General features: G+C 45.7%; 1 protein-coding gene across 1 annotated transcript; it reads left to right on the top strand.

Annotated features, from left to right (window-relative positions):
- Positions 1-38821: 38821 nt before the first annotated feature.
- LOC311238688 (B-type lectin plumieribetin-like) lies at positions 38822-40044 on the top strand (the record flags this gene model as incomplete). The annotated part of the gene is made up of 2 exons (XM_084326845.1): positions 38822-38911; positions 39781-40044. 2 exons carry the CDS (start codon positions 38822-38824, stop codon positions 40042-40044), a joined length of 354 nt encoding a protein of 117 aa, XP_084182971.1.
- Positions 40045-72089: the final 32045 nt, after the last annotated feature.

The raw sequence follows: 72089 nt of genomic DNA, 5'->3' as shown, positions 1-72089 counted from the left end.
AAAGAGGCAGTTGTTCGGGTGGCTCGAGTCCTTAATAATTCTCTTAGCCTTCCCCTTGCACCGCTTGTTGTAAATGTTCTGGAGGGTGGGAAGCCCCCCTCCAATTGTGCGTTCGGCTGAACGTGTCACTCTTTGTAGTCTGCTACGGTCTTGTGCAGTGCTATTCCCAAACCAGGAGGTGATGTTGCCGGTCAGGATGCTCTCTATTGTACATGAGTAGAAGTTCCTAAGGATCTTCTGACTGACTTGGAACTTCCTTAGGCGCCTGAGGAAGTAGAGGCGTTGTCGTGCCTTCTTCACAACACTGTCAATGTGTGTGGTCCATGTCAAGTCCTCGGATATGTGGGCTCCGAGGTACTTGAAACTGTTCACTCTCTCAACCGGTGCCCCGTCGATGCTGAGGGGGCTGTAGTCCTTGACCCCCGACCTCCTGAAGTCCACAATCATCTCGTTTGTTTTGCTGACGTTCAGGGAGAGGCAGTTCTCCTGACACCACTGTGACAGGTTCTCTACCTCTTCCAGGTAGGCCCTTTCGTCGTTGGCAGAGATCAGGCCCACCACTACTGTGTCATCAGCAAATTTGATGATGGTGTTGTTGTTCCGCTGTGCTACGCAGTCATGTGTGTACAGGGAGTAGAGGAGGGGGCTCAGAACACAGCCCTGGGGGGCCCCTATGTTGAGCGTGATGGATGAGGAGGTGCAGTTGCCGGCTCTTACCACCTGGGGTCTGCCCGTCAGGAAGTCCAAGACCCACTGGCAGAGGTCATAGTTCAAGCCCAGGTCCCTGAGCTTGGCTATGAGTTTGGAGGGGACTATGGTATTGAATGCTGAGCTGTAGTCGATGACAGCATTCTCACATAGTTCCCCTGCCTCTTGTCCAGGTGTGATGCTGCTGTGTGCAGCACATGGGCTATGGCGTCCTCCGTGGACCTGTTGGGGCGATATGCAAATTGCAGAGGGTCCAGGTTGATGGGGAGGGAGGAACAGATGTAGCCCTTCACTAGCTTCTCAAAGCACTTCATGGCTATGGAGGTGAGGGCTACAGGGCGGTAGTCGTTGAGGCAAGCGGGCGTAGATTTTTTGGGTACAGGGATGATGGTGGACTTCTTCAGACAGGTGGGGATGACAGCCTGTTCCAAGGACAGGTTGAAGATGTCAGTGAATACCGGGGCCAGTTGGTCGGCACAGACTTTTAGGACGCGGCCGGGGATGCCGTCCGGTCCTGCTGCCTTCCTGATATTCACTTTTTTAAAGATCCGTCTCACCTCATGCTCTGTTACCCTGAACACTGAGTCTCCATCAGCAGACCCCCCCCCCCCATTGCCGTGGTTTGTAGGCTGGTGTTGTTATTCACAGCCTCAAACCTTGCATAGAAGGAATTGAGATAATTTGCTAAGGAGATGTCACTGTTCAGTTTGAGGGGGGTGCCTTTGTAGTCTGTCATTGTTCTGAGGCCCTGCCACATGCCTCTAGAGTCAGCCTGTTCAAACTGAAGTTCAACTTTATCCCTGTAACGCCATTTTGCCTCTATTACTGCTCTCCTGACGTTGTATCTTGCCATCTTGTGTTCTTCCATGTTGCCTGTCACCAGTGTGGGAGCAGGGTTGAAAGTGTTTGTTTATGATATAAGTGATGTATGTTGGGAAAAGATGGTGGTTCGAATGATCAGAGTGACTGTGGATGATTGTGTGCCAGGTGGTATGCATGTGTGGGGCAAGCGTGAATAGCTTTGTCTTTGAATAGGTTACCTGATAATGTGAGAATGAATTGGGTGGCGGGTGAGTGCATGTCTGGGTGTCTTGATTTCAGTGGGTGATTGAAACTGTGATGTGAGCGAGGGACACATAGGAGGACAGGTTAGAATTAAAGATACACATAGTCATTTGCAGAGCAATAAGAGTTAAAGTGATTTTATTCACCTAAGTTACCATGTCCAGAGATATTGGAGGGTAGGGGTTTTGTTTTATTACTTTCATTCGATATTGTTTCTTTTAGAATGGGTTGTCACTCAGTACATATGTCTATTTAAATTTTTGAGTGTGTGGCCTGAATGGGTGTGAATGGAGCCTGTAGAGGAGACTGTGTTAACAGAGACGTGTCAAGGCACAGAGACGTGTGTGAATGGAACAGTTGTGTGATGAGATATTGAATGTAAATTTTTAGATTTCTTTTCTTTTCTTTCTAATAACCATTGAGGTGGTCTAAGTTTGGAGCTTGTTGTTTTTATTGATTTGCTGTTTTGGGTATGAATGGTAATTTAATTTCACATGTAGATGATGCAGAACAAAAAAGATGTGGGGTCTATTGGGATATTTTTTTAATTATTTGCCTTTTGTTTCTTATTTCTCATCTATTTTCTATGGTCTGGGTGTGAGTGGGGAAAGCTGGAGGCTGAAGGAAATGGCGTCAGGACGGAATGTCAACAAAAGCTAAGTGGCCCCGTCACATTTGCATATGGTTAACATTGGCTTCTCTTTAAGGTATTTGACGTGGTGTGTAAAGAGGATTTGTTTTGTGTTTGTTCCCTCGCAGATTCAGTCGAGGGGGGGAGGCGGACCGTCACGTGTAGAGGAGTCATAAGTGTTGAGTATGAATACATTTCATTAGATTACGACACAGTGGAGTGAACCTGTTCAGTTATTTCCTGTGGGAAATTGTTGGATTGTGGAAAGAGGTCGCTTGTGGACGCTAGCCCCTCCTTCATCATAGCCCCGAGAACAGAGGCCGAAACAGACACAGGTTTGGGAATCGTCCGGACTGAGAGAGCCGTCTGTAAATCCAAGGAAGAGCGGTCATGGGTCAGAATGTGACGAGATCACAGGCCTACAAACAGTGGCTACAGCTGAGGCTGGCCAGCATGGGGTGAAGGGAGAGGCGAAAACGGTCGGAGACTGTGCAAGAAAGATGAGCGAGGGCCTCTGTGGAATGTGATGTTTGATTGGCATGATGAACGGGAGGTAACTGAACGGTAGCAACTGATATAGAGTAAGACACAACGCAGGGTAAGAAGCTTAGACGCATTCACATAGGTGGAATATTAGACATAGATTATGGCCGTAATTTTTTCTCCTTGTGTGGTTCTCCGCCTTCCCTGCCCGGCTGTGCTGTAGCGACGAGGTGGTAAGATTTTATGACCATGGTATGGCCATAAAGGGGGGTGGATAGATGAGAAGACCAACTGAAGGATTATGCAGATGTAATTGTGCTGTCTTAGAAAAGGAATTAACAGGAGAAAAAACAAATGAATGTAAAAATGAATACTAATGGTGTTGTCTCCCCCAGATCTTATAAAAGAATGTGGAACCAAAACGTTCTGTAACTTAAGAAAAATGGGTTTTTTAAAAAATTTTGTTTTATTTTAAGGTATAATGATTAGATTGAATTGTTGTATTGTTTTCAACAAACCCAAAAGTTGTTGTTTAAAAGGTGGGCCTCTGGCTAATGAGCCTCGAGAAGAAAAAACTCATTGATGATATGTACCAAAGAATAATGGAAAAAGAAATGTGAGAAAAAAGAAAAAATTGAGAAATTTGAAAAAAATGATTTTTATTATTATATTGTATGGTTAGTATGTATAGAAAATCAAGTCAATATACAGTATGTGGCAATGAGAATTGTCAAAGTGGGGAAATGTGCTAAATATTGACGTTGAATTTCATAATTAATATGTGTGAATAAATTAGAGAACCATAAATGTAAAGCCAGATGTACCTTTCAATAGCAGAGTGGACTCAGTGGCTAAACAGTCTCGACTGTCAGTTGAGACAGCTGCATCAGATAACAGCTGCAACAGTTATTTCAACCCCCACTCAAGCAATGACTAAATTAGAGAACAAACGACACCTTCTCGAACTGACTGTATGTAAATGCTGATCAGAGACAGCTGGGTTGACCACAGGGCAGACCAGTTTAGACTTGTTGAAGAGATGATTAGTCATGGACACTAAGTCACAAACAAAGTTATCTATTAATCAACTGTTTAGTATCAAAAGAGTAAACCATAATATTAGAAGTGGGTAAATTCATATATACGGGAGATACAGTTGGTAAAAGGTTTATTGGAACAGGCCTCTGTAATCAGTTGAGTTGAAAGACCACATCAAGGAAGGGGGGGCCATAAAGACCCCCCTTCTGATCACTGAGACCACATCAAGGAAGGGGGGGCCATAAAGACCCCCCTTCTTATCACTGAGGGAAGATGACATCACACCACCCCACCCGGAGACAAGAACCAACCCCCCCACAAGAAGACGCCGGATTGGACCAACCATATTAGGAAAATGTGCTATTATTGGCTAGAAATGATAGGATATAAGGGCAAACATAGGGTTATTCAGGAGCCCAGACCCCCCCAGGTCTGCGGCTCCAACCGCTCCCCACCCAGAGACTACTGTGAGCTGATTGCATTTTACGTGAGTAAATCATGGGAAACACCAATGGTTGTTTAGATTAGAGTAATGTTACAGATCCCTGATCTGTAAACCAGATTTACTCATGTGTAATGTGTACAGTAAATTCTCTATGTTCCAATTATGTTAACGAGTGACTGTTTTATGTACATATTGGGGTTTGAGATGCAAACCTTGTTGATTCCTGTACACGGCAGCCATGTTAATGTTTTCTGATAATCCTTGTATGTGAAGGGCAACCTTTTATTCACTCTTGGCCCTGGCTCAAATAAATGTTGAGTTGAACTATAGTTCTGGTTTGTCTGGCGTACACGTTTATTCTTCATCTGCTTTAAGTCAGATGAGGAGACCAACAATTCTATCACGTATGATTCCCTTTCTCCTCCTTCCAGATAAGCAATCCCATTGTACTGTACTACAATAACCTTAGATTATTGTAGGATTCTGTAGAAATATACTACTTACATGGTAACCTTTCACCAGCTGCTGTCACATTATACCTTCTGGTCTAGAAAATGGTAGATGTCTGTTAACTTACGGTGTGGGTAGGGGTGTTGGACCCAAGTGCAGTGAAGAACAGACACGATGAGAGACAGTTCTTGATTCTCGAATATGAATTTGAGTGTGGCTCAAACACAACGGGAGAGAGCAAGTACCCAATACATGCTAAACACTTTATAATAATGAACACAGTGATAATAAAATAAAGGGGAAAATAAAGGAAAGACAGCAAGTCTCCAAAACGCACTAAATAGAAAACACTTTAAATAACGATTGCAATAAACGGCAATCATAAAGACGTCGCATCTTCGACAAAATAGCACAACAAGAATATCCTCCGTGGCAAGGAACGATAATGCCTTCGTAATGATACACAAGATTACTCATGGTAACTGTTCAGTGAACAACTGACAATGAAACAGCACACCAGGTGAACATTGCGGACGATGCGGTCTCCCAAGTACTGCACAACACACTATCTCACCTTGACAGTCAGAAGATGTGAGATTGCTGTTCATTGACTATAGTTCAGCTTTCAACACCATAGTCCCCACCAGACTGGTTGACAAGCTGATCGATCTGGGTCTGAGCTCCGCCATGAGCGCCTGGATCCTGGGCCCTCATTTATCAATGGTGCGTACGCACAGATATGTGCGTACGCACAGATATGTGCGTAACCCGTGCATACGATCATTTCTAAGCGAAGTGTGGGTCTTATCAATTTGAACGTGTGCTTGACTTTGTGCGTATATTTACGCACAGCTCCGACCGTGCGTACCTGGCGCCCGGTGGTAGAATATGAAGGCTGCAGGCTGCAACGCGGAAATAAGCTCCCGTGCATTCGTTTCAACACTGGCGTGTTCAACTTTTGTATGACCCCGTAATTCATTATAGTTCATTGTAAAATAGCGACAGTAGTGTAATTATTGTCAAACCCTATAAATATACATTTGGAATAGGTCTTTCTTTCCGAATGAATGCAGCATGGTTTATATATATAGGGTTATCGCTTATCGGAATATACGGGGTGCACTGACTGTGCTCCGTGGGGAACTGTTTTCAGAGATAGCAGATAGGAATGAATGAATGAGGGGCAGTCTAATTGCAGAGAGTACATAATATTAACTAGAGTCCGCTATACCCGAGACACCTCCTTCATTTGTACAGCAATTTAAGACCGAAATTGGAGCGTGGAACAAAACGCAAATGCCATCCCCATGCACACATTCAAGTCAGTCTCCACCGGCACGGTCCATCGTGGTATTGGAGATGGATCGAGCAATAGACTGTTACTGTACCACCCATGTAGCTGTCATAGCTCCATCACAAATGCAGTTATGTGAATAGAAAGGGATTCCACTCAGTGATGCGCATTTGCCTGATACATGTTGTGCGGGAGCTTAGAGGACTGTATATAATTATCACCTTAGGGGGTGTGGTAGGATGCCTTAACTCTTAAACTAATTGTACCAAATACACAACAGAGTGAATAACTTAAAATGGAGTCACCTAAACTAGAAAGAGCGAGGAAACTGTTTGAATCATAATGCTTTTATATAAGCAAAAAAGGGGAAAAAAGATACATACAAAATATTGTTATCACGTTACACAATGCCTAATTAAATACTATTACTAAATTTAGATGGGCGCCCAAATAGTTCTATTAAAGTGTTCTGGCCAAACGTTGCCGCGGTTACCACTGTCAGAGGAACAATTCCCTCTGCAGGATGAGAGAGATGGAGAGAGTTAATAATCCTGGGGGTGAGAAAAGGACCCGGATGAGTTCTGTGATGAGGAGTAGTAGACCGCTGCGTGGTGATGAGGGCGGGAAGACGCTGCCCGGTCCAATAGGCGCCACCAGTCTGCTCCTGCAGACCAGATGCACCGCTGTGGTGGATCCGAGTGTCTCGCTCCGCTCCGTGGTGCTGCACGGCGCACGCCGACAGCTGCTGCAGACACGCTGGTCCCCTCTGTACCACAGGCTACTGCTATGGCTACTTCTTAGAACTAGTTGTGTCCTTTTACAGCGACACAGACCCTATCTAAATGTTCTCTGGTCTGTGTTATATATCGACTGATATGTCCAGTATAGAGCAGCTATCGAAGCATGAGCCGAAGCTACTTTAGGTATTAGCGCCGAGCTAGCTAGCTTCGGCTAACTGGTAACGATAGATGGGGAATACTATAGTCCGCTGTAATATGCTAATCCCAGACGTTTACTAAACATCGAATTAGCTGGGTACTAAAACTCACTCTCTCTTGGTGGTATAATGTCCGCTTGGTAAGCCACTTTACATACTTGGTCACCGTCAAACTATAACGTTAACGAGAGCAACGCTGGGTGTACGTTTCTCTCTAACGTGTCCGGTCAAGTTCAACGTCAACAAGCTCATAGAGGAAGTGACGCATTTACGAGGGAACACTAAACCACCTCTGGCCCACTAGATGGCAGCACCGTCATATAACCTGAGATGCCATAAGTAGGCACTAGGCAGACAGTGTAACATTATGTGGTAAATAATAACTTAACTCCCACATATTAAACAGGTTGGTGAACTTAAAGGGGGATTATTTTAGGTCTAATTTTACCTAATTGCAGACCCTTCAGCACAGCCGCTCCCTGATTTGCGGCGCTAATCAGTACTGAGGTCTGCTGAATGTCTAGTAGTCACTCAGGCGGGTCAGAGTCAGAGTCAGAGTACGGGGGTAGTCGGATCAGTCGAGCCACTGGTCTGTGGTATGTTCTTCCTCCGACATCCACGATAGCCGAGCGGACTCTTCCGTCTTGCCCTTTTACCACACTCTTCACCCCTCCGGTGAGCCAGCGGGCTCGGGGAAGCGCCTGATCCACGATCATGACTGGGGTTCCTGGTTCTAGGTTGCCTCTTTCAGTGATCCACTTGCGGCGGCCTTGCAGCGATGGGAGATATTCGGTGGTGAACCTCTTCCAGAATTGGTCGGCTAGAGCCTGACTATACCTCCATTGTCTTCTGCCGATGATCTCGGTGGAGGCGTAGACCGCAAAGGGAAGGGCCGCGTCTCGCCGCCCCATCAAACGGCTGTTGGGTGTTATGGGGTCGAGATCGGCCGCGTCGCTACTGACATACCCCAGTGGCTTGGAATTCAGAATGGCTTCAATCTCCACCAGCACGGTGTTGAAGACCTCTGCCTTCGGAACCTGTCCTCTGAGCGCGGCTGCTAGAGCAGCCTTTACTGACTTGACCTCTCTCTCCCACGTTCCACCGAAGTGGGGTGCATTTGGAGGGTTGTAGGAGAAGGTGACCTGTTGGGAGGCCAGCTCGTCCCTCAACTCCTCACTCATCTGGTGGTAACTCTTGATGAGTTCAGCTTCTCCTCCCTTTAAATTCGTCCCGTGATCAGACCATAAGGTATGGGGTCGCCCTCTCCTTCCAGTAAATCGACGGAATGACTGGAGGAAGCTGTCTGTTGTCATTTCAGCCAGCACCTCGAGATGGACGGCTCTTGTGGTGAGGCACTTGAAGATGATTCCCCATCTCTTAGCAGTTGCTCTCCCGATCTCCGCCTTGATGGTGAAGGGCCCGAAGCAGTCCATGCCCGTGTTGTGGAAGGGCGCTTCTTGGAGACGGAGGCGGCAGGATGGGAGGTCAGCCATTCGTGGCATGATGGGTTGGGCTCTGAGCTTCTGGCAGTCTGTGCATGACCGTTGGTAACGCCGCACAGCCTCCCGGCCGCGAAGTATCCAGAACCTTCTCCTGAGCTCCGCGAAGAGCCGCTCCGCTCCAGGGTGATACAATTTGGTGTCATAGTGACGAATCACCAAGTTAGTCACCGGATGCTTCGAGGGGAGTAGGATGGGGTGTTTGCTGTCCTCAGTGAGGCCCTGAGCCCGTCGTAGGCGGCCTCCGACACGTATGAGGTCTTTCTCGTCCAGTTCGGGGGCCAGTAGCCTCAGCTTGCTGTCTCTTGGTAGCTCCATCTTCCGTCCCAAGCACGCCATCTCGATCTGGAAGACCTCCCGCTGCACCCTCTGCAGCAACATGATCTCAGCTGCGGCGTAGTCGTCGGCGCTGAGAGGGGTCGGGTCTCCGGGACCGGGGTTCCGGTGGTGGAAGGTACGTACTTGGAGCTCTTCTAGGGTCTGGCAATCCTCAACCTTGGGACCGTCAGTATTTGAAGGGTCTTGGAGTCCAGTGAGGCCGCAGAAGATGGACTTCTTAAGTTCCACCTCCACCTCTGCGTTCTCCAAGTTCGGAGGAGAAGGCCAGTCTTCTTCTGGCTTGCGTAGGTAGTCGGGTCCACGGTGGTAGAGGTTGGGACGTGCCAATTCCTCGAGGGTCGCACCTCTGGTGATCACGTCCGCCGGGTTGACATCTGTCGAAGCGTATTGCCAGCAGCTGATCCCCACAAGCTCTTGGATCTCTGTCACCCTTGTTCCCACGAATACTTTATATCTGCACGAAGTCGACTGGATCCACTGGATGACTGTTGTGGAGTCAGACCACATCGACACCGCGTGAAGGGGGAGGTGCAGCTCTTCCTTCAGCATCTTTCCCAACTGGGCTCCACTTAGAGCTGCGCAGAGCTCCAGCCGGGGAATGGATTGCTGCTTCTTGGGTGCAACTCTTGAGCGTGCAAGAATGAAGGAGACGTGGACTGTGTCGTCGGGCTCCATCGCGCGCAGGTACGCTACTGCACCATATGCCTTCTCAGACGCGTCACAGAATACATGAAGGGAGAGCTGGCTGCCGGTCAGACTGACGCTCGAGGGAAAGTAGCTCCTGGGAAACTCGATCTGTTGGAGGGTGGGGAGCTCTTCTTCCCACTTCTTCCACTTCGCCCCGAGTGTCTCTGGTAGGGGGTCATCCCATCCCTTCGCCTCAGTCCACAGCTCGCTGACCAGAGCCTTGGCACGAGTCGTGTAGGGGTTGATGTAACCCAACGGGTCATATTGACTCGCCAGAGTACTGTAGATCGACCTCCTGGTTACGTAATGGCGAGTTTCGATTTTCTTTTGCTGGTAACACAGGGTGTTGTGAAGGGCCAGATTAAACCGAATATATATATTTATTTATATATATATATTTAATTGTATTTGTATATTCTCTAATATTCCCTGATATCCCTTGTATATTCCTTGTACAATATGCATTGAATATCCATTCTAGCCTACTGAACATCCCATAATAGTCTCCATTCTACTATTGGTCAAGACCTTGGTGCCAGGCTGCCATACCCCTCAGACCCAGTTCAAACGTACCGCTCCACATGTACGGACAAGTCCTAGTTCCGCGTAGGAATCTGGCTACCGCACCACTAATGGGACTATTTGTTCATAGTGCGTATATATACTGCGCTACTAAAGTAGGACTTTCTTTTCAGTCCAGTTTCTTACCCTCCAATAGAGTCACAGACGTAAAGCCTCCCCGCGACGCCACGTGTGGGAGTAAGGCCAAGTTCGCCTACCATCGGTATTGAGACATCGTGTATATTAATATTTGAATAGTCATATTTGGCACTATATCGTCGAGTTGGACGTAGTCTATTAAGCTAATAATAGTCTGTTAATATATAGTGCTTCGTGCGGTGAGAATACTACCGTAGTCAGTACCCCATCGTTTCGGGCAGAGAACTGGCTGCTTACCCAGGGTGGTTGACCCCATGTGAAGCTGCACCCGAGGAGCCCCAGAGCCGACGAGCGAGTGGACCTGTATACCGGATTATTCTACCGACGACAGCCCGCCTTCCCAGGCACGGATTATGCTTTGTATACTTTGATTATTCCATGGATAAAGACCCCCGACACTGCCGTGTGTTGGAACCCCCCCCCCTGGAGAGGACGCAAGGTGAGGAGACGCTCTGCAAGACGAGGTCGCTTCACGTCTCTCCCCCGTGGACCGGAGAGAGCCGGCCCACAAAGAGTCCACCTGCTTTCATCTGTGGTCCAAGGATCGCCGGCGCATTGAGCGGCACTACAGTGGGTTCACCTGGGATACCCTTGGCCGGACAAGGCAGCCGGATTCTACCCCCCCCCCCTCCTACTCCTGTCGGCTTACAAGCGACCGGATTAACCCCCTCTAGTGTATCTAGTATATAATCATTAAAGTATCATTGCTGTTATTCCTTAACTATTCCAGGTCGTATATTTACCACCTGCGCCTTCAGAGATTGGACATTCTCTATTGATATACCGACGAATACTCTTTGCCATAAAAGTGCATACTATTTCAATTCATAAATGTAATTAAGTGATTAAGTGCTTGTTCTACACACCATCGCTGTGTAGAAATAAAGACCTGTTTCGACTTCGTACATTTGTGTTGGATCCGTTTCATCTACGTGAGAGTGTTTATGATAATATATTTATGCCGTGTACTGGGTGGCCGAATATTAAGTACAAAGGTAGTGGTAGTAAGTATCATATCTAGTAATACAGTCAGGGAATTGTACCCCTCAGTTACAATTGGTCCTTCGAGCCGGAGGGTAATTAGTGTAATATTAATATAGTGTTATTAATATTGAAATGGCCTATGATGAACACTCCACGAAACGATCCTCCTAACCAACGCCCGCAGCGCGAACGACGGCTCCCTCAGTACTTAGAGGCTTACGCTGTCAGTCAACAACCTAGTCTTCTACTAACAGTAAACGCGGTAAAACAAGAAAGTAAAAGTATGTCTAACCCCAACGCCCAGACTACCCCGACCATAGAGGCCCCTACGGGCTCTAATGTAACTGACCAAGTTCACGGTGGGGACCAGTGGGAACCAGACATGACTTCACACCCCGCCAGTACTGAAGAAGTAGTCCCCGATGAGTCCCGGGAGGAATACAACGCTACCGAGAGAGAACTCGGCACGGAAGAAGACGGGGAGAGCACCGTGGAGATAGAACTCCAAGGCTCCGCAAGGAGTACCCCGAGGGAAGGCTCCCCTATACAACCGCCTTCTCCCAGCGAGGCAGAGAGGACCCTACAGCAGGCCTTCCTCATCAGCCTGAACGCCGCTGCTGAACGCGACCGACTGCAGATCCAGCAGCGAAGCGAACACGAGCAGATACGTCTAGAAATAAGACGCATTCAGATGGAAGAGAATGTGGCCCGAGAACGAGCCGGTGCTCAACGGGACGCAGCGCGCGACAGACAGCAGTCGCAACTAATAGAACAGCTGATCAGACGGACAACACCCTCTCCCTCCGCCAGAGGCTCCAGGAACTCGTCTAGACACACCTCCAGGGCGGCATCCCCTAGCCGAGTAAACAACCCTGAACTTGACCAACAGACGAGGTCTATACCCCCCACAGACCACCTCCCCCCACCGGTCCAAGCGAGACCTAGCAACCGGGAAGGAGCAGCATATCCTGTGGAGAGGCTAAACCAGAGACTACAAGCACTGGATGACCTAACTGAAGACGAAGAGGAAGAGGAGGAGAACCACGCCCGAAGACAGCACAGTACTCTACCGGACCAGGAGGCCCGGTACAGCCCAGGCTATACTCCCGCGGAGCTGCGCTACAGACCCCCGACTCTATACCCGGGTGAGCACGACGCACGACCCGCACCGAGGAACAGCACCTGGACAAGCGGGCCATGGTACACTGCCGGTACCAGCCCATACCAAGGAGCGGGAGGAGACTCGCCTAGGAGGCCTCTCCCCCAACGCTCGCCGATGTATCCACAGTCAGCGTCATACCTTGGCACGCCTATGGTACCCGACTTCACCCAAGAGAACCGGGCCCAGTATACAGAACTCCGCATGTGTCTGGAGACCATGTTGGTGGATGTATTGGATGAACGCCACAAATACGCCATCCTACTGAAGCACTTAAAGGTACCCCGCGCACATAATATAGCGCTCGCCTACGCGACTTCCACCACCCCATACACAGCAGCGCTGGTAGCATTGGACCAGAGGTATGGGCGCATATGGGATTACGTGATCCAGGAGATCCGACACATCGACCGCTTACCCCCAGCAATAGACAATCGAGCACTGGACGACCTGTCCATCAGAGTGCAGTCCCTGGTAGGGATGTTGGGAGCGCAAAGAGAGAAGGGGAGGCATGAACTTTACGCCAACTCAAATGTGGAAAGGATCCTGGAGAAGCTGCCGCCCGCTCGTCAGGAGCGCTTTAGGCGGCAGAGGGACCACAGAGACCCGAATGGCCCCGAACCGAACCTCCTCGATCTAGCAGACTTCCTGGCGAGAGAAGTCAGCAGCCTACGGCTAGATACATTCGGACGGAGCACCCCTGGCTCCAGAGAAGGAACCAGACGACTAAATGATGGAAGAAGATCGGTGACTGTGATGCACCAATCGGAGTCAGTACCGAGCAGCAGGAGCCACAGTACCCCCTCCAGAACGGAGAAGTGGAAGATAGTGTGCCCCTACTGTGAGAAAGAACACTGGCTAGCGCAATGTGACTCCTTCCCCAAGCTGAACGCGGAGGAAGCAGGTCAATGGATAAAGTCCAACAAGCGCTGTTTTCGCTGTGCGCGCTCACACATGGCAGCCGAATGCCGCTTAAAGAAAAGGTGCACCAAGTGCGATGGAGCCCATCTGGACATACTTCACGACAGTAACAGACGGCGCCCTTCACCTGCACCATCCAGCCGCAAAGCGAGCGTCATGTACATCGATCCCGCCAGCAGCAGTGGAGCCCGAGTACTCCTAAAAGTAGTGCGTGTGACACTAAGCTACCAGAATAAAGTCCTGGACACTTACGCCGTCCTCGATGACGGGTCAGAGAAGACCCTGCTGCTTGCCTCCGCTGCGGCCCAGCTAGGGCTGCGGGGAAGCGAAACCCAAATGACAATTCGGACAATAAGACGAGATTTGAAGACGATAAAGGGCGAGAATGTCTCATTCTCTATCGCAGCAAGCGGCCAGCCTGAGCGACGGTACCAGATTGCAGACGCTTTCACCAGCCAAGAAATAGGACTGTCGCGGTACACATACCCCGTCGCCAAGCTGATGGAGAAATATGCACATCTGCGCAAGTTACCGATCCCGCTCATAGACAATGCTATGCCGACCCTGTTGATAGGCTCCGACCATGCAGACCTCATTGTCCCGATAGACCGGGTTCATACCGGACCCCGAGGCTGTCCTGCAGCAGTCGAGACCCGTTTGGGATGGACTCTCCAAGGCCCGCTCGCCAAATCTCTCAACCGAAGTACAGCCACTAGATGTCTCCACTCCCGAGTCACAGAGGGAGAAACCGCACTCCTGCAACACGTAGAGCGGCTATGGACCTTGGAACAAATGCCCTTTAAGAACGGAAAGAAAGACATTCGCTCTAAAGATGACATTTACGCCATTCACCTCCTCGAGACAGGGACCAAGAGAGTCCCAGTCAACGGCGTGTTGAGATACGCCACGCCACTCCTGCGGCGAGAAGGAATGCCTACTTTCCACGCCAAGACAGACGCCACAGAACGGTACCTGCTGAACACGGAGCGGCGCTTAGCCAAGAACCCCGCCCAAGAGAGTGTATACCGCGCTGAGATTGAGAAGCTCATCACAGCGGGACACGTCACAAAGATGGACATTAAAGAGGCTGACCAGACCACTGAATCGTGCTACGTGCCCCACCACAAGGTCCATCACAACGGTAAAGACTGCATAGTATTTAACTGCAGCTACCAGATCGGATCCCAAAATCTGAATAAAGAGTTACTGCCCGGTCCCACACTCGGCCCCTCCCTACTCGGCGTTCTACTCCGCTTCCGCCAGGAAAAGGTGGCCATCAGCGGGGACATTAAAGGAATGTTCCTGCAGGTGAGATTAGTAGAGGCGGACAAGCCCCTGTTACGGTTCCTATGGAGAGAGAAGCCAGGAGATGAGCACCCAGCCATCTACAAATGGGAAGTCCTCCCCTTCGGAACGACGTGCAGCCCCTGCTGTGCGACATTTGCACTACAGAAACATGTAGCAGAGGACCCAACAGCGGACGAAGAGGTCCGACACAGCGTAAAGAACAGCTTCTACGTAGACAACTGTCTACAAAGCCTTTCAACCCAGGAAGAAGCCAAGGCTCTCCTGATTAAACTCTGCGCCTCATTGATCAAAGGCGGCTTTGATCTCAGGCAGTGGGCCAGCAGCGATCCGCAAGTACTGCGCAGCCTCTCCTCCGAGGACAAGGCAGCCAGCAGCGAGACCTGGATGGCTACAATCCCGGGAGAAGCCCAGGAGATGACCCTGGGATTGGTGTGGCGATTCAAAACAGATTCGCTTCACTACAGACACAAGCCCCTGACTACGGAGCAGGGAAGGCCGGCGGCGGCGCCGACCACCAGACGGAGTGTGTACACAACACTCGCCCGACAATATGACCCGCTAGGATGTATTCTACCGTACACCACCAGGGCAAAAATGATTGTACGAGCATTGTGGGACAAGGACCAGGGCTGGGACGACCCCATTCCCGCACACCTTGCATCCACCTGGAGAGAGTGGGAGATGGAGCTCCACTCACTCCCAGGCGTTAATATGCGCCGAAGCTACTTCCCACCCACGGTGAGGCCAGAGACATGTAAAATGGACTTACACGTCTTCAGTGACGCCTCAGAGGTCACATACGGATCAGTAGCCTACTTGCGGGCCCAAGACCCGGGGGAAGAGATCTACACAGCATTTGTCCTCGCCCGCTCGAGAATAGCCCCACGCAAGCAACAATCTATCCCACGTCTAGAGCTCTGCGCAGCCCTAGCCGGAGCGCACCTAGCCACGCTCATCCAACGTGAGCTCACCATACCGGTGTCTAGAATAATCCTGTGGTCAGATTCCACGACGGTACTCGCCTGGATCAAATCGGACTCATGCAAGTACAAAGTCTTCGTGGGAGTCAGAGTCACCGAGATTCAAGACTTAACCGAAGAGTTAACCGGAGAAACAGAGTGGCGCTACGTTGATACAAAACAGAACCCAGCTGACGTCATCACCCGGGGGATGCCCCTGGATGACCTCACCCGTCGCAATGTCTACAGTGACGGCCCCGCATTCCTAAGACTCCCGGAAGGACAGTGGCCCATGCCTATCCCGAGGGAAGCAAGTCCAGAGGAGGTGGAAAATAAGAAGTCTGTGTTCTGTGGATTGAGCACCGTAGCCTCCACCGACCCTAACATAGACGATTGCACGTCCATAGAGAGTGCACAACAAAGAACATTCCTGCGGTACCACCCGGAGTGCAAGTCCCCCGCTGATATGTCAGCAGCTAACTACGAGGAAGCAGAATTGCTTCTACTGCAGCGAGCCCAGAGAGACTCGTTCCCCGATGAATTGGCCTGTCTACAGGGAGGAAAGCCCGTCCCATCCGACAGCAGATTAATTCACCTGGCCCCAGAGAGCGACGCTCATACCCTCATCAGAGTGGGTGGTCGCCTACGCAGAGCCCCCAATCTACCGGATGACATTAAATACCCGATCGTATTGAACAGCCGACACAAGGTCACAGAGCTGATTATAAAGAAATATGATGAGGATGTACATCACGCAGGAGCAGAAAGAGTCTTCGCGGAAATCAGACGTCGTTACTGGATCCTACAAGGAAGAGAGGCGGTACGACGCTTCCAGCGAACATGTCTAGACTGCCGCAAGTGGCGCGCGCAGCCCAGCATACCAAGGATGGCTGACCTTCCTCCATGTCGCCTCCGAATCGGTGACAAGCCATTCCACTCAACGGGTATGGACTGCTTTGGCCCGCTGCACATAAAGAAAGGAAGAGGAACCGAGAAGCGGTGGGGTATTGTATTCAAATGCATGACCACCAGAGCGATACACATCGAGCTTCTCCCGACCATGAGCACAGACTCATTCCTTATGGCCTTCCGAAGATTCACATCACGGAAAGGAAGACCGTCTACCCTATTGTCCGATCATGGGACAAACTTCAAAGGCGGCGACAGAGAGCTGAGAGAGAGCTTCCAAGCTATGGGCCCAGAACTTAAGACCCACCTCGCTCCAGCACAGGTTGATTTCCAATTCAACCCCCCAAACGCACCCCACTTCGGTGGCACTTGGGAACGAGAAGTGCGCTCCATAAAGACAGCCCTGTACGCAGTACTTGGGGCCCAGACTGTGGCGGAAGAAGTCCTAATGACAGTCCTCACGGAGATTGAGGGAGTACTTAACTCGAAGCCCCTCGGATATGTCTCCAGTGATGTGGCGGATATCGACCCAGTTACCCCCAACACACTCCTGATGGGGCGGCTAGATCCTGCATTACCCCAGACAATGTACCGGCCTGAAGAAGCGAACGGCCGACGAATGTGGAGGTACAGCCAAGTATTAGCCGACAAGTTTTGGAACAGTTTCCTACTGCACTACCTACCGTCTCTACAGACCCGCCAGAAGTGGGTAAAGGAGAGAGACAATTTGACAGAAGGAACAGTCGTCATGATTATTGATCAATCACTGCCCAGAGCTATGTGGCCGGCCGGCCGCGTAAGCAAAGTGATCACCGGTGCCGACGGCAAGGTCCGAGCAGCTGAAGTGCTCGTCCAGGGTCGCACTTACACCCGTCCCGTGGCAAGGCTCATAGAACTGCCTCGACTCCCAGACACAATCGATGATGACCATGACCCTACAACCCTATGACTTTGTGAAGTTGACTGACCCCTACAGCAAACCCTTATGTGTAAATAGACAACGCGATTAATCTGTCTCTGTTTAACTGATTAGGTCTGGGACCTATTCAGGGGGTGGCTGTTGTGAAGGGCCAGATTAAACCGAATATATATATTTATTTATATATATATATTTAATTGTATTTGTATATTCTCTAATATTCCCTGATATCCCTTGTATATTCCTTGTACAATATGCATTGAATATCCATTCTAGCCTACTGAACATCCCATAATAGTCTCCATTCTACTATTGGTCGAGACCTTGGTGCCAGGCTGCCATACCCCTCAGACCCAGTTCAAACGTACCGCTCCACATGTACGGACAAGTCCTAGTTCCGCGTAGGAATCTGGCTACCGCACCACTAATGGGACTATTTGTTCATAGTGCGTATATATACTGCGCTACTAAAGTAGGACTTTCTTTTCAGTCCAGTTTCTTACCCTCCAATAGAGTCACAGACGTAAAGCCTCCCCGCGACGCCACGTGTGGGAGTAAGGCCAAGTTCGCCTACCATCGGTATTGAGACATCGTGTATATTAATATTTGAATAGTCATATTTGGCACTATATCGTCGAGTTGGACGTAGTCTATTAAGCTAATAATAGTCTGTTAATATATAGTGCTTCGTGCGGTGAGAATACTACCGTAGTCAGTACCCCATCGTTTCGGGCAGAGAACTGGCTGCTTACCCAGGGTGGTTGACCCCATGTGAAGCTGCACCCGAGGAGCCCCAGAGCCGACGAGCGAGTGGACCTGTATACCGGATTATTCTACCGACGACAGCCCGCCTTCCCAGGCACGGATTATGCTTTGTATACTTTGATTATTCCATGGATAAAGACCCCCGACACTGCCGTGTGTTGGAACCCCCCCCCCTGGAGAGGACGCAAGGTGAGGAGACGCTCTGCAAGACGAGGTCGCTTCACGTCTCTCCCCCGTGGACCGGAGAGAGCCGGCCCACAAAGAGTCCACCTGCTTTCATCTGTGGTCCAAGGATCGCCGGCACATTGAGCGGCACTACAGTGGGTTCACCTGGGATACCCTTGGCCGGACGATGCAGCCGGATTCTACCCCCCCCCCCCCTCCTACTCCTGTCGGCTTACAAGCGACCGGATTAACCCCCTCTAGTGTATCTAGTATATAATCATTAAAGTATCATTGCTGTTATTCCTTAACTATTCCAGGTCGTATATTTACCACCTGCGCCTTCAGAGATTGGACATTCTCTATTGATATACCGACGAATACTCTTTGCCATAAAAGTGCATACTATTTCAATTCATAAATGTAATTAAGTGATTAAGTGCTTGTTCTACACACCATCGCTGTGTAGAAATAAAGACCTGTTTCGACTTCGTACATTTGTGTTGGATCCGTTTCATCTACGTGAGAGTGTTTATGATAATATATTTATGCCGTGTACTGGGTGGCCGAATATTAAGTACAAAGGTAGTGGTAGTAAGTATCATATCTAGTAATACAGTCAGGGAATTGTACCCCTCAGTTACACAGGGTGTCAGACTTGAAACGCCAGAGGAGACCCAGAGTCATTTCCTGGGCATCCTCACTTGACTGGGAGAGCCAGGTCTCGCTGCTGTCAGCCTTCGCTTCGTCTGGGAGGTCTCGGACGACCTCAGGGTCGTTGGTGGCCCACTGGCGGACCTCAAAGCCAGCGGTGGCCAGGAAGGTGCGTATGTCATGCACCAGCTTGTAGGCCTCTTCCGCGGTCTCCACGCTGTGGAGGCAGTTGTCCACATAGAAACTGTGGTGGACAGCATCGGAGACTCCGGGGGGTGCGGCGCCGTCGTCGACATGAAGCTGCAGGGCGTAGGTGGCGCAACACGGGCTGCAGGTCGTCCCGAAGGGCAGCACCTCCCACTGATAGATGGACGGTTCCGGGTCGTCTGGGTTTTCTCTCCACAAGAACCTCATGAGTGGCTTATCTTCGTCGAGCAAACACACCTGATGGAACATGCGTTTGATGTCGCCACTGATGGCGGTCTTCTGTCGTCGGAAGCGCACCATGACTCCGAGGAGAGGAGGGGTCAGAGTCGGACCGGGCAGGAGATAGCGGTTGAGGTTCTGCTGGCGCACTTGAAAGCTGCAATTAAAGACCACTCTGTTCTTTCCGTTGTGCTTAACGTTATGGTGTGGAAGGTACCATGACTCAGTACTCCTTTCCGCCTCCTCAGGCTTCAGCCTCCTGACGAGTCCAGACTCTATGAGCTTGCTCATTTCTGTGGCGTAGGCGGCAGCCATCTCGGGGTCTCTGCTGAGTCTTCTTTCAGTGCTAAGCAGACACGGCTTCGCTACTCCTGGGGGAACCTTGAAGGTCGGCATGGGCTCTCTTCTCAAGAGCGGTGTGGCGTATCTGAGGACACCACGCACGCAGACACGCTTGGTCTTGGCTTGGAGAAGATCCATCGCCGCCTTATCTTCTTTGGAGCGAGTGTGTATCTTCTCGTTTTTGTATGGAGCAATGTCCAGCTGCCATAACCTCTGAACATTCTCCAGCAATGCCTCGTCTTCGTGCCCGCTCCAATGAAGAGGCAGTGGGTCTGACGGGCGTTCAGATTTCTTAGACTGATGGGACCCCTGCAGGGTCCAGCCTAGCGGAGTCTCCAGGGCGACGGGACATCCGGGTGGACCCGGGATGATGTGCTTGGGTAAAGTGAGGTTCACATTATCGGAGCCGAGCAGGAGGGTGGGCTTCACCTCCATTGCAGCGTTGATCCTCAGATTACGGAGATGTGGGTACCTCTTCATGAGGGACTCCATCGGGTAGCCGTAACTGGAGAGGCACAACCCGGCAGCTGTGAATACGCGGCTCACTTTGAAGACTTCCTTCGGCCGTCCGGCCGGTGTGAGGGTGAGGGCCACACTTTCTCCTTGAATAGTGGTGCGCCCTGGTTGGATGGTGAGGAGATCCAGCTCCTCTGCGTCGCCCACGAGTCCAAGGGCGATGGCAGCCTCACGCATCAGCAGCGTGCGCTCCGAGCCATCGTCAATAACCGCGTAGGTCTCCAGAGTCTTGTCGCGGTTCCGCAGGACCACCGGCACAATTTTCAACAGCACGCGGGGAGTGCTGCCCCTCACTGGGCCCACGTAGTAGTTGCGTAGCTCTCTAGAGGGCTCATCACGGACTTCCGCCACATAAGGCTTAGACTTGTCGTCTCTATTGTTGAGGTCATGGAGGGCCGTGAGGTGGATCTTCCCGCACCCGCTCTGTCTGCAGGGTCCCTTGAGGGTGCAGTCCTTTGCTCTGTGCTCACGGGCGCACTTCCAGCACCGCTTATTCTCTATTATCCACTGTTTCTTTTCCTCTGTAGTCTTCTCCTTGAACACGGGACAGTTGTCTAGCCAGTGGACCTCTGTGCAGCACTGGCATGGCGGCGGAGTCTTCTTCTCTCCTTTCTTCTGGGAGGAGAAGCCTCGTTGGCCTTTCGGGGACCCTTGGTGCTCCTTTGATCTGGTTTCATGTACGGTGGTCAGCACCCTAACGGGCCGCCCCGTTCGGTCGGACTTGTCTCGTCCACTGCCTCTCGGCTCTTCCCGCTTGGGGAGGCGGATGTGCCTCATCTCCGACTTCAGGAACTCTGAGAGCTCCATCAGGGTAGACAGTGGCTGTTGGGGGTGGAGACGCTCGTGTTCCCGTCGGAACCTCTCTTCCCTTTCCTTTGGAAGCTTCCTGACGAAGCGTTCTACGTTGGAGCCTGCATAGAGCTCAGTGCGGCCGGCGGCTCCTTGAAACGTCAGGAGGCTCACCAGAGCCTGTACCTTCAAGGAGTATGCGTCCAGGGTGTGGTCATCCTTTATGTCTGCCATTTCTCTCAGCTCGTGGATCTCATCCAATATGTGGTCCCACGGGCGTCCCCAGCGCTCGTCCAGGGCCTGGATAGACGAAGTATAGGGGGTGGGGGAGTATGCGTTGGCAGTGCATATGAGCTTGGCCGCAGGCAGCGTACAGTGCATAGACAGCTCGAGGAACTTCTGTTGCTCGCTGTGGTTGGCGGCGCCCAGGAGGAACTCCAGACACATCCTCATGTCATGGTACTGACTTCTAGAATTGTCTTTGAAGAATGGGATGGCGCTCCCTGGTGGGCGCTGTGGGAGCGGGTCGTACCTAGGGGCCGGTGCAGTTACGGGCCAATGTTGATGGGATCTGGAGGTTGCTCTGTGTGTGGCGGGTAGCCGCTCACATTGAGAGCGGGGTGGCACCTCTCTTAGTGCCGTATACTCCTCCTGCAGACGAGCCAGTCGCCTTTCCAGGTCTTCGGAGTCGGCCTTGTCCCTTGTTCGGGGTCGGGGATACGTAGCCGGGTGCTCCTCCCTTTCAGGCTGGCGGCGCTGGGGTGAGTTATTCCTAGTGGATGCTCTTGATGATTGCCTGGAGGCAGAGGCCGATTGCAGTTGGGCGGTAGCGAGCCGGGTGTACTCCAAGGCCTGGGCTGCCTCTCTATCGCGCTCCCGCTCCAGTGCTTCCGCGGCTCTTCTCTCTCTGTCGAGCGCATCTTCGCGTTGTTGTTGCATGCATTAGAATATGAATTCTGTTTGGCTGGTAACGCTCCCTCTGCTTTGTGCTCTGCTGGGGGGCCTACTAGTTCTGCGAGTGTCTAGGAAGAACTCTCCCGGTTGGAAGTGATTGAAGTCCTGCCTGCCGCGTGGCTCCACTCTGTCTGGGGGATTGATATCCTCTCCAGGTTGCGAGTCGTTTTCAGCGGAGTCACTCTCCTCTTCTTCTTCAGGCTCATCTTGCTCATACTCATCTTGGTTGGCGGTATCCAGTGGCGAGAAGGTAGTTATGTCTTTACTACATGAGACTGCCACCTTGTAGGGCGGCTAGGTGGTGTAGTGGGCAAGGCACTCGCCACCAGTGTGGAGACGCTAGGATTCGCGTGTTCGAATCCAGCTCTCCACATTGTTTTCAGTTTAGCTGGTCGTCCGCAGTAATACACATTGGCCGTATTACGGGGAGGGAAAACTGAAGGGTGGGGATCGAACGTTGTGAACAAGCGACTCCTACAAGTCGGTTGGTGCGCCTGCGCAGTAGAATCAGGAAGTGTCGGGGGCAGCGTGAGCCTCCCACGCGTTACTCCTCGACACTGAGAGATTTAGCTGCGCAGGTGAAAAGATGCGACTGCTGTTACCTCAAGTACCGGAGGGGACTTGTGCTATGTATGACTTAGTCCACATTGCAGCCGGCTTGTGGGAGGCAAGAAACAGCGTTCGTGACAGGGGAGGGTTGAATTGGATGATACGAAATTGGGATGGGAGAAAAAAATAGAAAAATGGGAGAAAAAGTGGATCAAAAAAAAAGAGACTGCCACCTGGTGTCTCTTCTTCTCTTCAGGCCGCTGGGGGGTGTCAGTCGGGTCTGACTCTGTTCTCAGAGTCTGATCTAACTGCGGTGTGGCAGCAGCACCCTCTACTAGCTGGGGTGTGCCTGCCGTCTGATCTAACTGTGGTGTGGCAGCAGCACCCTCTACTAGCTGGGGTGTGCCTGCCGTCTGGGTTGTAAAGTCCCCTACTGTCCGGTCAGCTGATGTGTTTAGCACATGCTGATTGCTCTCCGAACTAGGGCTACTGGGTGTACCCAGGACACAGTCATCTAGTCGGGAGGGTAATCTACGCTCCCTAGGAGCACGTGTCTTCCCTTCAGGGAAGGGGGGGGGGGGACCCTTTGAACCTACCTCGCTCTTTCGTGACATCCTATCTGGTTTAAATCCGGTTCGAAGGACCAAATTGTGCGGGAGCTTAGAGGACTGTATATAATTATCACCTTAGGGGGTGTGGTAGGATGCCTTAACTCTTAAACTAATTGTACCAAATACACAACAGAGTGAATAACTTAAAATGGAGTCACCTAAACTAGAAAGAGCGAGGAAACTGTTTGAATCATAATGCTTTTATATAAGCAAAAAAGGGGAAAAAAGATACATACAAAATATTGTTATCACGTTACACAATGCCTAATTAAATACTATTACTAAATTTAGATGGGCGCCCAAATAGTTCTATTAAAGTGTTCTGGCCAAACGTTGCCGCGGTTACCACTGTCAGAGGAACAATTCCCTCTGCAGGATGAGAGAGATGGAGAGAGTTAATAATCCTGGGGGTGAGAAAAGGACCCGGATGAGTTCTGTGATGAGGAGTAGTAGACCGCTGCGTGGTGATGAGGGCGGGAAGACGCTGCCCGGTCCAATAGGCGCCACCAGTCTGCTCCTGCAGACCAGATGCACCGCTGTGGTGGATCCGAGTGTCTCGCTCCGCTCCGTGGTGCTGCACGGCGCACGCCGACAGCTGCTGCAGACACGCTGGTCCCCTCTGTACCACAGGCTACTGCTATGGCTACTTCTTAGAACTAGTTGTGTCCTTTTACAGCGACACAGACCCTATCTAAATGTTCTCTGGTCTGTGTTATATATCGACTGATATGTCCAGTATAGAGCAGCTATCGAAGCATGAGCCGAAGCTACTTTAGGTATTAGCGCCGAGCTAGCTAGCTTCGGCTAACTGGTAACGATAGATGGGGAATACTATAGTCCGCTGTAATATGCTAATCCCAGACGTTTACTAAACATCGAATTAGCTGGGTACTAAAACTCACTCTCTCTTGGTGGTATAATGTCCGCTTGGTAAGCCACTTTACATACTTGGTCACCGTCAAACTATAACGTTAACGAGAGCAACGCTGGGTGTACGTTTCTCTCTAACGTGTCCGGTCAAGTTCAACGTCAACAAGCTCATAGAGGAAGTGACGCATTTACGAGGGAACACTAAACCACCTCTGGCCCACTAGATGGCAGCACCGTCATATAACCTGAGATGCCATAAGTAGGCACTAGGCAGACAGTGTAACATTATGTGGTAAATAATAACTTAACTCCCACATATTAAACAGGTTGGTGAACTTAAAGGGGGATTATTTTAGGTCTAATTTTACCTAATTGCAGACCCTTCAGCACACATGTCGTTGCTGCATGCCGGGAGGAAGGCAATGCTGCATGTTTTCAATTCATTAAATAAAACGGATACTTTCTGCAAGGGTTTACTGACTGTCATACAAATAATAAACCAACTAGATACTGTAACTTTTCAGTGCACGTTTTTAGCTCCCGCACACAGACATGATGGAATTCAAGTTCAAGTTCACATATAGGCTAGGCGTAGGCTATGGCAGTGAGATTCATTGTTCTTGTCAGTGTTAATTTTGTCAACTAAAATGGTGACGAAAGATCTTCGTCAATGAAGGTTTTTTTCATGACGACAACGAGACGTGACGTCACGTTATTGAATACCATGCAGAGCATGTGAGCGGAGTGGAGCGCTCGAGAAATCCGCTCTTCGCTCTAGACGTCTGGTTCCGCTCTCTTTTGCTCATGTTGGCCTGCCCCCCCAAGTCGCTCGCCGCTCGCTCACCGCTCACCTTCATTTACGAATCAAGCGCTCCCCGCTCCACAGCTCGCTCAGCAGAATATTTTTTGGAGCATGATGTAAATTAGCTTGATTTGACCAAACTACAACAGTCTCTGCACCCCCTGGGCCCCTTAACAATTGTTTGTATTGAGCCGTATTCTATTGTACCCACTCTGCAATGTTAAATAACGTTTATCCATTCAACTATACCAAGCTATGGCCGCAATGCTATGGTCGATCCCATTCACGTTAGCATGTAAGCTAACAACAACAACAGCGTTAGGTTTAGTCTCTTGCTTTTTGAGAGACATAAACTCTCCGCTCTTGGTGGTACATTCTGTTGATGACTCTGCACCCCCCCTTAACAACTGTTTGTATTGAGCCGTATTGTATTGTACCCATTCTGCAATGTTAAATAACGTTTATCCATTTGTAACAAGTGTCAAATGAACATTGTTTATTATTTTATTAAGGATTGAAATGTCACCAAATCCTGTTTACAAATGTTTACAAATAGTTACAAGTGGTTACAATTGTTTATTGTTTATTATTTATTATTTCTTTATACCAAAGACACTTTTATCTGAACGTAACTTGGGAAAGTTCACGTTCGAGAGTTTTGCACTTCCGGGTCAATTATTAGCGCGTGTTAGAAGCAACCTTCCGGTTTGGGTTCAGTCTGCAACCAGGGCACCGTTCCCCGTACCTGGATAACTGAGTTAGCCGGATAACTTTCGGTGAAGTCTGACTTAAGCCGGACTTTCCCATTCCCCGAAGCTGGATTGTCTAAATCACCATGACAACAGATCAAAAAGTTTGAGCCTGGTCGAGAGCAGGGTTTAAGTTCAAGTTAGCCGAATGAACCATAGCCACGCCCCCGCAAAGAAGTGACAGCCCGTTTCCTGAAATTATTCCCACAGTCTACGATCTGCATTATACCATTCTGAATTACGTTTTTGTGCTCCATTCTTCCAGAGGGGGCTTTTGAAATGTAAAATAGACCCAAAATGCTGATACTAGATTCACTTTGTCCTAAATAATGCACGTTATATTATACCGTGGCGCTCGCTCGGTGCGATGTACACATTATGTGGTTATTTTAACAACGCGCAGCATTGCAAATGTGAATCCCGCAGGGATATCCTTAATGATTGAAACCTATCGCTCGTTTGGCTCTGATTCCTTTCATATTCTCCGCTGTGGATGAGGAGCGAGGAAGGAGAGGAGCGCCTGGATTTTGTTTCATTCAAGCATAAAATTGAAGTGTCTATGCGTGGATTGTGGATTTTGTGTGATATTGTAACTGGGATTAAAATGTCTGATGAGATGCGCTGTTTGACGGATTTGAGAAATTGAATGAGCCGTTGACGTCACATTAATGAATGAGAATAAAGAGATAAAACTTCATTCAAAATAAAGAATATTCTAAACACGGGTCTCTCGTTCATTAATGTATAAACAATGAATTTATCCCATCTGGCACAGTGGCGCAGCGGTAGTGCACAATCCTGGCAACCGGGCGACCGGTGTTCGAAACCCCGTGTTTCCAATATAATTTTTTGGAATATAATATTAATGATTATACGCAGAAGTAGCCTAGTTTTAAGTTAAAATATTATAAATCTACATGCATTGATGATGTCATTCTTTATATAGCTCTCAACGTGCACCAAATTGAATTATTCCTACATTACAAAAAGAAGGAAAAGACTAGGAGAAGTGGGATTCGAACCCGGGCCGCCTGTGTGAAAGTCAAAAGCAGACACTGTTACACCACAGTGTAGATAAGTAAAAGATCCACCATACATCAATCAATGGGTAAGAGAGCCGTGTCCTTATTCCGTATAACAGTTTAACTAATTATTTTCGCTAGCAAGATCTCATTTGATTATCCATTCCATAAACCTACTGCCAGCAGGCAAGTTTAAAGAAATATAATCTGATTGATTGGGGTAATGAGGGACTTAAAATTAGCCTATAGATAACGCATTTAACTTGTCGGCGAGGCGATTGAGCCGTAATGCAATCTGTTAATAAAGTTTTAAATCAATTAATCAATCAATGCCGTTAAAAGATCAGGATCTCTGCTATCGATACGTGATGGCTTTTCAACTGAAGCGGCCGCGCGCACTTATCCTGGGTCTCAAGTCTGGTTCTAGTTAACGAGACTGAATCCACCTTCGAGGAACATGAAAATCCCGGCTTCAAACATCGGGTTAACTGAAGCTGGATAATGGCCCTCTTGATCGACTTAGTTGAACCAGGTACGGGGAATAGGGCCCAGCACCCAATGTGAAAGGTATGTGATTATTGTAGCACGCAGCACTTTTATGTTTTACACTGTTCTATATATATATTGTATGAGAATTGACTGTTAACAGATAATAATGACTCGATAGTGTTGTGATGAGTGGTGTGGTTATATTATATGCACAATTGAATGTTTTAGCCGGTGTATTTCACCGAGGCAATATAGTCAACCTATTGTTCTCTGTCAACAGACTTGACGAGTATATTGTGACGCTGTTCCTTTGTGATATTTCCACCACTCGTTTCATGCAGGTGGCTCTCCATTGCAGACCACGAATAAATGATGAACAGTTGTCCATGTGTGCTGACTCGTCACTAAGCATCACGCCCAGAACACAACGCAGGAGACACGTGTGTTGGCCAGGCCTACACACAGACAGAACGACCGTTACACATTCAACTATACTAAGCTATGGCCGCAATGCTATGGTCAATCCTATTCACGTTAGCATGTAAGCTAACAACAACAACAACAGCGTTAGGTTTAGTCTCTAGCTTTTTGAGAGACAAACTCTCCGCTCTTGGTGGTACATTGTGTTGATGTTGGTTTCGTTTCATCAATAAATGAGGCAGAACACAGTGAATGTATCTTTTTTATTGGACTTTGTTTGTTTCTCACTGAAAATAAATTTTGCGTTCGCCCGAGGTCCCGACAGGTGATTTAAAGATGGCGGATTCTGCTTTGACTTAGCAGGATGTATAGTGACGGTTCACCCTTCTCATTGGTTGAAAATGGCCTTCATGTTTGTACATCGCCACCTGTTGCTTTGGCATTGTATTACATGTATATTACATCAGTTTCTGTGTGATCGTGTGCACTGAGCGGCCCGGAGCGGCTTGGAGCGGAGGAGAGCTCTCGCTCCGGAAGTCGCGCCGACCCATTTTAAAACCCATTCCGTCGCTCACTTCAAAACCACCCGCTCCGCTCCCGCACCACGCCGCTCACATGCTCTGATACCATGTGACGCTAACGAGACTAAATAGTTTATTAAATATCGTTGACCACAACTGAGGACACAAAAATTTTATTTACAAAAACCAGGACGAAATTTCTCTTCATGTATGTTGATATTGTTGACTAAAACAAGACGAGACAAAATAATTATAACTTTTCTTAATGCCCTTGTCCCGAGTTGAGCAGTGTGACAGGGAGCTATGTTATTAGCATTAGCTGAAGAGCTATTTGAAAAGATAGTTTTAGCTTAACGTTACCTTGGCTAACATTGGGACTATTCATAATCCAGCTGCAGACCTGCAAGCAAAGTACAGCAAGTTGGCAAAGGAGTATTCCAAGGTAAATCACTTTTTCACCAGTAACGTTACATTGTTTGTATTTCCATCTAGCTCGCGTTAGCTAGTGGCTAACCTAGCTCACGCTAATGTGGCTAACTGATCGACCTCTCCCACACAATTAATGACATGTTGCGGACAGCCATACCGGTGACAATGTTTAGCATTTAGTGCCAAATGATAAGAGTCTGAGGCGGAGTCTCAAAAGAGAATGTTGAATATTTATTGTGCATTTAAAATCACAACAGAGCCTCTGCTACTACAGAGCCTTCTGGATAGGAGGAAGTGCGCAACAACGCATAATGTCCGTGTGGAACCAATGTGCCAACAACCTTTCCGTGGGTGAAGCATAGTTGAGCATAGAACTTTTAATGATACTAATACTAATCTATACAATCACCTGTTGTTGAATAAATACCATTACTTTCTAGTTATTACTAAAACACTGAATGCATGAGGGGCAGTCTAATTGCAGAGAGAACATAACAAATATTAACTAGAGTCCGCTATACCCTCGGGTCTGACTCTTTGGCCACCGGCAGGCATGCAGTGGTGGTCAAACGCGGTTAAACGTTATAATAATATTATAATAATCTTCCTTTTTGACAGCAATATGTAGCAGACGCGTTTGGTCACAGCTCCGCTCCCGTCAACGTTAATTTAGCTTAAAAACCTTATTTGAACAACACTAATGAGTTTAAACCACATCGTATATATTAAATAAGACCTTCTACTAACTATATCAAAAGAAATAAAGATTCAACATGGGACCTAAGGACAAGAAAGAGATTGGAAAAAAACTCTGAGTAGACAGTACAACGGCGCAAGTTGTGACACGCTCTTCGAGGGATACAGCAGCCGCCAATAAAACAGTACCGTTGTTGACTAGCCCCGTTGGGGAGACAGTAGCGGATAATATACCGGGCCCGACGACGACTAGCCCCGAGAGGGTGACAGCAGACGACAATATAACGGTAACGGTGGGGACAAACACCGTGAGAGAGAAAGCAGTGGAATTTGAGAAGAAAATTTCTGTGAAATCCACTGTGTCTCCCAATGCTCCTACAACCTCAACTGATACAAGCAGGGAAGATACACAACCCGATTTCAAGTCTCTGACTAACCTGATAAAGGATCAGATGGACGCTTTCAAATTACACATCGACGAATTCAAATTACACATCGATGCTAAATTCGAAGAGGTTAAAAAAGAGGCAGCGGAACAGGCCGGGCGAATTACTGCAGTGGAGAACACGGTGCTAGAAATTACATTGAAAGTCGAGGAGAACGAGAAGACTGTTCACGATGGATTCACAGAGGTAGCGGAGGAGATAAAACAGGTGGAAAAAGCGCTTCGGAAGAAAATACAAGATATCGAAGAGGAAGCAATGGAGAGGCGGCTCGAGACCGAACGTTACTACCGTAGAAATAATATCCGTATTGTGGGATTGGATGAATCAGTCAATTGCACAGACGACATATTTCCAACAGTGTTAGCAGGAATTCTAGGTAAACATATCCTACCCACAGCGCCGTTAGTGGACCAGTGTTATAGAGTCGGTACACGAGACCTAAAAGGCAACGGGACGAGGGTTATCATTGCTACTCTGCGCAAGACAGAAATAAGAGACGCGATCATCAGAGGGGCACGCAATCAATGGGGGAAACTGAAATATGGTGACAAACCAGTGTCTTTCTACGAGGATCTATGAAAGGAGGCCATTGCTCTACGTGTCCCCTACAAAGATGTGCTGCAGAGGCTATACAAGAGAAATCTTAAGCCAAGCTTTCGTTATCCAGCCCTTCTATCCATCTTGGGGGAAGATGGTAATAGACTCGGATTACGCTCTCCTAAAGCCGCTGATGAATACATGACGCAACATGAAACTGGTCCCCCGGGGCCGGTCGCACCATAGGCTCGAATCAGAAGACAAGCCTACTCATCTCTCTCTTTTTCTCATTTTTTTATTTTATTAGTTTTATTAGAATGACTTTACCACGGCTCAACAAAAGCAACAGCTGATATGCATGTTGGCAACACTGAGTCACAAAGTGTTTAATACGGAACGATAGGCACTATATTTATAGACTTCTGGTTTCTGAGGAAGCAATAATCCAATAATGACATTGGGAATATTCTGGACTCTTCTCTCGACTACTCAGGGACACAATGAAATATGCTGGGAAACACTAGTAGGTCATAACTCCTGGACAGGAAGAACATTCTGGAACATAACAGCAGTGTTTACGAATTTACAAGGGTATTCTACAACCTTCTAGAATATACTGTACTCCTACAATGAAGGCCTGTAACTTTAACATCCGGTATGTATAAGCATATGATCCAGTGATGGAAGTTCAATAAGGTTTTAAAAACATCAGCCTCATCTAAAGGTATAAGCGTGACAAGGTTATTCTAATATTTTAAGCAATTACTCCACTGCTTTAGGGATTTGCATAATGTAGCTCTAAAAATCTATTTTTTTTCTGTTGAGTTTTATTTTAATTCTCACTTTTTTTTCTTTTTTTTGTGTTAGTATTTTTCTTCACTCTTTTCTTTTTTCTGATGGTTCCAACATAAGTTAGTAGAAGGTTCAAATGAATATATCAATGGAGGTATATTTTTCATTTTTCACACTATTGTTATTACATTAATGGGAAGGCGCAAGACCAAAAGTGACATTCTATTGAATTAGAATGAAAGTTTTAGATCCTATGGCAATTAGCATAGGAAGATTAGGGTTAGAAAGCTCATTTTGGGCAACCCGGTGGCTTAAGGGAGGGAGTCATACGCGTAGGATGTGTCTATGGAACACAGTCCTGTACGACTCTCGGAGGGAGGGGGAACTAGGGGATTATTATTTGTATATATGTATGTTTTTAAGCTCGGCTCTCAACGGGACCTCAATAGTTGGATGTATGTCTATTGTAGCTTCGCACTCCAGAAGCATTACCAACAACTACACAACAACATGTATAGATTATGGCTAGTTTGAATATAATGATTTGGAATACTGGGGGAATAAATAATCAACACAAACGCAAAAGCGTGCTCACACTGATGAAAAACGGACAGGTTGACGTGGCTCTGCTAAGCGAAACGCACATTTTAGGGAAAGACATAGCTACGTTAGCGGACAACACATATCATAACATTAGTCACTCTTCCTTTGGAACGAGAACTCGTGGAGTTGCCATAGTTGTTAGACGGAAGTTGAATATTGAATTGAAGGGAGTATGGTCTGATGCAGATGGTCGGATAACTATAGCTAAGATTGTACACAAGAACAGGAAAATAGCGTTGGTAGCGGTATACACCCCAAATTTGTACGAAGTTAATTTCTTCACTACACTTACCAGAGCAATGTTAGACCTTCCCGAATACTCATTTATAATTGGTGCAGATTTTAATGCCATTTGGGATCCAGGGATGGATAAATCTTACCCCTCCTTTTCCAACGAACAAAAAATTCATCTAAGGCATTAAAGGATTGGTCGAAGATTACAGGTGTAAATGACTTATGGCGATCACTCAACCCCACGACCCGGAAGTACTTGTGTCGATCTGCGAGACATAACACATTATCCAGAATAGATTATGTTTTTGCATCCCTGAGACTATTTGATAACTATGATGTGGAAATGATACCCAATGCATTATCAGATCACAGTTATTTACTACTAAAAGGAACATTTGGTATACTAGAGGCAGGGGAACTATGTGAGAATGCTGTTCATCGACTACAGCTCAGCATTCAATACCATAGTCCCCTCCAAACTCATAGCCAAGCTCAGGGACCTGGGCTTGAACTATGACCTCTGTCAGTGGGTCTTGGACTTCCTGACGGGCAGACCCCAGGTGGTAAGAGTAGGCAACTGCACCTCCTCATCCATCACGCTCAACATAGGGGCCCCCCAGGGCTGTGTTCTGAGCCCCCTCCTCTACTCCCTGTACACACATGACTGCGTGGCACAGCGGAACAACAACACAATCATCAAATTTGCTGATGACACAGTAGTGGTGGGCCTGATCTCTGCCAACGACGAGAGGGCCTACCTGGAAGAGGTAGAGAATCTGTCACAGTGGTGTCAGGAGAACTGCCTCTCCCTGAACGTCAGCAAAACAAAAGAGATGATTGTGGACTTCAGGAGGTCGGGGGTCAAGAACTACAGCCCCCTCAGCATTGACGAGGCACCGGTTGAGAGAGTGAACAGTTTCAAGTACCTCGGAGCCCACATATCCGAGGACTTGACATGGACCACACACATTGACAGTGTTGTGAAGAAGGCACAACACTGCTTCTTCAGGCGCCTAAGGAAGTTCCAAGTCAGTCAGAAGAAACTTAAGAACTTCTACTTATGTACAATAGAGAGCATCCTGACTGGCAACATCACCTCCTGGTTTGGGAATAGCACTGCACAAGACCGTAGCAGACTACAAAGAGTGACACGTTCAGCCGAACGCACAATTGGAGGGGGGCTTCCCACCCTCCAGAACATTTACAACAAGCGGTGCAGGGGTAAGGCTAAGAGAATCATCAAGGACTCCAGCCACCCGAACAACTGCTTCTTTGAACTGCTGCGGTCAGGCAAGCGATACCGGAGTCTTAAGGCGAGCACAGAAAGACTCAAAGACACAGAAAGAGCAAAGAAGCTTCTATCCCCAGGCCATCAGGCTGCTCAACAAACAATAAACTCTATGCAACATCCATCAAATGCACACAGCACACATACCCACACGCACACACTCACTTTAAACAAACATCACACTGCAGCACCCACTCTCCACACTTTAGCTCACCTAAACACACTTTATATTTATTGGTTAAGGATTTGCACTACAACTCGTACACCTTACTGTAAATTGTACTTAAATTGTACCTCATCCCATTTCTGCTTTGCACTATATAGTATTGTATATTAGTACATTGCATAGTATATTGTATATTGTATGGTGTCATGTACAAAGGTCTAAGGACCACACAGAATAATAACTGGAGCTGGCTACACATGAGCAAAAGCAGCCTCTCTCAGTAAATGCTTTTAAAACAGTCCCGGGCAGGTAGGTAATAATAAACACAAGACGTTGTTCCAAAAATAGTAAATTATATTTATTATGCCGGGTAGGGATTTAAACCTCCACTGATATTTAAATAGGCAACAAAGGGAAAAAAACAACCCACAAACAATTAACAAACAGGGAGAGGGATAAAGGGAGAACACACAAGGTAAGTATAATACAAAGTAAACTAGATAAGCGCCCACAGACACTCACCAACCAGCCAGAGGTTGGTACTGGGAAAACCCCCAGCAAAGGTACCAAAGGTACAATTCCACACTCAGTGGGATTAGGCCTAAAGCCAACAAGAGAATACTTACTCCAATGGAGGAGTGGCGCAGAGGCCAACAATATCTATATACATATACCAGTACTTTAGTCCAGTGGCAAACAATGGCAACCTCACTCTACTCTGGTCACTGGCAATTGACAGAATGAGGCGCCCAGACGTGTGTGTGCTGTCAGGTATTTGGCTACCCATCCCTCTCGAGGTGATTGCCATCAGCTGTCATTCATTAGGCAATCAGCACTCTTCAGTGTAGGGACGGGCAGCACCTGACAGGGAGAGAAAAGAGACAGCATTAGCTCTCATGTTCACACACACACATCACATACAAAACACAACACATTAAATATACTAACCTGATGTTCAGAAGGTGTCATAAATACAGTAATAATGGTAATGACCAACCCACGTACCCAGGTACGTCACATATGGTAACTCAGTTACTTCTATTCTGCATCGAACATTGTACATATGTCTATACTGAACACTGTGACCTCTATTTTTACTTCTATTTTACATGCTATACTATTTTATTTCATACTTATCTTGTCTAGCACAGTCTCTGGAGCGTAACAGTAAGAAGCATTTTGTATAAAAGTAATCTGTACTTCTGTATGACAACTATTAAAGAAACTTGAAACTTGAAACTATCATCCGGAGCCCCAAGATGGCGATTTAACTCGATGCTGCTTAATAACAAGGAATTCATTACACAACTCAAATAAGCTCTTTCAGTATTCCTACTGGTGAATGCGAATTCGGTACAGGACCTCAGAATATTATGGATGTCGGTAAAGGGAATGATCAAGGATTTCACTGATAGCTTTTCCTCCAAAATACGCAAGAATCGATGCTCAAAACTGGCTGAACTGGAAACGCTTTACTCAACGTTATTTAATTCTTTACAATACAACGACTCGGTTCGACTGGAAACTCAAGTTAATGTACTAAAAAAAGAGATTAACGCCATATACAGACAACAATCTGAAATACAAATACGTAGCACAAGACAACAGCAGTACTCTCAAGGTTAAACCAAGTCACCTATTAGCTATGCGATTAAGAGTTAACGCAACATTTGCAGATATAACTACCATTAAGGCACAACAAGGACTTGTTACAGACCCTAAAAAAATAAATGCGACATTCAAAGAATTCTACTCCAACTTGTATAAATCAGAAACGACCTTCGATCAAAACAAAATGGACACATATCGTAATCAAATTAACCTCCCAAAACTTTCAGAGGATGACGCTAAACAGTTAGAAACACCGATCACACTAGAGGAACTCAGGAAGGCCATATCCGAAATGCAAAGTGGTAAGGCTCCTGGAAGAGACGGTATCCCATCAGAAATGTACCTCTCTTGTTGGGACATAATTGGACCCTTATTACTTAATATGATTTTATACTCAGTCAAGGAGGGGAACTTCCATAAGAACGACAATATTGCACTCATAACAGTCCTCCTTAAAAAAGACAAAGACCCCACAGAGTGCGGTAGTTATAGACCCTTAAGCCTCCTCGGAACCGATATCAAACTGTACTCTAAGGTATTAGCCATCAGACTTCAAAAGCATATGACGTCTTTAGTTCATCCGGACCAAACTGGCTTCATAAGAGGCCGCTTGATCACTGATAACATAAGACGAATACTACACGTACTAGAGGCTAACAAAGACGACACCACACCTAAGGTGATGCTGTCCCTGGATGCAATGAAAGCTTTTGACAGGTTGGAATGGTCGTATCTATGGGCAGTATTAGAAAGGATGGGGTTAGGAAAAGGATTCATTGATATGATTAAAGTATTATACAAAGACCCATCGGCCATGATTACAACAGGTATAATCACCTCCGAAATCTTTCCGGTATCACGCTCTTCTAGACAGGGTTGCCCTCTTAGTCCCGGACTATTCGATTTATCATTAGAGCCTTTAGCACAATATATAAGACAATCGCAATCCATAGATCCAATCATAATCAAGGGCACACAACATAAAATTAGTAATACTGTTCATGCAAAACCCCAACACCGCATTGCCTCATCTTCTCAAGTTGATTGAGGACTTTGGCGATTTATCGGGATTTAAGATAAATTGGCCAAAGTTGGCTTTCCTTCCACTTAACGCCCCTGCAAAAAAAATATAACCCTCCCAGAAGAGATACCGATGGTTAAACACTTTAGATGTTTGGGAGTTGAAGTATTCCCTACCATAAGCCAAACGGTGAAGCACAATTACATAAAAATCCAAAATAAAATACGACCTTGACAGGTGGTCAAAACTTAAAAACTCAGTAGAGGCATGGGTATCAATAGTTAAGATGGACGTCCTACCTAGAATCAACTTCTTCAGCTCAATGCTACCGTTACCCCCTCCAGAGGGTTACTGGAAAAAATTACACTCCTCCGCATACACATTTATTTGGAATAACAAACCACCACGTATAAAAAAATCCACCGCACAGAGAAACAAAGCAGACGGTGGTATGGCATTTCCAGATTTTTTCCTCTATTTTAAGTCGTACACGTTAAGACTACTGACAACATGGTTTGATCCCCAAGCATCAGTATCCTGGAGACATTTTGAAGAAAATATATTAGCTCCACATAGACTGAAGGACATAGTATACACCAAATTATCAATTAAGCAATGCGAACGGAAATCTGGCCCCATAATTACTCATGCGATCCGGATATGGCGTGAAACACAAAAAAAATATTCTAACCCACATAAATGGCATAATCATACTCCCTTATTCAATAACAATGCACTCTTGATTGGAAAACGACCTATAAGATTCCCTAGATGGGAAAAGCAAGGCATACACACATACACATTCAACAAACAGGGTTTTTGTAGTTATGATGAAATACACAAAAAAAATTATCTCACCGATTCCACATATTATTTTTATGCACAGTTATTGTTATGTTTGAAGGCTCACAGTGTTCCATTAAAGATACCAATTGTACACCACAGATACCACAAATTCTTCTATGAAAGAGAGACATCGAGAGGTTTTGTTTCAGATTTTTATCATCAATTACTAACGTCCTCGTATGAAACCCTCCACCTAGACTCAGTCTGGAGGAGTGATATACCAGACATGGAAAAATATTTTGATTGGCAAGAAGCCTGGACAAATGTTCGACTTGCATCAAGGAACCCGGACCATCAACAAATCAATCTTAACTATATTCACAGGACATACTTGACTCCTATAAGACTGAACAGAATGGGTCTTAAACAAGACTCCAAATGCTCCTTATGTACAAATGGGGACGAGGGGACATTTATGCACATGTACTGGGACTGCCCACCAGTTAAGATATTCTGGAAAGAAGTGACCCAGCAATTATCAAATCTCTTAACTCTGAATATACCTGTACACCCCTCTGTATTACTGCTGAATGATGTTTTTGAGTGTGCAGTACATACACAGCTAAAGAGATTGGTTTTATCTGACAGCATTCACAACAGAATCAGAAAAACAAGATTTAACATAAATAACAACCCCACCACCCCTACCTACCCTATAAATTCTAAACCCATTAAAATTATGTAGATCTGGCGGCTGGGTAGCGCAGCGGACTAAGCGTCTGTCTACCACCACAGAGCCTGTGGGATCGAATCCGGCTGTGGTGCCTCCGGCTTAGCCGACCGTCCATACTAACACAATTGGCAGTGTTAGCGGGTGGGAAGCCGGCGTGGGTGGGTCCTGGTCGTAAACAGCGACTCCTACAGTTCGGTCGGGGCGTCTGCACAGCAAGGGAAGGATCTGGGAGAGGTAGTGTGACCTTCCACACGTTACACTCTCCCAGTGAGAGTCCGCGCTGCCAGGTGAAAAGAAGCAGTGGGCTGGCTACACATGTGTCGGAGGAAACATGTGATGGTCTCCGCCCTCCCAGACTGACGGTAGGGGGTAGAGTGCGCAACGACCAGGAAGGGGAGTGGGAATTGGCATAACGACTAACATTGGGGATGGGAGAAAAATGGAAAAAGAAGGGGGAAAAAAGATAATAAAAAAAATACAAATAAAAATTATGTAGATCTATTGTGGAGTCACTATCTGATTTCTTCAACCAGGACTCGGATATGACCAATATATCTGGATCAGCCTGTGCTACCAGTATTTTAAGATGGTCCAACATCTAACATGGTGAACCTTGCAGCTTCCTCGTACCTGGAGCTGTTCAGTGGTCTCACAGACCATCTTCTCTTCCTCGGACGTGGAAGTATGATGGTATAGCCCCACGCCACGCTCAAAATATCAGTGACAGCCTATGTTGAATTATATCTAGACCTTAAGCGCCATCCCAACAATATTTCTATTCAGGCTAAACCATGTGCAGATACTTAGCGTCAATACCAAGCATTTCAATATCCAGTATGAAAGCATTACATTTTTTCATCCCAGGATCCCAGATGCTGTCAACACCCAGGGCACATAACGGCACACATCAAATTATGGAGCTAAAAACACATCTTGTCTGTCAATGACAAATTAGATTAGATCTTGACAGAGGGTGTGGGTTGTCTCTCTGCTCGGTCAGGGCCTATAAAAGCCAGAGGTTTCTGACTGGAAGACACTTCACTCACAGCTGCAGCTTCCGTATCAGACTCGTCCACAACCGGCCTGTAAGTAGAGACAATCTGACAGTCTTAACACTTATTTTGCAGCTCTCTTTCTCTGCAGTTCTTTTCCTCTGTGTCTTTTTGCTCTGTGATCAAATATGATTTTATAAGATCGGTTTATACTTGACCTGTTTTAGAGCATCTGTTTTATAAAGATTTTTACAGTTACTCTCTGAAGCCTACTCTTTTGTCCTGTGTATGCGGTTCCTTTGTTCAATGAAGGTTTTTGAGAGAGAATGATAATTCTGAGAGTGAGAGTCCAAGCAGTTGGTCTCAAGTGTCTGTTTCTTCTTTCAGAATCATGAGCAGGAACTACATGTCCAAGTTCGATGAGCTCCGCAGGGGAGACTACCTGATGTCCAACAACCACGAATGGAAGGCTCAGTTCGAGGTCAGTACTTGGGGCTGGGAACTAAAGTGCTCTGTCTCTGAAATTGCGCAAAACAGATGGCGTAACAGTGCTTTGGAGACATAATTTGTGTGTCAAGATATACTGTATATATTTGGGTTTTCATCCAGGTTTTTATTTTTAGAGATAAATTTTTTTTTGCCCTCAATATTCTATCTTAGAATTATACCAGTAGGGTGCGGCTGGGTGGTGCAGCGGACATTGCGCTCGTCACCAACGCAAGAGACACCGGGTTCAACTCCAGCTGTCTGCGTTGCCTCCGGCTTGGGCCGGCCGTCATACTGGCTCAATTGGCAGAGTCAGAGGGTGGAAGTCGATGGGTGGTAATCTGGACGTTGTGAACAGCGACTCCTACAGGTCGGTTGGGGGACGCCTGCACAACAGAGACAGGAAATAGCGGGGGTAGTGTGAGCCTCCCACACGTTACACCTCGCCAATGAGAGTCCGCGCTGGCAGGTGAAAAGATGTGACAGGCTGCCTCCTCGTGTACCGGAGGGGACACGTGATGCAAGGCTTCTATCCTCCCTACAACCAACCAGTGGGGGGCATATGCGAGCAATGTTCAAGACAGGGGAGGGGAGAATTGGAAACACGAAATTGAGATGGGAGAAAAATAGAAAATAAGGAGAAAAAGTGGATCAAAAAAGAATTATACCAGTAGCCACCAACATCATCGTTAGAATGTTAATATTATAGTTCAGGTTATTTGCAACCCTAGCCTATTTGTTACTTTTTTACATTTGTAACGATGATCACACAAATCAGTCAGATCCTTTTAGTTCTCAAAATTCTAACAAAAGCAGTGTTGGTAACATCTATCTTCCATATACATTTCTGTGCAACTCTCGTAGGAGGACGGTAACTTTGTGATCTACGGCTGGAAGCCCATGTGGACATCCGACACCGTTGGTCAGCGTGACGCCTGGCGCCTGTGCATGCAGGACGACTGCAACTTCGTCATGTACAAGAGGGACAACAAGATGCTGTGGCAGACCAAGACCCCGGCCTCCAGCTTCAAGATGTGCCGCATGTACATGCGAAACGACGGTAACCTGGTGATCGAGAAGGACGGCGAGGAGGTCTGGAACTCTTCCCAGTCCAAGGGCTTCAAGTAAAACTGCAGGAACACATCTGGAGCAGGGAGAGAAGATCGAGCCACTGTGACACCAACATGGCTCACTGAATCTCCCTTTGTATGCTCAATGTTCAAAATGTGAGCTGACATGGACATTGCAGAACTGTGATTGGCCTTTGCTTTGGATTTTTTTTTCTTTTGGGTGAACTTGGACTTTTGTTGGTTGTGAGTGAGATAGTAGAGAAGACGGAAACAAAGTGGAGATGCAGGGGGGAAAATACCTACCATTTATTACTCTCCTAGCTGGAATCCAACTTTGACAACAATGATGTAAGTTGATAAAGATATGGCTAAAACAGATTGTGTTTGTGTAACACTAGCTTGCTTGCCCAGCAGGTACGTGCAGACACATTTTGGGAGGCAGGTGCTCAACCAAAAATAAAGGAAATTTCAAAGGCATATCATGTGCAGTGTGTTTTTGCTGTGCTGTCTGGCACTTTAGCTCATACTCAGCCTCTCTCTCCCACTCATTCTCCTTTGCAACTTATCTTACAGTGTTGAGCCCTCAATGTCTAAATTATGGTCAAAAGCATGACATAAGTGGAGACAACAGACCACATATGAGTTGCCTAAAGCAATCAATAACTCGCAACACCAACACTTCACAAACACTGGTCTTATCATGTATCAGGGTGCAGGCTATAAAAAAATACAGTATTATACAATCAACGTCACCATGGCCGGTGAAAAAAAAGCCATAGCCTCACACACACACACACACACACACACACACACACACACGCACGCACACACACACACACACACCACACACACACACACACATACACACACACACACGCACACACACACGCACACACATTTTAATACTTTATTTGGTTCCACAAATTATATTACATAAACAGGGAATCAAATGTATCGGGGCCAAGCAGCACTGAACACTTAAGGGTACACATAGCACCTCCTTCTCCACGTGGCTAAGCTGCCAATAATAGCTGAGACAGAGCAATATTTGGCTATTTGTTTGGCTTTTCTTTTAGACATTGCAGCAATTCTCAGACCGGTCATGGTGCATTTGTATACATGGCCAAGCCTTCTGAATACACTAAGTACACTATATCTACACCTATACCCAAGGTCGGCCATCACACTGAGCAGTGGTTGGTATTTGATATACTTGTCCCGGAAGGCCTGGTCCATGTACAGATCAAAGGTACAGCCTACTTCTATGACCAGCACCTCCCTGTGGCATGGTGTCCACAAAAACAACATCTGGTTAGCAAAGACATCGTTGGTAAGGCCAAACCACTCTGGTTGCACTCTAGCATGTTTGTACATTGCTGCACTAGATGGTGATATGTTCCGTACCAGACACAATGTCCGCAATACGGTCATGATGAGCGTTGTACAGGTGTTTGTATGCATTACATCTAGGGATGCTCGATATTGGCTTTTTTACCGATACCGATATACCGATATTGTCCAACTCTTAATTTCCGTTACCGATATCAACCGATACCGATATATGCAGGGTTCCCCCCCCAAAAAAACGGAATAATTTCAGGTAATTAACATTACATATCTCTTGTTGTGGAATTAACACAACATTATGCATACTTTTGACAATAAATAAAATCAGAATTTGTTCTTACTTGCTTGCCTGGGTAAATAAAGGTTATAATTATTATTTTTTTTATTAAAATAACATTTTGGAAAACCGATACAGATATTTTCCGATATCACATTTGAATGCCAATATCGGCCGATAATATCGGTAGACCGATAATATCGTACATCCCTACATCCATTTGTTATGTGTGCAATGGATTCTAGGTGTTGTGAATCCTGATGGTTTAAACAGAATGGACTGTGAGTTTGAGGATACCAAGTGGACAGATTGTATTTAGTGGGTAATACCTGCAGTCTTGCTTTGATGGTAAATTAAAAAACATCCTCACCAACAGTGGCGTTCTTAAACACTGAGTGTGAGACTGAGGGCCCTTTCCCACACACCATATTCGTTTCTATATCGTTCCGTTCTGGCCCGTTTCGAGATCTGATCCGAACTCCCCCCCCCCCTCTCCCCCCTCTAGTTTGCGTACACACTGCAGTCTTGTTTCGTTCCGGGTTCTGTTTACGGTTTGCCTTTTGATCGCTTACGCTTGCCGTAGGTGATGATGTCACGTTCGAAAATGTAAACACAGGAAGTGTTAACATGGCGCTGGAGACTGAATGCTGATATAAAATGAATAAATAAGCAATAAATATGAAGTTATATTTGAACCTCTGTTGTCAAGCCTTGTCAATATAACCCACCCCATTTTATCACGAATGGATGGTGTTGTAGAGTTCGCTTTTGAGCGTTTCCCAGGGCTAACGCTAAGCTAACGGTTAACGCTAGTTAGCTTAGCCTAGTCTAGTATAGCCTGTAGCACTTTCTTTTCAGCAAAGAACGTGCAATAAACAAAACGGATACATTCACTGTGTGTTCTGCCTGTCATTTGTTGATGAAACAAAACTAACATCAACACAAATGACCACCAAGAGCGGATAGTTTAGTCTCAAAAAAGATCGGTGACTTTTGTTAGCTACATTGTTAGCTGCATGCTAACGTGAATGGAAGATGCCATTATAACAGTATAGCATTGTGGCTAGAAGCTAACGTTAGCTCACGCTAGTTAGCCAGCACCAAACTGATGATATCGGGAGCCATCAGTAGCTAGATAACATTAGAGACAACACCGTGTGTATTAAACAACAGTGAATAGATGACTGGGCCATTTGTTTAATGCTTGTTAAGATAGGTAATGCTAGCAGAATGAATGGATGTAAACTTTATTTAACATATTGCATATGGGTACAATACAATACGGCTCAATACAAACAATTGTTAAGGGAATGCAGACTGTTGTAGCTTGGACTGGGGTCCTTATAAAAATAACTTCATGTTTTTATCCACTTGTTTTTGGTTGAGGTCTGAACTCTCAAATTGCCCATAAATATCGTTTTTGTGGGTATTCTCCAGTTGTTGCTGTGTGTGGTGTTTAGGTACAAGCTCGCAAAACCACGCCCCCCGTTCTCCCGGGGCCGAATCCGAGACCACCTATTCCAACTGATCCCGTTCAGCGGGGGGTGAAACGAATCAGCGCCGTTTCGCATCGCAAAAGGGGTGAGTGAGAACACTCCCCCCCGTTCTCGGGAGCAGTGATTCGATCTCCAAACGTGAGTGAGAAAGGGCCCTGAGTGGTCAGCAAACTCCAAACAAGCTAGCTTTCCCTGTAATCTGAGTCCACACCAGTGCTGCCTGATCTCAGACTGCTTCATGCTGAGCAGAACCCTCCTTGCAGAGTCTCTGTGCAGTTCGACAGTCTCTTCCTGCGGTGTTGTGATGTTGGCCTTCACAACCACACAGGGGTCTGTGATAAGTTCATCAGAGACAGGGACTTCAGTCTGTGTGTTGGGTCTTGTCCATTTCAGCTGAACTCCAGTCTGGTTGCAGATAACGTAAACGGTCTCAAAAAGGTGATCTGGATCGTGGTGATGTTAGCTGTGAGCTACTCTGCGTTGCTTCTAAGTCTATCAAGGCTACTGGTCGCCGGTTTCAGAGGTACGGCGCCGACGGAGAATTGAATGAATTCCAGCAAACGAAGTGAACAGGGTGCAAGGCCTAAATAGGCGTTTTATTGCACTCAAAAAGCACACACTAATCTAAAGTTGGAACCTATTGGAGTCCACTAGAAACTTCCATAGGCTTCTACTAAATACAAGATCGAATTATTCTATCTAAATTCAATAATATTCTTGATGCAGGAAGGGGGAAACCGGACTGGTTCTCTCTGCTGCTGACGGTGGAAGGTCTGGTCGTCTCTCTCCGTTTTATTGTCCCCCTCTCCTATCCTGCAGAGGGATTTATAACACACACAAGAACACACCCCTAATCGACGCACAGAAGTGACGTCGATCCTAGTTTCCCCAATCATAGTTCTCGATGGCCATTTTGATGTTTTAAAGGGGTAGTCTGTATTTGATTTAGCATATTATGAGAGAGGTTCTAATCTAAACATAATATTAGAATTAGCTTCAACTTATGAATACAGTTTTTCTCTGAACAGCATATTCCTAGAGACTAGGGAACTGAAGTTTGGTCTCCTTTAGTGCATCTTCAAATTTACTAAACAATGATGTTATGCTCGTGTACACTTGAATCTAAATTAAACCGTTTATTTGATTTTCTAATGTTGGACCACTTAAATTTCCTGGGCGTGTGCTAATCTCCTCAAATAGTATTGTTGAGCCAGGTGCTGAAGGAAGCCACATGCCATGTAAATTACAGCTGCTGACAAAAGGGGGTTTCGTGGCTGCTTTTAGTAGCTGAATGACACCTTCTGACCCCCTCTAGTTTCTATAGTCTCTTAATCAGCTTTAAAGCACTTTGGTTTTTGTCATTGGTACAGTAATGTGAATTACTTATCCTGTTCTATTTAGTTATAACTTACATGGTAACCCAATTATTTTGTATTCTAAGAAAGATACAGGTTTTAACCTTAAATCTACACAGTTCTGTTTTTTCAAGTAGCCTTGGGTCGCCTTCAGCTGGCATGGTCTCAACACGTCCCTTTGACTCTAGGACAGCTCTCAGCCACTTAATATGCATATGTACACAAGACTTTTGTTCTATCCTGTCTCAAGATAAAATAGTACCTTAGAGCGTTTTTCCCTTTGATCCCTGGTGGGTTTTCTATAGAAATAAACATTATACTGTCACCTGGCAGGATCCTGTTGAGTTCACTCACAATAAAATGCTATCTTTGTGACCCGCTGTGGTGTTCCCAGCCTCCCCCCTAGGACTGGCTTGACCATCTGGTAAACGCTTTGACCTGGCTCTCCAACACAACTATGTGGCAAGAATGTAACCCATACTATTCCTAGTTTTAAACAGTTATTTGTTTTGTGGGTTCGTTTATTTGAATAACTTTTAACATGGAAATGACTTATTGATTAAATTCAGTGTGTAATATTTAACCAATATCACTAAAACTCCTGTTTGATGCTAAGCTTTACAGTGAGAGAGAGATAGGTCATTTTCTTAGTGGAATTAATTAATTTAGTCAGATTTACGACACAGAGGTCATTGAGATCTGGCCAGTCAGACCAGGCCCGGAAGCCCTTGGCCCGAGAGTCCAGTTTCCCAGAGTCTTTCTTCCTGAAGCCGAGGAAGTTATTCTGGTCTGTGGTGGGGGATCTTCCTTCTGTGTAGATCCAGCAGCAGAGAGGCCCTGGCCATTTCTCTGATGGTGACATCACTCACACACACGTGTGGTAATCGTCAAAGTTTTTTTTAATATTAAGCTGATTACTGGACAAGCAGACAGTTTCTTTAGCAGAGATATAAGGAGGCCTGTTTAGGGGTGTAGTCCGTTTACACTGTGGTGAGAGCAGAGTTAACAGTCCAGAGCATATTAGCTCTCTGTAAGCAGAACTGAAAAACAGATGGCTTACCTGAAGGGAAGTAACAAACAATAAAAATAATTGCATTTACTGCACCATGACCAGGCCCGGACTGGCCATCGGGAGCACCGAGAGTGTTCCCGGTGGCCTGGCCGCCTGTAGCTGTTCCGCAACCGTTGCTATTTCCGGAGTAGGCCTGATTGGCCCCGACATGCACGTGACCCGCCGCGGCCACGCCCCGCGGCAGCCTCAGGACGCGGCAACGAGGCTGCTGTGGTTCACAGGCGCTTTCCGCCTTCAACGCCGCCCGCAGCATTAGGAAGGAGTTCGCGGCGCCTTTCACATCGCAGTCATCAGTCATAATAATCGCGCCGCAGTCGGCAGTCATGCAATCATTTATCATTTAACATTTGAAAGGCATACATTGTTGTATGAAATAAAATAGCAAGGAGAATATGCTCACGAGAGCGGCATCGCTGAGCTCTGGTGACGGTCTTATTGGGGCTTATGCCGAGAACAGCAGTAACACAACATTGCAACTGTTGTGTTACTGCTTTCTGACCGAATTAGTCATTCATGTGTAGCTATAAAGACATATTCATAAATCCAACATATGTAAAGAAACAACATATTCCGATTGGAAGGACTCCCAGCTCCTTCCTGCTCGCGTCTCACAGGGCTGAGCTGTGCACGGCTTTAGTCTCACTCGAGTGAGGAGGAGCAGAACTTCGGAAGACCGCTGGTTCTCCAACATACAGCGGTGTGCTCTTCAGAATGTACCGGGAGAAACGTTTACTGTACCCCGCAGACATAATAAGCATATAAGCAGTGCTTACTAACGTTATTAGTTACGTTATTTCTGACCGAATTAGTCATTCATTTGTCTAGCACAGTCTCTAACAGTGTAACAGAAAGAAGCATTTTGGATAAAAGTATTCTGTACTTCTGTATGACAACAATGTATGCCTTTCAAATGTTAAATGATTAAATGATACACAGCGAAATCTACGCTCTCGCCTCTCATCCTGCTTTCGCCAACGGCAGCGATGTGAAAGGCGAAGCGAACTCCAGCAGTAGCGTGCTTGCCGCTGGGGCTGCCGCGGGGCGTGGCCGCGGCGGGTCACGTGCCTGTCGGGGCCAATCAGGCCTACCCCGGAAATAGCAACAGTTGCGGAACAGCTACAGGCGGCCTGGCCTGCACAGATTAAAAAAAGAAAAATTATATAAAAAAATATATATATTTTTTTTATTATTATTTTTTTTATTTTTTTTTGCCAAGCCATTGTTTCTAGTTGTGGCGGCGGCGCGGCGCGATAGTTAGATAACCTAGGTGGGTGGGGAACAACCAGGATTTCACTGTCTGCGACAGAGTTGGAGAACTATCTGACTCTCTCCCTCACACGGACACACACACACACAATGGAGCCGTGCTGCCGCTTGTGATTGGTGGAGGCGGGACCAGGCGATACAACTGATTGACAGCGGAGGCGGCGAATGGAATGGCAGACGGCACTCAGATGCAGAATAACAGCCAGGCAGTGAGCCAGGTAGTGAGGGACTCGGGAGAGATACAGTAGAGCGAAAGTCAATTAACGTTGATGTCAAGATGGACAGTGGATGAAAGAGAAAGGGTGGAGGAGAGAGGGATAAAACAAAGAAAAAGAAAGGCCCTTACAGGAGAGAGTGGTTAACTGTATTATAATAGTAAATAGAAAAATATGTTGTGCTCTTGCTTTTTTCTTTTTGAAGGTGGAGAGAGTAGCATTGCTAGTGCCACAACAGTTTTATTTGAGGTCCATAACAGTACATTGTACTAAGCAATTGTTGGCTCATTAGTTTGTGATTCACATGCACTAAAATTCACCAGAATGCAGGAAATTAAGTATTTGTAACAAAAAAAAATCCTGGTGGGGGACCCCCAGACCCCCCGCTTAAAAAGTGGCCTAATTGGGGCTATATTTCGCGCTATGTCTCCCGGTATGAATTATTTCCCCAGTCCGGCCCTGACCATGACTGTTGGCCACCAAATAGCCCCAAGGAAATAGGCTTTAAGACAAGCAGAAGACAGATGAGGTCAAGAGATGACTAGGACTGTTTAAAATAAGCATTGGAGGAAGTTACGAGAGCCATTGAATAGAGGAACTAGGTTAATAATTACAAGCTGTGGTTGCAAGCAAAACTGCTGACAGCACAAGGCAGAAAATCCATTGTAAGAACACGCTTTTAGAGTAATGCTAGGAAAACTGCAAAGTAAGATAGAAAATGACTATAGCCACTTGGGAGATAGCTGAAAATAGAGGCATTAGTAATAATTCAAACAGACAATGATCTCAATATAAAACAGTTATCATTTAGGAAACCAGAGACACTTTATAGGTGATAATACATTTTCAGTGGTATGGTTTGTATAGCGACCCCAATAGCACAACACAAGACAGGTATGAGAGCAGTGATGCCAGTAACGCGTTACTAAGTAACGCGTTATTGTAATCTGATTACTTTTCCCCGAAAATAGTAATCTAACGCGTTAATCTTTAAAAGCCAGTAATCTGATTGCAGTTACTTGTCCAAGTGGCTGTGCGTTACTATTTCGTTACTATCTCATCATAAATTCATAATGCAGGCGGAATGCAGTATTTTATTTCGTTTTCGACAGTCAAAAATACATTTTGAGCTGTTTTTCTTATTTGGGAGTGACGTCGTGTGGCAGTGAAAGGGTTAAATACACAATGTGTCCCGCGGCGTGACTGGACCCTCTGTCTGTGAGTGACTCTGCTTTGGTCCAATCACATTCCCCATCCACAGTCTGCGAATCAGAGGCAGAGTAGAGCGGGTCTTCACAGCACGTCATGTGACATATGCGCCAATCGTGTGACAGCAGGGCTCCGTCGTTACAGCCTCGTCTGCAGCACGGAGAATTCCACCCCAAAACGCTCGTCTAAACGTAGCCTCAGTCACTACTTCACGTTTGTGTCAGCTAAGCCGGGTGAAAAAAACATTCATATGCGGAGGAAACAAAATACTGTCTACCGCTAAAAACAGCACATCCAATTGCATTGAAAGCATCTGGAATCACAACACTAGCCGACGCTTCGACTAGGTACAGGAGGACTCGGAGGCCAGCCAAACGGCAAAAGAGAGAGATTGTTTCTTTCCCTTTTGATTAATGTATATTTGATGGTGGCAGAGCAAAAGCTCTTATTTGCCAGATTTACAGTTAATTTACATGTTAAAGAGAGACTGATTGTATGTTTATAGAGAGACATTTATAAAAACAATTTAATAGTTACAGTTGATATAATTGAATAGTTCAGCCTGCATTTGTTAGATGTGATACACTGGTTTTGTAAAACCACTGGCTGGCTGCTCTAATGCTGTGAGCATCATAGACTGTTGCTTTACCATACTTGATGGTACAGAAACTGAAGCACTAGTTTAACAATTTACGTTATGTGCAGAGAAACAAGTTAAAAACAATTTATGCACTTTCAATAAAGCGTTTAAAAAAAACTGTTGGGGGAACGACGATGACTTCGTAACCTAGTTACTTTCAAAGTAACTAAGTTACTCTGATAATCAAGTAATCAGTAAAGTAACTTGGATTACTTTTTAAAGGAGTAATCAGTAATCAGTAATCAGATTACTTTTACAAGTAATCTGTGGCATCACTGTATGAGAGTTAGCCAAAAACAGGGCATTATTTATTTCACAGGGAAAAAAGGGAGCACTGACCCTTTAAGGGTGAAATACACTAGAGTCCATGAACAACAAAAAATGCAGTGCTGGCCCTTTAAAGGGTGACCGAAAAAACATCCAGGACATCACGGAAATGTTCAGGTAGTCAAGAGACTCAACAGGCAAAGGTGCCAACAGGGAACTTGAAAAACGAGGACCGCACGGAAGCGGTGATCACATGGAATATCCACAGGAGCATGGCGGTGCTCACACAGGGAAATCCACGGGAGCATGAAAACGTCCCAGCAGGAAAACGGCGCAGACATCTCACACTGGGGACGCAGCAGTAGGTGGATGTAGGATGTAGATGGCACGAAGTCTCACGCCGGAGACGCGGCAGTAGATGGTGGCAACAAGATGACCTGGCAATGAGTGGAAGGCAGTCGGCAGTCTTTGTAGTCTCCTGAGGAGCTAATTACCAACCACTCACAGGTGCGTGAAGTAGAAAAGCGGCACGCCCCCTCGTTGGGCAGCATGCAGTCCTCTCCAGCCCTCACAGTACCCCCCCCTCCACGGGAGCCACCTGGCGACCAGCCAGGCCCGTAGGGGCGGGAACGCTGGAAAAAAAATTCAGAGAGGCACCAGGGAAACTGACCTTGCTAGCTGAAGGGGCAGTCCTAGCAGTGGGGAACAAGGGATTAGCCGACAGGGCGGCTCCAGGGAAACTGACCTTGCTAGCTACAGGGCCTATGCTAGCTGTAACGCTACATTAGCATAGAGGCTGCGCTAGCTGCCGGAGCTAAGCTAGAAGACAGGGCTGGACTAGCATGAGAACACATGGGGTTAGCTGCAGGGGCTAAGCTAGCAGACGGCTGGACTAGCTGAGGAAGCCGGTTAGCTGCAGAGGCTAAGCTAGCAGATAGCTGGACTAGCTGAGGAAGCCAGTTAGCTGCAGGGGCTAAGCTAGCAGACAGCTGGACTAGCATGAGAACACATGGGGTTAGCTGCAGGGGCTAAGCTAGCAGACGGCTGGACTAGCTGAGGAAGCCGGTTAGCTGTAGGGGCTACGCTAGCAGATGGCTGGACTAGCATGAGAACACATGGGGTTAGCTGCAGGGGCTAAGTTAGCAGACGGCTGGACTAGCTGAGGAAGCCGGTTAGCTGCAGGGGCTCTCTCATACACTGTCTGTGCTGGCTGGGTTTGTCGACTTGGCCAGGTCATACTGTTATGGTTTGTATAGCGACCCCAATAGCACAACACAAGACAGGTATGAGAGTTAGCCAAAAACAGGGCATTATTTATTTCACACGGAAAAAAGGGAGCACTGACCCTTTAAGGGTGAAATACACTAGAGTCCATGAACAACAAAAAAATGCAGCGCTGGCCCTTTAAAGGGTGACTGAAAAAACATCCAGGACATCACGGAAATGTTCAGGTAGTCAAGAGACTCACCAGGCAAAGGTGCCGACAGGGAACTTGAAAAACGAGGACCGCACGGAAGCGGTGATCACACAGGGAATATCCACAGGAGCATGGCGGTGCTCACACAGGGAAATCCACAGGAGCATGAAAACGTCCCAGCAGGAAAACGGCGCCGACGTCTCACACTGGGGACGCGGCAGTAGATGGTGGCAACAAGATGACCTGGCAATGAGTGGAAGGCAGTCGGCAGACTTTGTAATCTCCCGAGGAGCTAATTACCAACCACTCACAGGTGCGTGAAGTAGAAAAGCGGCACGCCCCCTCGTTGGGCAACATGCAGTCCTCTCCAGCCCTCACATTCAGGTTGTCAATAATTACAATAAACCTTATCCACAAAGAAAATAACTATCTAGAATATGCATATGTGTTACTCTAGAAACTACAATAACTAATAACTGCAAGGTGTACATCAAGCTCAATGGAGATTCCCCGGAGGAGGCAAAGATATTGCTTATCAGAGACCTCTCTGAGATGGACCAGTACCAATGAGGACAAATACAGGACAATATAATGACAAAACAACAAATAAGGTACCACTCTATCTCATCATGAGGAATCACAAGACTATATTATCCCATATACTCTACAGTGCCATTGCTATACATATTTGGTTGCTATGCCATATGTTGCATGAGGCATTATATCATGAACTCATGACAAATATATATCCCCTATCATATATGCTTATGTATTGTCTATCATTAGTATTATCATTCCTGTTATTATTAGCATTGTTGGTACTGCTGGTATTGCTATTATGTATACCACAAATATTATTATTTCCTATGATCAACATTTGTAAAGGCCGAATGAGTGTTTTTTGTTATGGATTAATATTATTATTATTATTAATATTATTATTATAATAATAATAATTATTATTACCAATAGAAGGTTACGGGTGGATCAGCCCACGGCGCGGCGGAGATCATTAAATAGGTGATAGGAATCAGCTGTTGGGCTGTAGCACGGGGAACGCATAATATTTTCTGACCGCTTCGGGACGTTTCCGGATGCTTATAGAACGCTTCGGGAACGCTTTAGAATAGTTTTATCTTAGGAATCACTTTGAGCAATTAGAACCACGGTTATAGGACGCTTTAGGATCGCTTTGATCACCTCTCCCATGTAACCTACATTTTCTAAATAAATCTTATCACCACGTCGGTATCTGATAACGGAACTTATCAACTTATGTGTGGAGACTATTCTTTGGATGGAGCGCGTATGGAATCACTCCCCGTCTACCAGGAAGCGGACACAGGCAGGTGCCGCTACAACATTCATCTAATCTTAGCATATTATGGGTATCATAATGAAGTAACCTATGCGTATATGACTGCCCTATATATTAATGGAATCGGATGAGTCTGATGATGAGTTAAGCAACTTGAACCAAGACAATGACTGTCTCCAGAATCCAGATGGCTTGAATTTGGAGACATTCAAATATGATAGATATGACTTCGAACAATACATTGATCCGGACAATAATATATTCAATGACATAGAACAAAATTGCAACTATTATACTGAGGAACAACTAAACATAAAACCACCTGGAAATGATATATCAATGATACACTTCAACAGTAGAAGTATGTATACTAATTACGGGAAAATCAGGGATTATCTAAAGAAACATAAAAAACCCTTCAACATTGTTGCTGTTTCTGAGACATGGTTTGACCCTGACAGGGGCATCAACTTTCCTCTTCAAGGATATGAGTTAAATTATAGGAGCAGGGGAAAGAAAATAGGGGGAGGAGTTGCCCTGTACGTGGACAACAACCTCAAATATAAGGTGGTAGAAAATATGTCTATTGTTATTGATAATGTGCTAGAATGTATTACTGTTGAGATATGTAGAGAAAAAACATAAAAATATAATTGTCAGCTGCATTTACAGAGCTCCTGGGACTGATATTGACATATTTACAAAAACTATGGAAAATTTGTTCTCCAAATCCCAACAGAAAGTAATTTTTGTTTGTGGCGACTATCATTTAAATTTATTCAATCCATACAAGCATGCATCTATAGATACATTTATTGATAATATGTATAGCTTTAATCTATATCCTCTAATAACCAGACCCACTAGAATCACTACAAACTCAGCAACAATATTTTTTATTTTTTTACCTTCTCTTTCTCCTATTTTTCTCTGATTTTTCTCCCCGTCCCAATTAGTCGTTGTGCCAATTCCCCCCCTTCCCCTACCTGGTTGTTGTACGCATGTTCTCCCACGAGTCGGTACAAGGGTGTTGTCGTATATCTGGTTAGCACTCTGATCTGGCGGGTACTCTGATCTTCTCTTGCTACGTGTATGAGCGACCACCGATCTTGTGCAAGTGTAGAAATGCAGAAGAACTGAGTCCACACAGGTGCGATTTGGAGTGGTATTCTAGGAGCTTTATTTAAGGCGTCTTGGTGATGGCTGTCTCAAAGCACTCTGAATATCATAATACACACTCTGTCTGGATTTGCTAGTATTATTTCAAGAGTATATTAGCTGGTTCTGGTCTTCTTAATCAGCATGGAGCAGCAGTCGTTTCGGCAACAGGAACTGGGAGTCTTCATCAACGTACAATTCTGGTCTCCTCTCGTTCTGTCTCTCTTGTGTGTCGGTGCGGTCTCCTTTAAGCTCTAGGCCACACCCCCGAGTCCTTTGTTGGAAATGACGCTGAACTGGGAGGTGTCCGCCTCGGCAAGCCAGAGAGCCTGCCCCTTTTTCCCTTTAAGAGAATTAACGTTTTACAATTTAGTCTCTTTGGATTTACTATCTTTACATTTAGAAATAGCAAATCTGCTTTTAACATCCACCATGGGCACAGATAGTAAATTGCTTTATTTCAAAGTAGTAGATTCAATTGAACTATATCTTTTAAGAAGCCTTCCCGTATGGCTTGCCTGAAATATAAGCTGTTGAATTTGATTAGAAGGGATATTTCAGGAGTAATTATAACCAATTACTGGTTTATCAAAACATGTATTTTAAGTAAACGATTAAGTGATGTGGCCAAGGTGTGCCATCTATCTTTTATTAGTTTAACAATCTTTATTATTACCTCTAACTGAAACAACTGGTGTTAATGTTATATTACAACCTAGAAATAGTTAGAATCAGTATAGTCTCTTAGATATATCTAGCTAATAGGTGTTTCATATCTATGTGATTGGCTTATAAGAATAACAAGTTATTTTGTAACCATTTGACTCCAGTGGTCTCCCAAATAGCTAATTAATTAACTTTTTCTTGATTTTGGATATAGCATCTCTTAAGGAGAGACCTTCCTCCAATTGGGCACTGTTCTGTTTCAGCAGAGACCCTCCGGCCAGCTGACGGACAGAATCAGATTACCTCCTTTGAACTGGTCGTAAACCTCGGCTGTACTGAGGAGCTGAGACAGTCTATACTTGTGAACTAGCTGTGTAAAGAGAAGTGAGTAGCATTCTGTGCATCAATTTGGTTGCTGTTTGTCTCTGAACCAATCAACTGAATTCACCCCTGTCATAAGTGGGTGTGAATCTAGCAACTGGATTTTCTCCTGCTAATTAGTCCAAACAAATGTCAGTGGCTGGTCAGGCTTGTGTATTTATAGACTCCTGCCTGAAGCTCAGTTTGCACTGAGGAGCTGAGACAGTCTATACTTGTGAACTAGCTGTGTAAAGAGAAGTAAGTAGCATTATGTGCATCAATTTGGTTGCTGTTTGTCTCTGAACCAATCAACTAAATTCACCCCTGTCATAAGTGGGTGTGAATCTAGCATCTGGCTTTTCTCCTGCTAATTAGTCCAAACAATTGTCAGTGGCCAGCCCCCTACAGGTGTGGGACAATATTCATTAGGGATTTAAGTGTCGTTTATCCAAGCGCCAGCAAAGCACCGGCGACCGACTTAGGCCATGTCCTCACGTATATGGTCTTTATATATTTATATATATTTATATTTTTTATAAATTTAAATATATATATTTATTGATGAAGGATTGCACTACAACTCGTACACCTTACTGTAAATTGTACCTAAAATTGTACCTCATCCCATTTCTGCTTTGCACTAGATAGTACTGTACATTAGTACACTGCATAGTATTGTATATTATATGGTAACTCAGAACATTGTACATATGTCTATACCGAACACTGTGACCTCATTTTTCTTCTTTCTTTTTCTTCTTCTAAATTACATGCTATATTATGTTATTTGATACTATCTTGTCTAGCACAGTCTCTGGAGCGTAACAGTAAGAAGCATTTTGTATGAAAGTATTCTGTACTTCTGTATGACAACTATTAAAGAACTTGAACTTGAACTATGGATCTTTTGCCAAACGCACATTTTATTTTACGATTGGGCCTCTCATCCACACGTAAAGGGTGTTTTCAGAGACATAAACGGAGGTTTTCTTAAACGCATTTTAAAGTGAAGATTTTCCAAAATATCCGTTCAGTGGATCCGTGCAGCCACTATAAACGCATAGTCTAGATAAACGATGACGCCACAGCTCACTACGCATGCTCAGACTGTTGTTCTATCTATGGCAATACAATAGGCGCCTGTAGCCTTGAAGCGCACAGAGCCAATAAGATGGACAGCGCCTGGTGCTGAAATGACAGACAGAAATAGCATGTAGTTTCTTCCCCCTCTAATGTATATATTGTCTCTTATTGATCTCTGCCTCTTAAGCAGTACTGTATATTTGTATATCTTGTATATCATTCAGGAATGTCTATATGTAACAGCTACTGTATACTTCAGTGCCGACAGATTCGGCCATCAGACGCTGCTTGCGTGTAATAGGGATGTATCTGTTATTTAGTTATACTGGACATTTTCGTTCACATAAGTAGATTTTTCGTTTCTGTTTATTTATTAAGTTAATATAAACCGTGTTTCGAACGTTTTTGAGGTTGTTAAACACACGCTTTTGATTTATTTAAGTGGCGAGTGGTGTTTCTTTCGTCCGCTTATTTCTCGAGAGATATCATACAATGTCAATGTTGAGACCTTGAGATCACAACATCGCGATTCCGAAACAAAATAAGGCAAGGCATTATCACAAACTGTTGCAAAGATATTTAATGTTTTGCTAAAGATGTCTAGTTTTGCGCCCCCTGCTTCAGTTAAAAGCCAAATTGCATTCTAAATTCAGTTAATATACTCGCGACAGAAGAGGTCTGTACCTGATGCGCTCTGATGTTGCGGATAGTTGAGGATGTTGGCATCACGCGTGAGTGGTCCCAGAATGACCTAATAATAACTTAACATTATTAGTTGAATAGATACTGTACAGGAATTACAGGAATCATTTGAATATGTGAGTTACGTGAATATAGCTTGCCCGTGGACACAGACATTCATACGCATTAACAGCTCCGTATTATAATACACACTTGACACTTATATCATACAGTAACGTCAAATAAGATATTGAAAGATGACGGATGAAGTTACAAATGAAAAGGGTCAAAAGCACTTACTATTTGACAATTCTACAGCGCACAATGGGTTTTAAACTGATGTCAAATCGGAGCAAAAAAAGCTAATCGCTTCAAGAAGACTACATCAGGTTCTGTATAATAATTACAACAATTGCATTGTTACTGTCGTCCTGACCGCTCGTACCACCATGGTATTTGGGATATCGCTTATCGCCACCTGCTGGCCCGCATGCTTGTTGGAGCAATTCATATGCGTTTATGTGTTTGTGTCTGGATGCAGTTTTATTTTTTTACACTGTGGTGTGGACAGGGATTTTATTTTAAACTGAGCCTGAGAATATCTGTTTGGCAAAGGATCCAGATACGTGAGGACATGGCCTTAGAGAGACAAAGACTTGGAGTTTTCCTGCTGGAGTTCTCCGAGGAGGCAACCGAGTGCATTTGAGTATCTACTGCCCCTTACTTGCCCTCCTCCAGCAGGCCACTCTTTTGTACCTGCATTTTCTGGTCTTGCCTTGTTAGCTTGTCAACTAGCTCGACCTACTGGTTTTAGCTCTTTAGCTAAACCTTCAATTGGCTTCATACACATAGCCTTTAGCAGTTGATCCATAGTACTTCTTATTTCAATTTTTTCCTGGTCTACCACCGCCACCTGGTGTAAGCATGGCTCTGTGTTCTGTCTGTCCCTCTCTCCTAGAAAGGTTAACTCGGTTAGAAAGTCGTGTCCTTGAACTTGAGTCAGGAAAACAGTCAGCTTTAGAAGTCTCGGACACTATAGGCTTTTCTAAGGAGCCTCTAGCGAGGTCTTCTTGTCTGGAGAGTCCCAGACATAGTGCTCAGGACATGGTCTTTGCGCCCAATACAGAGCGGCAGTGTAACCGCTCGGTCTCGGCCTCAACAGCACCTGCTCCGCAACATGATCTTACACGTGTTGCAGGTTCCGGTCCCAGCACGCAGCGGCCTCCACTGAAACCCCGTCTTCCTGTCCTTGTGATTGGCGACTCCATCACCCGGCATATTAAGCTAGACAAGCCAGCCGAGATCAAATGTTTTGTGGGAGCCAGAGCTACCGACATTGAAGCCAACCTGAGATTTCTGGCAAATAGCATAGTGTTACATCCCAATGTATATATTCCCCAGTGTGTGTCTCCATGTGTGTGTGTTCTCCATTTTGTTTCCTCCCTCCAGCCATTGTTCCCTTCCCCATTGGTCCCTGCCAGGCCAATCCTTCCATTATTGCAACACAGCAGTGATTGGTGGATGGCTTTCCAGACTCCAACACTCAATCCACACCACCCAATCATGGATCACCCCACACCTGTTAAAACATGGCTTCTCACTTCAGTCTCTCTCTCTCTCTGGCATGAGGCTAGTACTGTGGTGATTTTGGTAAACCTGTAACTTTGACAGTATTGCATTTCGTTTATTGGCCTTTGGTGCTTAGTAGTAATTTCCTTGTGTGTGTATGGCCACAGAGAGAGCATTGTTAGTTATAGTTTGTTTTTGTATATATTCTGCCTTTGTTTCTGTATAATTAATGTGTTTTTCTCTCTTTCTCAGGAAGCACAGATGGGGTGAGCTGCCATTTTCTTTGGACATTGTTTTCTCCTGTTTTGGTTAGGTAAGAGTAGTTTAGGTAATGTAATCTCTTTTACCATAGATTAGATTGTGTTTATTTGGAGTATAGTGGTGTTTGTTTGTTGTTTTGGCCTGGGCTCACCCCTGAGCTACATGTGCTTCCTTTGCATCTATTCAATAAATATTATTGTTGTTTACAAACGTGGTCCATCTTTTCTGTCAACCAACTGTTATGTTACAGCCCTTTACCCTTAGACTCACAGGGGTCGTAACATAAATGGGGGCTCGTCCGGGATCTTGTAACCCGTGTTCAATTGTTGGTTGATGGATCTGGTGAACTGTGTTTGTTTACACTTGTATAGTTATTAATTAATTTGTGTAAAAATGGCATTTGTGTAAGAAAAAATAATGGCAGTTAGTACTTCTGATCTGGGGAAATTCTTGAGCAATCCTACTTGGGAAGTGCTGGATAGCTGCCGCAAGGCAGACTTAGTGGAGATTGCCACACATCTTAAACTCTCGGTTCAACAAAAGCATCTTAAGCAGGATATCAGGTGTCTTGTGGTAGATAAGCTGTTGGAGCAGGGGACGCTTGTTTTACCTGCGGTCTCTGATGAACATGCAAGTCCTCCTGGTGAACCTACGGAAGCACAGCCTTCTGAGGAGCAAGCCCATGGTGCTGAAAAGGCAGGTGTGAACGTCACATTGCCACATTTTCACTTGACCTCTCCTGTGTCAACTGGGTCTCGAGAAGGGGCCCAGGTCAAGGTTAGAATAGCACGTCTCCAGATGGAGGCTCAGGAGAAGGCACAAGCACGTGAGGCGGAGTATCGGCTTCGTAGAATGGAGCTTGAGGCAGAAAATGAAAGGGCTGTTAACATTCGTAGGTTGGAGCTTGAGCATGAAGTGGAAAAAGAGCTCAGACTGCGGAGGTTGGAGCTGGAAGTCCTAAGGAGTGAATCCAACTCTGCTACACCGACTCCTCCACAAGGCCCGGGTATGTCCTCCTCCACAGCTTATTCATCACACTTTTGATATAAGTAAACACATTGCTTTGGTGCCTCCGTTCCGAGAGACAGAAGTTGATACTTATTTTAATGTGTTTGAGCGTATTGCTGCTTCATTGCGCTGGCCAAGAGAGGTCTGGCCTTTGTTGCTTCAATGCAAATTGACTGGTAAAGCCCAAGAGGTTTGTTCAACACTTTCCCTAGAAGATAGTTTATTGTATGATACTGTGAAGGCTGCCATCCTTCGTGCATATGAGCTTGTGCCCGAAGCTTATAGGCAGAGGTTTCGCAGTCACAAGAGAGCTGTCAACCAGACCTTTGTAGAGTTTGCTAGAGAGAAGGGAACTCTCTTTGATAAATGGTGTGCAGCAAGCAAGGCCTCAGATCTTAACTCTCTCAGAGAACACATTCTATTAGAAGAGTTTAAGAATCGTTTGCCAGAGCGTATTGTAATTTACCTGAGTGAGCAGAAAGTGTCCACTCTGCAGCAAGCTGCTGTATTAGCTGATGAGTTTGCGCTAACCCATAAAACTGTGTTTGTAGATAGGCGTGACTCGTTTCTCCCCCATGATTTCTCTCAGAGACCTTCTGTCCCCAACCATTCAGAATTCACACACCCCCGACCAAAAATGTCACCTCCACGCTCAAAAGAGGAGCGGACATGTTACTACTGTCATAAATCTGGTCATGTTATTTCTGACTGTTTAACATTGAAACGTAAGCAGCAACCGTCCTCTCAGAACTTTAGGCAACCCAAAGGGGTTGGTCTGATTAAAATGGCACCTGATTCCGATCAACAGATGCACAATGATCAGGATGTTCTCGATCCTTGTTTCAGGCCATTTACTTCCAAGGGTTTAGTTTCCTTGACAGGGGATCCAAAAGATCAGTGTACAGTTCAGATCTTACGAGATACTGGAGCCTCACAATCCTTTATCCTCTCTGATGTACTACCTCTGTCTGAGAAATCTTCCTGTGGTTCTAGTGTCCTAGTTCAAGGTATTGAGATGGGTTTCGTGCCAGCCCCGTTACACTGTATTCATGTACAATCTGATTTGGTCACTGGTTTCTTTAAAATAGGGGTGAGACCTTCCTTGCCAGTTAAAGGCATTTCCTTTATCATGGGAAATGATTTAGCTGGAGGACAGGTGAACGCTGTGCTGGAAGTGTTGGATCACCCAGACACAGATTCTCTGCCTGATGACTTGTCACAGAACTTCCCTGAAGTTTTTTCTGCAAGTGTTGTCACTCGGGCTCAATTGAAAAAGAGAGGTGATGAAATTAATTTGTCTGACTCTGTTTTTGCTTCAGCTTTTGTCAGGGAGGAGTTGCTGGCTCCAACTTCTGATACCGCTGACAAACCACCGACTCATAGTAAGGTACCCCCACAGACAACTGTAACTAGTTCCGACGCATTGAAGTTACCCGTTACTCGTGAAATGCTAATTACTGCCCAGAAGGCTGACCCTTCTCTTGCAAAATGTTTCTCTTCTCTTGAAACAGAACAGAGGAGAGAGTTGCATTCTTATTTTATGGATGAAGGAGTTTTGATGCGTACCTGGAGGTCCCATGGTACTAGACTGGCAGAGCATGCACAATCGGAGATAGGGCTACCAGATCAGGTACCAGACTGGAGCACTGTTTATCAGATTGTTGTCCCTGCAGTTTATCGTCAGCATGTACTGTTCTTGGCCCATGACCACCCTTGGTCTGGACACTTGGGAGTCACTAAAACATACAACAGAATACTTCAACATTTCTTTTGGCACGGTTTGAAGTCCGATGTAGCACAGTACTGTCGTACCTGTAGTACTTGTCAGATCACCGGAAAGCCAAACCAGGTAATTCCACCTGCTCCCCTCTGTCCTATACCAGCGGTCGGTGAACCATTTGAACATGTCATAGTTGACTGTGTTGGTCCGTTGCCAAGGACCAAAGCCGGCAATCAGTTTTTGTTGACAATAATGTGTACCGCCACCCGTTTCCCTGAGGCTATCCCTCTTCGCAGAATTACAGCGCCTGTAATAATTAAGGCTTTGACGAAGTTCTTCTCCACGTTTGGACTGCCTAAGGTAGTACAAACGGACCAAGGCACCAACTTCCTGTCTAGGTTATTTGAGCAAGTGTTACAGTCCCTGGGTATCCGACATATAGTGTCCAGTGCCTACCACCCTGAAACTCAGGGGGCTCTAGAACGTTGGCATCAGACCTTAAAGTCCATGCTGCGTAAATATTGCTTAGACACAGAGAAAGATTGGGATGAGGGTGTCCCCCTTGTTCTATTTGCTGCGCGAGAGACCATACAGGAGTCTCTTGGTTTCAGTCCTGCTGAGCTCGTTTTTGGGCACACTGTTAGAGGGCCTCTGAAAGTTCTTAAAGAACGGTTCATGTCAAAGGGTGCCAGCACACCCACTAATGTTCTAGATTTTGTTAGCCAGTTTCGAGAGCGACTGCATCAGGCGTGCTCTCTCGCAAAAGAAGCGCTCTCTTCTTCCCAGAGAACTATGAAACGGCACTATGACGAGAAAGCTGTTTCTCGATCTTTCCAGCCAGGTGATAAGGTTCTAGTCCTGTTACCTATCCTTGGTTCTGCTCTTTCCGCTCGTTTTTCCGGACCGTATGCAATAGACAAGAAGATAAGTGATACAGACTATGTGGTTCGCACCCCTGATCGTAAACGTCACTCTCGTGTTTGCCACATCAATATGCTTAAACCATATTTTTCCAGAGATGGTGTGCAGGTGAAGACCTCAGACCAGACAGCCGGACTGGCCGTCTCTGCTGTTGCCTCAACTCCAATAGTTCCGGACTCTCCTGACGTTAGTGGTGAGGATGTAGATGGCTTGGAGTTGCGCAATGCAGCCCATCAGGGTGCTAGATTGTCCAACACTGAGATGTTATTGAACCTGCCCACTCACTTAGCACACTTACCTGAGGAGCAGCGAGAGGACATCACAAATTTGATTCAGGCCTACATGGCTCTGTTTGGTGATGTTCCCTCCTGTACTTCTGTGTTGGCCCATGATATTAATGTTAACAATGCTGTGCCTATCAAGCAACATGCATACCGTGTTAACATCACCAAGAGGGCCATGATGCAACAGGAGGTTGACTATTTGTTAAAACATGGTTTAGCCAAGCCAAGTTGCAGTCCCTGGAGTTCACCTTGCTTGTTAGCTCCCAAATCGGATGGAACTCCTAGATTTTGTACTGATTTCCGAAAGGTAAATGCTGTCACCGTGCCTGATTCCTTCCCACTGCCCCGCATGGAAGATTGTATTGACAACCTTGGATCTGCCACCTATGTTAGCAAACTAGATTTGTTAAAGGGTTACTGGCAGGTCCCTTTGACCCCCCGTGCCTCGGAAATCTCGGCGTTTGTTACTCCTGACAATTTTTTGCAATATACTGTAATGCCTTTTGGAATGCGTAATGCCCCGGCCACTTTCCAGCGACTGGTGACCCTAGTCCTGGCTGGTGTTCCAAATTGTAATGCCTATCTCGATGACCTGGTTGTCTATTCGACCAACTGGCGTGACCACATGACAACCTTGCAAACTGTCTTTGACCGCTTAGCTGGAGCCTCCCTGACCCTTAACCTTGCCAAGTGTGAGTTCGGCAAGGCTACGGTTACCTATCTTGGTAAGCAGGTAGGACAAGGCCAAGTGCGTCCGGTGGATGCAAAAATATCTGCAATCACAACTTTTCCAGTGCCTACTACTAGGCGGGAATTGCGTAGATTCCTTGGGATGGCTGGGTATTACCGTGGTTTTTGCCGAAACTTTTCTTCTGTCGTCACTTCTCTCACTAGCCTGTGTAGCCCGTCCAAACCATTCATTTGGACAGCTGATTGTCAAAATGCATTTGATAGTGTTAAAGCTCTCTTATGCAGTTCCCCTGTTCTCTCTGCTCCAGATTTCTCCCTGCCGTTCCAGCTGGAGGTGGATGCCAGCGGGGTGGGAGCTGGAGGAGTGTTATTACAGGAAGATCACGATGGTGTCAGTCACCCGGTTTGTTATTTCTCCCGGAAATTTAACAAACATCAACTAAACTATTCCACTATTGAAAAGGAGACTTTGGCTATGTTGTATGCGTTGCAACATTTTGAGGTGTATGTCGGTTCGAGCGTATTACCAGTGGTAGTATACACCGACCACAACCCATTGGTTTTTCTGTCGCGGATGTACAACCACAATCAGCGCCTCATGCGTTGGGCGCTCATAGTGCAAAATTATAACCTCAGCATAAAGCATAAGAAGGGGTCTGATAATGTGTTGGCGGATGCTCTGTCTCGTAGTTGAAATCTCTGTTGCTGTCGACTCGTTGTCTGTTGCTGTCGACTCGTTCTACTATATATTGCTGTCGACTTGTTCTATTTTGCTGTCTACTCGGTCTATGTTGCTGTGGACTCGTTTTATGTTGCTGTCGACTCAGTCTCTCTTGCCGTCAAGTGTGGTTGTTGTACCAACTGCTAGTTTTTTTTATAGCTCTTTGTTTTGGAGTGCATGTTAACTCTGAGATGTTGAAAAACATGTTTAGTTGGTGTTAAGTGTCAAACATGTTTTTGTGTTATGTATGGGGGTGTTACATCCCAATGTATATATTCCCCAGTGTGTGTCTCCATGTGTGTGTGTTCTCCATTTTGTTTCCTCCCTCCAGCCATTGTTCCCTTCCCCATTGGTCCCTGCCAGGCCAATCCTTCCATTATTGCAACACAGCAGTGATTGGTGGATGGCTTTCCAGACTCCAACACTCAATCCACACCACCCAATCATGGATCACCCCACACCTGTTAAAACATGGCTTCTCACTTCAGTCTCTCTCTCTCTCTGGCATGAGGCTAGTACTGTGGTGATTTTGGTAAACCTGTAACTTTGACAGTATTGCATTTCGTTTATTGGCCTTTGGTGCTTAGTAGTAATTTCCTTGTGTGTGTATGGCCACAGAGAGAGCATTGTTAGTTATAGTTTGTTTTTGTATATATTCTGCCTTTGTTTCTGTATAATTAATGTGTTTTTCTCTCTTTCTCAGGAAGCACAGATGGGGTGAGCTGCCATTTTCTTTGGACATTGTTTTCTCCTGTTTTGGTTAGGTAAGAGTAGTTTAGGTAATGTAATCTCTTTTACCATAGATTAGATTGTGTTTATTTGGAGTATAGTGGTGTTTGTTTGTTGTTTTGGCCTGGGCTCACCCCTGAGCTACATGTGCTTCCTTTGCATCTATTCAATAAATATCATTGTTGTTTACAAACGTGGTCCATCTTTTCTGTCAACCAACTGTTATGTTACAGCCCTTTACCCTTAGACTCACAGGGGTCGTAACACATAGTCAAGGGAAAAGTTAACCCACATCTCACACCCACTGAAGATAAATTTGACCATATTGTTATACACGTCGGAAATAATGACTGTAGGATGAAAGTCTCTGAGGTCACAAAGATCAACATAGTTAGGCTTTCTGACCTCGCCAGAAAGATGAGTCGGCATCGAGTAATCTTCTCTGGCCCCCTGCCTGTAAACCGCCATGATGATGAGTTCATGAGTAGGACAGCTTCTCTACACCGATGGCTGGAAAAATACTGTAAAGAACAGGGCTTAGGGTTCGTGGATAACTGGTCCTCTTTCTGGGGGCGCCCTGGCTTGCTGAGAAAGGACGGTGTGCATCCTAACATGCTAGGCGCCTCTCTCTTATCTAGCAATATAGACAAGATTATAGCTTCGGGCTGACAGCCACCCCACAAGCATGCCAGGGTGCAGGCTCTTAGCGAGCCTGCTAGTCATGCTAAACCGATGGAGCCTGCAAATCCCTATAACTTTCCTAAGCATGCTGGGTCCCTCCTCCACCAGGCTCCCCACTCCTCTCTTTCTATCTCTACCCTTAAACCGGTATATCCAATCAAAAGAATATCTCGTTACTCTCCGCTTTACCCAGCTCGTCCTTGTGCGATAAACCATGCCAACTTAATTGCGATTAAACCTACGCGCATGGCTGAAAATCGTGCTGTTAAATATACAGAGTGCGTGAAGGTTGGCCTTATCAACATTCGCTCTCTGCCAACCAAAGCTCTTTTGGTAACAGACCATAGTCTCGACTTATTGGGCCTCACTGAGACATGGCTTAAACCTAATGACTTTCTGCCCTTAAATGAGGCTTCACCCCCTAATTTTAGTAGCTCCCATATCGCATGCACCTCCAAGAAAGGAGGCGGAGTTGCTCTAATTTACGACTCTAAGCACAACTTTACATCTGACGCAAACTGTACGTTTTCCTCGTTTGAGGTGCTCCTGTTGCGTCCCTCTCCACCCAACAGAAAGTGTGGCGGTCTGATTCCTACCTCCACTACATCCTTTGTAATGGCTGTCCTTTACCGCCCCCCAGGCCCTTACACCCTCTTCCTAGATGAGTTTTCCACTTTCATCTCTGAGCTTGTTACGCGCTCAGATAACATTTTAATTGTTGGTGATTTTAACATTCATTCCAACAAAACTCTAGATCCCCTAAATAAGGCTTTTACCGACATCATTGACTCTGTGGTGGGAACACCCTTGACCTAGTCCTAGCCCACGGTCTCACTGTGTCAAATTTGACCGTTTCCCCCTATGTTCATGCTCTCTCAGACCACTACCTCATCAAATTTCAAATTGATCTGACGATTTCTCGCCCAGACAGTGTAGAATCCTACATGAGCCGTCGTATTAACGCCTCAACTGTCCCAACTTTAGTTAACTGCCTACCAGACACCCTCTCTCCCTTCCTCTCTTACTCTGGCCCCCTTGATCTCTTTACAGACAAGCTTAACGCCGCCCTTCGTAGCACGCTCGACATTGTCGCTCCCCTCAAGCCTAAAATTAAACGTGCTATGCACGTAAAACTCCCTGGTTTACGGAGGAAACTCCTTTAAAAAGGCTTGTCGCAAACTTGAATATAAATGGCGTTCGACCAAACTCGAAGTATTCCGCCTTGCCTGGAATGATAGTTTACGTAACTACAAAAAGGCACTCTCACTTGCCAAAACCTCATATTTTTCCAGGCTCATAAATGAAAACAAAAACAACTCAAAGTTTCTGTTTGACACAGTTGCAAAACTTACTCAGAAACAACCAAGTGCCCTAAACCATGCGTTCTCGGCTAACGAATTCATTAAATTCTTTACCAAGAAAATTAGAGATGAAATTGTTGCCTTACTCAACAATCAGAGTCCCTCCCAACCTCTGATGGGCCTTCCCCCTGATTTTGAATCCAGCCATTCGCTATGCTGCCTTGAAAACGTCTCACTTAGTGCCCTCTCTAAATTGGTTGGCGCGGCTAAACCCTCAACCTGTCTGTTTGACCCTCTTCCAGCAACTCTCATCAAAAAACTCTTCCCAACTCTACGCCCTGCCCTACTCAATATCTTCAACACCTCCCTGTCTACTGGCGTGCTGCCCCTGGCCTTTAAATCAGCCATCATTAAACCACTACCTAAAAAACCGAACTTCGACCCTCTAATCTTGAAAAATTACAGACCCATCTCCAATCTTCCGTTCCTATCCAAAGTGTTAGAACAGATAGTCGCAACGCAACTTATTGACCACCTATCAAACAATAATCTTAATGAATATTTTCAATCTGGCTTTAGAGCCTTACACTCCACCGAAACGGCGGTTACGAAAGTTACAAATGACTTACTGCTCTCTCTTGACTCAAACCTCACTTCTGTGCTCTTATTGCTTGATCTCAGTGCAGCCTTTGACACTATCGATCACTCGATTCTTCTAGGTCGGCTTGAGAATCATGTTGGCATTCGGGGTCACGCACTAGCTTGGTTTAAATCTTATTTAACTGATAGAACACACTGCATGGTCTATAATGATTTAACATCTGAGACCCTCCCAGTGCAATGTGGTGTCCCACAAGGCTCTGTCATGGGCCCTTTGCTATTTACGTTAACTTTTACGCTGATGACACCCAATTATATTAACCTATTAAGCCAAATGATTCCTCCCAATTACAAAACCTTGAGGCCTGCTTGCTTGCTGTCAGGTGGATGTCGCAAAACGTTCTACTCCTTAATGCAGATAAAACTGAGATGTTAATTGTTGGCCCCCCAAACCACAGAGGCCTGTTTTAGGACATCTCCCTCAACTTTGATACTTGTCATGTATCCCAGAGCTCCACCATAAAAAACCTCTGAGTAATTTTTTATTCCTCCCTCTCATTTAATGCACATATAAAAAATGTCACAAATTGCCTTCTTCCATCTTTGTAATATCGTAAAAATTCGCCCCATTTTAACTCTGGCTGATGCTGAAACCCTGATTCATGCTTTTGTCTCATCACGTCTGGACTACTGTAATGCACTTTTTTCAGGCCTACCTAATTCAAGCATCAAAAATCTTCAACTCGTGCAAAATGCGGCTGCACGGATACTAACTAGAACTAGAAAATTTGATCACATCACACCAGTTTTGTCCGCCCTACACTGGCTTCCTATTCAAGCCCGATCTGACTTTAAAGTGCTACTCCTCACCTACTCCAGTGCTACTCCCCCCCCCCATCTCTCTGAGTGCCTGCTGTCCAAGGTGATGGATGTCTCGGGATCTTGGCCAAGATTGCAGAGACTGCTCTACGTGCACCACCGAGGCCACGGATCAGCTCCTTACAGTCTTCTGTCCGTGGCCTGTCAACGTGGTTTCATTGCTGGGTTAAGTACTTCTATTCTATTCACATAATATGCTTACTTCATATATCTACTCTATTCACACATATGCTTACCCCTTGTATCTATTGCTATGTCCGCCCACTACAATCACGCAAGCTGTCTAACGCCTGTCCCGTCTCCCTGTATCCCTGTGAGTTGCTGTCCCGGAGTGTCGGACGTCCCGCGATGAAGGCCGGGAGGATGCGACCCTCTCTGCGTGCCCTCCTGTCTCTCTGTCTCCGGCGGTCTCATAGTGGTGACCGGAGTGCTGGACGTCCTGCGATGATGTCGGGGAGGTTGCGACCCTCTCTGCGCCGCCCCCCATCTCCCTGTCTCCGGCTGTCTCGGAGCGATGACCGGAGTGTTGAACGTCCCGTGATTAAGACGGGGAGGATGCGACCCTCTTTGCGTCGCCCCTGTGCCTCAAATAGATTCGCTATCAGCTCTATCTTTAATCTCTCAAAATGTTCAGTTGCTATCGCTATCAGCTCTATCTTAAATCTTTCAAAATGTTCAGTTGCTATTGCATGCACTCATCTGTGTTTCACTACACACATGAGTGCATGCTTACCAACTGTTAGTCTGCAACACTACTATCGTCGACATCTAAGAAGGGAGATACCCCCTTGAATGGCCCTTCTAAGGTTTCTCTCCTCCACACTGCCTGTGGAGCATTTTTTCCCTATTGTTAGGTTTTAGTGAGTTTTTCCTTACCTTCGCGTGGGGTATGTCTGGGAGTGCTTGCATTCTATTATTTATTTGCATTTATTTTAAATGTGTTGGACCTTATGGTGTTCTTGTTTTGTTCTTGCTTATTGTTATGTTTCTTCTTGACTTGTTTAAAGAAGACGTGTCTGGCCCATGGGGACATTAACGTGTGTTGTCGGGCCTTACAAATAAATTTGATTTGATTTGATTCTGTATGGCTGTTCAACACCATTTTCTGCTCATCACAGGGCCCTGAGGTTATGAGTGCCAGATTTAGACTCCTATCGTTTTCTCGTTCGTTGCTTGTTGACACAGGGTACACTAAGTGCCTTTTACAGCGTCCCTTAAAATGAGTGTCTTCCCTTGCCTTGATAACTGGTTAACTTCAACAAATAATGTGCAACCTTGTTACAGCGACTGCTGGAATGTCAAGGGAACTAGCTGAAACACCAGGCAACAGGAACGGTGAGCCGACAGCTTTAGATCGGTTTACCCGTCATAAAACCCCCATCAGCAGAGCAGCAGTGACTGCCCGTCTGTGTGGAGTTGCATCTGACTGACTCTTTATAACAAACAGAATATACTTTGTCTAATTAAAAAGGGATATTTGAATGTCATTAGAATTTCAACTCTCTATGATGAACGTCATGAGTTCTTATTACTCTTAAATTTGTATGATTTACGACAATCCGCACTTTGATAAAGACAATTTATCACAAATGTCCCAGTAAACATACTAAATTGAGATCCTGTCTCCTTCTTACTTATTACCAATACCTAAATACAATGTAATTTTTTTTAAATAAACACAAATCTCTGTATCATGACTAGCCCCCCCCCCCCCCTCCCCTCTTAGCATTTTACAACATTTTCCACTCTACCTTTATTAAAAACATTTTATAAACACCTTAATTATTCCACCATCAGTATTAAAAGGACAACACAACTAATAGAATCTTCGTGATTTTTACTTAGGAATATCCATCCAAAACATGTTGAATGCCACCCACGAGTTTTCTCGTGTTATTACCCCCCGGGTTGAATGCCCACTCACGAGAATATTCCTTTTATTCGTTTTTTTTTTATTAGCGATCTGAAATCATATTGCATCAAGCGAGCCTACCGTTGGAGATCCAGTCACCCCAATCGCTCAGATGTGAAAAAAGCGCCCCCTATCGTCTCCCAGATGGTAAATCACCCTTTTGGATTGGACTCAATGAAAGGGAGAAAGGATTTCTTTTTTTTATACAATATTTTTATTGGGTTTTACATTACACATTTCAGGTTTTCATTGTCGTCAGTTATTCTTAATTCCTTTTCTCCACAAGATTATACGTATACCCACATCCCCCCTCCCCCCTTCTCTCTCTTAGCATCTTTGAGTTTGTTTTTACTGTTGTCATACAGAAATAGTACGTACATTCATTGGTACCTCCATTAGAATAGCTCGTACATAAATAAAGATAATTGAAAAGAAGAAAAGAAAATGTAAATAAAAATAAATAAAAATAAAAATAGATATAAATATAAATAAATGACATCTTTATAACACCTTCACTGACGTGCCTCCGCTCTTCCCCGGAGTCTGGGTCACGATTGACCACGGGAGAGCGCGGGGGGACTCATCCTATAGCAGCCCTCCTATATCTTCCCTTCTCAGATATTCATTAAATGGTTTCCATATATCCTCGTAAACCTCTATATTGTTCCTGAGGATATATGTTATTCTCTCCATAGACATGCATTGTGCCATGTTCTTAATCCAAGCACCGATTGTGGATGCGTCTATTTTCTTCCAATTGAAAGCTATTGTTCTTTTTGCCTGCAGTATAGCAAAATCAATTAATTTAAATTGTTTGGTTCTCAGGTTCAGATTTATTGGATATAAATGTAGCAATATCATTTTGGAGTCTAGTGGGATATTCACTGACAGGATATCTTTGATTTTATTCACCACCTCCCCCCAGAACTTCTTGATTTTGTCACATTCCCAAATACAATGTATAAAAGTTCCCCGATCCTCGGTACATTTAAAGCAACTATCTGGTGTGTTGCTGTTGTATTTATTCAGTTTGACAGGGGTTATATAAGTCCGCATCAGCCATTTGTATTGAAGTAGTTTTAAGCTAGTGTTGGCTGTTTGTGTCTGAGCCTCCTCGCATGCTCTGTTCCAGTCCTCGTTTGAGATTTCCTCTCCCAAGTCCAGCCTCCATGACTCCAATCTAGATATTGACGTCTCGTCTGAACCAGATACAAGCCAGTTATTGTGAGGATGGGGGGTTCTTGCGGAGCCCAATAGCAAAACACAGGAGGAGAATGGAGCGGTTTAGGGTTCTTTAATTATTCTTCCCAACCAAGCAGAGTATAACAGGAATGTGAAACAGGAATGTGAACAACACAGAGGTTATAATGTTCTTGGGGGGGAGAAGAATGAGAGCAGGTGCACTCCAGTGCAGCTGTTGGCAGCGAGAGAGAGAGGACACAGGTCTTGCGCTTGAGAGCGAGCAGGAGTCCTCTTTGCGGGGCTGGAGACGTCAGGGTGGAAGGACGCTGGGGCTCGAGACGTCAGGGTGGAAGGACGCTGGAGCTCGAGACATCAGGGTGGAAGGACGCTGGAGCGAAGTGACATCAGGGTGGAAGGACGCGGGAGCGAAGTCCTGGGGCACAAGAAACAGAGGGTTAGGGCAAGCATAAACAGGGGTAGTTACAGCTGGTCTTCAGGTAGCGTCGTCGTACCTCGGTAGGCAGTTTAACACTGCGACGTTGGATGACGGGTTCTGCCAGTTGAAGTAGGGAACGCTTGATGAGGTGATCTCTTGCAGCCGCGCTGATTGCTCCTCATCTGGCAGACACAAGCTCTGATCATGACAGTTATAGAACATTGATAACAGGCCTTTGCTATTGCAGTTCTTGATGATCATTTTTTCTAAAGATGAAAGTGTAGGAATTGCCAGTGATTGGTTTTGCAGAGAGGAAATGAAACTTCTCAGTTGCAAGTATTTAAAAAAAATGCTTCCCTGGGATGCTGTATTTTATTGATAGTTCCTCAAAAGACATCAAGACCCCATCTTTGTAAAGGTCAGATATTTTACTTATTCCTTCTTTTGTCCATAGTTTGAATCCGGCATCCAGTTTGCCTGGTTTAAATGAGACGTTTCCCCAGATTGGGCTGAATTGCGACATGGAGTTGTTTATTTTCATAAATTTCTTTACCTCATACCATACATTAATCATGTTAAGCACTATGGGGTGTGTAGTATGTTTTCTTAAATATTTTGGCTCAGCTGAATACATGTATAAATGTAGTGGTAGGCATTGGGTATGCTTCCACTCCCATCCATGATGGTGGGTCTTCCTTAGAAAAATAAAACATTACAGTTCTCAATTGTGCAGCCAGGTAATACCAATGAAGGTTAGGACAGGTCAACCCCCCTGCATCAAATGGAAGGTACAACAGAGATAGGCAGACTCTAGGACATTTCTTACGCCATATACATTTTGAGATGAGAGACGCAATCTTTCCAAACATTCCTACCGGTGGTGCCAGAGGGATGTTTTGAAATAAGTATAGGAACTTTGGTAGTATGGACATCTTTAGTATGTTTATCCTCCCTATCACAGAGATGGGCAAGAACATCCATCTCTCTATGGATTTTAATACAGAGTCTATCATAGGTTCATAGTTTTTGATGCTATATTTTCTATTTGGGGCATTATTTTGATGCCCAGATAGGTGAAACTGTTCGAGAGCTTGAAAGGGAATTCTTGTTGGTCAGCGGTTTTTCTCTCATTGTCATTAAGCAGCATAAGTGATGATTTTGAGGCGTTCAGTTTATATCCGGAGATACTACCGAACTGATCAATTATATCAAGCAGTGCGGGTATCGATGTATCTAGGTTTTTTAGGAACAAAATTACATTGTCCGCAAAAAGGGCTATTCTGTGATCGTTATTACCGATTTTAATCCCATGTAGCTGTCTGTTAGCCCTGATTGCTATTGCTAACGGTTCGATAGCTAAAATGAACAAAAGCGGTGATAAA

The sequence above is a fragment of the Notolepis coatsorum genome (assembly GCF_963971535.1).
Source record: "Notolepis coatsorum genome assembly, chromosome: 13".
In the NCBI taxonomy this organism is placed as follows: domain Eukaryota; kingdom Metazoa; phylum Chordata; class Actinopteri; order Aulopiformes; family Paralepididae; genus Notolepis; species Notolepis coatsorum.
This window is presented reverse-complemented; position numbering and strand designations above follow the sequence as displayed.